The sequence below is a fragment of the Equus caballus genome, chromosome 8 (genome assembly GCF_041296265.1).
Source record: "Equus caballus isolate H_3958 breed thoroughbred chromosome 8, TB-T2T, whole genome shotgun sequence".
NCBI classification, from domain to species: Eukaryota; Metazoa; Chordata; class Mammalia; order Perissodactyla; family Equidae; genus Equus; species Equus caballus.
The window spans coordinates 82,394,705-82,466,793 of NC_091691.1; positions in this window are offsets into that span (position 1 = coordinate 82,394,705).

Below are 72,089 nucleotides of genomic sequence, written 5' to 3' on the forward strand. Positions count from 1 at the left end.
CTCGTCCTATGTTGTACCTAAATCTGAGTGTGAGGGGTTCCCCGAGTTCCAAAATTCCAAGCCAGTGCCAAGGGACAGCGTGAACCGTGGGCCACGCTCTTGTGCTGGGCTCCCATCGCACGGGGTACACCTCGTCTCAGCACAGACTCCTTTCGTCACTAGCCCCAAATTTCCCTTAATTGCAACCTGCCTTGGCCTTGGAAATTTTGTAACATTAAATCTGAGGCTGATTATGACACTCAGAATTTTTGAGGGCATGACAGACTTCATGAAGCGTTTGAACAGTTCCGTGTCCCACAGGAAGAAAGGACAATTTCCAGGCGGTACCAGGACAGAGTACGGGGAGCGTCCGACAGTTTTTCTGAAGGAAACAATTCTGTTGATTAGAACAGTATTTTGCAAACAACTACTTAGTTTTCATAGGTTGCAGCTTTTTAAAATCTCCTAACATCAGTTTTACATTTGTCCTTGTTATTGTTGCTTTTTTTAAGTGGAACTAATAATCAAGCCTCTCAGGGCAAGTTTGTTGTTTTGGATACAACTGTTCTTCATTCAACTCCACACGGCTACCTTCCCACTATTAGGTGGGAAGAAAAGTTTTCAGTTCCTTTCATTATTCCTCCTTTGTCATAAACCGTTGGTGTGTTTTTGATTTCCAGAGAGAGAGAGGAGAGCGTGTTTATGGTTTTGCATTTATACTGCGCTCTTCGATTCTTCTTCTAACAGTGTATATTGTTACAGGAATCTCAAGTTCTAATTTATTTATTGTTAAAATGCTAATTATGCATTTGCTTTGTTTTTACTGAAGCTAAATAAGTACAAAGTTAACTAAGAACGTTTCCAAATATCCTACTGATGTAAAGTCAAGTTTGGATGTAAAGTCAAGACTCGACAGCGAGTGGGACAGAAGCCCTGCTGGGGTCTCAGACCCAGGCAGTCACTTTGGGATGAGGTCCCTAGCCATTTCAGCAGTGAGGCATCTAACGTATTCCGGTGGCTACTTTTAATTTAAAAAAAAAAAAAAAAGCATATGGACCACAGGGAGGGTATGAGCCTCTCCATTATTTTCCACCTTCCTATGGACAACAGCAAACAACACCATTAGTGAAAGCATGGAAGTCTCCAGTCTTTTCAATGTGTGTTATGGGAGAGGTGCCTGAAGACCCGCCAGGACCCATGCTACCAGCTGTCTGCTACAAAAAGCTCCCCATTAAATTGGGCTGTCAGAGCTGAATGGAACTTGGAGACCACACAGCCCTGAGCCGCATCTTACACTTCAGGAAACTGAGGCCCAGAAACGGGAACTTAGTCACAAACACTTAGCAAGTTAACGGCAGAGCCATTGGTCCACAAGCCTGGCCCCCCGCCTCTCAGAACAGTGCCCTTTACCAAAGTGAGCCCAAAGCCTCATCCACAGCTGGCAGCAGAGGACCGCCCCCCACACACACACACTCTGCACCTACAGGCTCAGAAACAGTAGAGGAGGCCCTGCCTCTTAATCCTTTATCACGTGCCCAGCTCTGCGCTAAGGGCTTTGCCCACATTGTCTCATTTAATCCTCATAACAACCCTGTGAGGTATGTCAATACAGATAATTCAACTTCGGAGCAGAGATTTAAGTACCTTGCCCAAGGTCACACGGCTGATAAGCACCAGATCCACAGTTCAGTCTTGGGTCCTCTGTCTCCCTAGCCCGTGGTCCCACCCACTACTTAGTCGGTCTCTTATAACTGCTCCTCTCAACTCTTCGCTGCTGAACACAGCACATCACACGGTCTGCACAGACAGTGCCCAGAGCCTTCTTCCCTGACCACAGAATTCTGACAACGAGTTCACTGGAGTTCAGGGAAAGTGGGCCTCCCCCCAGCATCAGGAAGTAACTAATGACTGATCCAACAACTCACGGTACTCCCATCGCCCTGCCTCCGTGACTGTGTAGGGTGGTTGAGTGATATCATTCTGGACGATGAGAAGTAAGGAGAGAATCCCCAAGGCTCTCCTTACTGTCTAAAAAGACAGATCATTCAGAAGATAAGACCTTTAGCCTCTGGCCTTCAGTTTCTGCTAAGGATGCTGGCATGAGCACGTGATGCCTGGAGCTGAGGCAGCCATATTGCAAACATAAGGTGACAACTATGTGGGCAAAAATCCAATATACTGAAGATGGAGGGGCACAACTATTAGAAAAATTCTGGCTCCCGGATGTTTGAAGACATTGCTGAGCCATTGCACCAACCTAAAAGTGGTTACCTCCATATTTCTTGCTGTTTTCAAAAATTCCGTGTCTATTGCCTAGGCCACCATTAACCAGATTTTCTGTTCCTGGAAGCCAGAAGCATTCCTAGCTGATCTGAGCTGTTAGTTCAGAGGTGTCTGGTTTGAAGATAGCTGCCCAACCCCATGCCTAACCTCACTTTCTTTGTAAAAGGTGTACAAGCTGGAGTCACACCAAGGTTTTACAATGGGTGTTATGTTCAGTATCATTTAACATAAATCTTGAAGCACTTGACAGATGCTAATCTACTACCATTTGAAGTATGAACTTTTGACTAAGCCTCAAGGAAAATAAATCCTGATTCTCTGAGGATGAAATTTAGAGGTAGGGACATGTATCCCACATATGTGTACCTCTATATTAAAAAATAATTGTTTTATGTCCACTGTGTGTTGGTAAATTGCAAGATTATTCAATACTCAATAGCAAGTTGATAAGGATTCAAAGAGAATCGCCTTTCAAGTTCAGCCTGAACCATATGCACCACAAACCCCTCAGTCTACAGATCACCCACAGAAAGATTTAAAGAAAAGGGCAATGCCTGCGACTCTCTACAGAGGACCCACTCTTGCAATGTTCCCCTCCCCACATCTACAATTCTTTTCTTTTGCCTCCCTGTGAGCGTCTTCTAGAATTAGTTTTGAATACATTCATCATAGGCATAAATTAACATTTGCCGTTTGATTCTTTTATTTTGAAACTATATTTCAGTACTTTATCACATAGAAACCTTTTCTGAGATGCTCTGGCTCCATGCCTGTCATCCCTGCGTTGTTATTTGCTCAATCAACAAACTTTGAAGCACAATGAGCATCGTGTTGAGAATTTAAGATTCATTTCTGAAAAGGTTGGGCCTTGAAGTTTGTTCTTTTTCAGCAACAACACAAATAGAAGTGATACCAGCATGAAGAAGTTATGATATCCTCTTATTCTTACCCGAGAATTCCATCCCCAGTCCTGGAAAGGCAAACCAGAACTGGTGATGCCCCGTTTTCTCTGCTCTCCTGTTGGGAGAAGAACCAGTGTGAGCAAAGTATCCCGCTCAAATACCGTAGGACAACAGTGCCACACTCCTTGAGCTTCTTCCTCTTCCATAGACTTGGATTAAAGAGAAAATTGGAAACGATGGAATTGCCTTCCTTGTTATCTGGACCTTTTGTTTTCAGTAGATCCTTTGGGAGATAACTAGACAAGACAACTTGCTTTTTAAAACCCACTAGAGAGAGACTCATTGCAAAGACTGAGCTTCTTGAGGCCACAGGGTGTGTTTCTTAGTCATTTTTGCATCCCCAGCACATAGGATAGTACCCAACACAAAGCAGGTACCCAAAAATCTGTGTGAGCAGTAAACAAATGAATAAACAGCATTTATTATTATTATTGGGTTTTTTTATTACTATTATTATTGTTTATTACACTCTTCATCATCATTATTGTATACAGGTAGATCTAACTTTATACCTTTCATTTGAAATACTGTAAAGAAATATAGACTCTAACAAAATATGGTATTCTGGTCTAGTTTTCAAGGTCTGAGCTACAAAAGCATCACAAAATGTAGAGCAGTGTTTAAATGAAATCTTATTTTAAACTTGCATTTTAAAAACCCTGGAATGGAAATCTAAGTGGAAGATCTCAACCTTGTTACAGAGGGAATTATTAGGCCTCTTTTCACCACACTGTAAAGTGAGAAGGTTGAACTAAAGATGAACCCACAGCAGTGGGTCCTCCTAAAACATCCACGAGGAACCATCCATTGGGCAAAAGCACCTGATTCTCTGATCAAGCATTGTATTTGTCAGAATAGATGATTGGGGTAGCACTGACAGAAATTTTATCACATTTAACATTTGTTCATTTCACACTTCAAGCTCTCTCTCGATGGCAGAATTCGTTTCATTGGCATTTGTCATATCTCGGCTATCTTCTTTCACCACTTTGTGGATGGTGGCTTTTTTAGGCGACTTTTTCTGAGCTGAGGATTTTTTTTCTAGGATGCCAATCCAATCTGGTATTTCAAAATGCCAACACCATTGGCCCTGCTGGAAACCGATTAAACAATTTCTATGCCTTACAGCTCTTTTCAAGTTGCTGAGTTTTTGATTTTCATTTCTTAAGGCTAAATTTTCACACACACAAAAATTGCCCACTCTTTGCATGCAAATGAAGTAGTTTAGAAATGGAAATTCAAGCACAGTGAGCCCTGCATTAATTTACAAATCCATGGCATATTTAAAATATTTTTTCAAATTGCTTCACACGTTTTGGGTGTGTGACACATCGCCATTTAACTTAGTCAAAGTTATTTTGCTGATAAACTTTAGATAACTCTAAAGAAGGCATCTTCAGGAGAACTTTATTATCTATTCTGATTTTTGTTTTCATTAAAATAAAATGGTATCAAATTTGGGTGAACTAGAGCTCTCTGTAAAGACAGGACCTTCTCACGGAGATGGGTCTTTTAAAACTTGAGTGAATGGAAGGGGAAAATGAATGTCCTTGTGAGTAGAAGTCCGTGAAAGTACAAATGTGTGTGTCATCAACACTTTACATTTCAATCGCTTGATTTCTGGTTCCTGTAAGAAGAGAATCCAAATGTATCTTCACACCTCTATAAAGATAAAAATAGGTGATTACCACTAGTCTTCAGCAAAGTATATCCTAGCTTTCTGTTGTATATTTGCAAAAGAATGTACATTTGGCTTAAATAGGACTATTGAAGGAAGAGACTTTTTTTAATCTTTTCACTTTCTTCTAATCCTCAATGCCAGCACACTTTAGAACTGATATTCCTGAGATTTTTTAATTTAAAGGAAGTCTTCTATTTATCTATCAGCCTAGTCCTGACCAATTCAGATTCCAGTCAGACTGAAAACTATAGTGTGCCCTACCAGACAAGAATAATTATAAAGTCATAGAAAATAAGACAGTGGTGTTGGTACAGAGACAGACAAATAGTCTACAGAAGAGAATAGAGAGACTTGAGAAGACCCACACATGTATGGAAGATGTGACATTACAAATAAGTGGAAAGGGCAGGAGCCTTCAATAATGGTGCAAGGACAACGGTTTAGCAATATGGAAGGAGAAAAGAAAATGGATCTACCCCTCACAGCATTCACTAAAATCAATTCCAGATGGATCAATGACAGATGGAATGGAAAATTTTACAATTTTTAGAGGAAAAAAATAGAAAAACATTTTTATGACCTCAGGATAGGGAAGGATTATTAAACAAGTCACAGAAAGAGCAAACTATAAAGAAAAAAATACAGATCGATTCAACCACTTTGACTTCCGTTCATCAGAAGACACCAAAAAGAGAGTAAAAAGGCAAGATACAAACTGGGAGAGGATATCTGCAATATCTGTAATTAACAAAGGATCAATATCCAGAAAATAAAGAACTTCTATACTGATAAGAAAAAGACAACCCAAGAAGGAACAAACAATCCATGGGCAAAAGAAATGATGAGGCATTTCATAGATGAGGCAAGATGAATGCCCATTACATACAGGGAAATGTTCATTAATAGTCAGTAAAATGCAGACTGAAACCACCGTGAGACACCATTCACTCCCACAAGGTGGGCAAAAATTTAAAAGTCTGACAGTATCAAGTATTAGTAAGATTTAGAATCAGGATATGGAATAACGGGCACACCCATACGCTGCTGGTGGGAGCAAGCCTCTGCTTTGTTTTTTGGAATACTGTTTAGCAGCACCCAGTAAAATTGAACATGTGCACACCCCACAACCCAGCGACTTCGCTCCCAGATGTGTAGCCAAGAGTAACTCCGCACATGTTTACCAGGCAGCTTGTATAAGAATATTCATAGCAGTGTTGTTCTTCAAAGCAAAGAACCCAAACATCCATAAATAGGAGAATGTATGAATGAATCATGATACAGTCATACAACGGAATGTAATAAGCTTCCATGTGAACATGGGTCTCTCTAAAATGTATAATATTGAGCAATAAAAAAGCAAATTTTAGATAAATACATACAGTCTGATTTTACTTACCTAAGTTTCCAAAACAGGCAAAATAAAATAGTACATTGTTTAGGAATACCTATACATAAAGAAAAGAAAGAGGATGATTCGCACGGTATTCAGGAGGTGAATACTTGTAGGGTGAAGGGCCCGTCAATTGTAGAAGGGCACACACAAAGCTCCAAAAGCATCAGTGCTGTTTTTCCTTTTACTGGGTTCATTTTGTTGTTATTCTTGAAATTGTACTAGATGTTATGCACATTCTCTTATAGTTATTCCATATTTACACTTTTTGAAAGTTTTTTAAAGAGCTTTGATGTGTGACAGTCACATCAACAGTACAAACACAAAGTACCTCCGTTCCTGCCCCATCCCAGTTTGTCTTAAATGTTAAGTTATTTCCAGAATTGTCCTCCAAGAGCCACGTGGGCTTCCTCCTCACTGTGCTGCTGAGAGGAGAACAGAGCTGGCGGACAACAGCATCCACAAAGCAGGAGATCCCCGCGCGCACAGATGCTTATCACCGTGGCTCGAGCTGTGTTATTGTTTTTGCACCGTTATCTATTTTGCTTGTCTCTCTGCTGGGGCATAGGTTGAAAACACACAGAGACATTTCATCATTTGCTGACTTCAATCACCAGCCCCATTTTGATAACTACCATCGTAGGTGACATTTGAAAAGAAGTCTCCACAGAGTCTTGTCCCAATTGAGTACTTGGTGGAAACAGGCATTAAAGGAAGTTCTTGCTGAGGAAGCATCTTCACCTTGTACGTATTTGTTTAGTCTACTTCCAAATTTCCTTATGTGGTCCCAAGAAAATGATGAATATGTATTTCTTCAAATCTCAAATGCACGTTTCATTGCTATTTTAACATCTCTGAAATCAGGATGCATTTGCAGTCTATGATATGACATAGTTTGACAGCATCTTTTTTTCTTTCTCAGAACACAAAATAATGGATTGTCTTTAGATTGATGGTTTCTTAGATTCTCTGGCATATGACATCAGGCTTCAACGGGGATTCCCATCAACCGAAGGGGGATAAAAACAAAGGCCCCAGAACACAGAGAGATTAGATGCTGCCACACTCCCTAGAGGCTGGAAATGACTGCCTGAAAAAACGCACCTGACAGTCACGCTTGTGGGCAGGAAAGCAGAAGGTGGGGGAGGAAGGAAAAGATAGTCTGGTTTGAACCAAAATACTGGTAAATGTTTGCTTCAGCTTTTTGTATGTTCATTCTAAATCACACACACAGCGGGAAATGCATTAAACCTCAACTATTAAGGACGCTCTGCGAAACCCTGACTTCAAGAAGCTCAAAGCATAGGTCAAAATGTTCAGCCGGGACAGATACAGATAGTGACACTGCTATGCAGACCTCAGCCACAGCACCTGCAAATAAAGGTCAGCAGCATGGCCAGGGACCGCATCTACCATCAGCAATGAGAATGAAAACGAGTTCACACCAGCCACTTCCAAGTTCTGAGGACCAGAGTGTTTCCTTGCTGAAGGAGGAAAAAAAATGGGTCTTTCCCCATCCTTAATTTAAAGACTTAAGAGTTTATAGCCACCACTTAGGGTTTATCTTACCTCTAACTGGGCTATCTCTGCACTCCCATAGTTTGAAGGACAGTTGCCAAGCTTGAACAGAAAAGACTGCATATCTCTTCAGCCGCTTGTACCAAATTCATTCAACACCTGCTGTTGATTTCATAGACAACTGCTATTGGGTACTTGGTGGTGGGGATCAAAGCAGAATAAGGTACATTTGACTGAGCTTCAACTCAGAGAACAATGAATCAGGGGATGTCTTGCCATCCACAGTGCTGAGAGTATAGAAGAGGCTATCAAAATCTCTGGTTAATGAAGAATCTATCACATTGTCCAGGTGATCTTGCACAAGTGGTGTGATGTATATGAAAGAATATACTTTCAATAATGAGCAGTGATTCATAAATCACCAGGACTTGAAAACTCCCTATAGGGCAAAAAATAAATAAGTGCATCTATGGGATGAGGGGTTCCCTTTTCACTAGATAACCCTACCCTGGTTTAACTGTTCTATTTCAGGATCTTGGTCACTGATATATAACACTAGATTGAGGATTTACCAAATGATGTGAAGATACGTATTTTTATGTAAGATTTTTAAAAAGAGTTCTTTGTTTCTACAGATCCTTTGAGCATTTAAGAGCTATCTGATAATTGCCATTTAGGAATTATATGGTGCCTTTGCAGGGTTGGGCACCAGTTTTCTTTGGGATATCAAAATGAGATGCTTTCTGTGTTCAGCAGGAATTCCCTAAACTTGTGGGAGTAGCTTCAACAGCTTTCCATCTGCTCATGTCAACGCTTCCTTAGACCAGAACTTACTAGAAGTGGGGCCATGCTTATTTGGTTTGATGTGTTATGGGTAGAGCCAAGCCCAACACCAAGTACACATGGCACTTAGTAAGTATAGACTATTCAGAGTTTAAATGGGTTTAATCTGAGCAGAAGGGAAGAGCAGAAATCAATCAGCACATGTTTGGCTTGTTTTGAGAAAACAACGCTTATCTGGCCTAGCACTGTCCATATTGGTGTGGTGCAACCCGCTCACATCCAAGGTCTAAGTAGCTGGTATCCCACATCCCTGAGGGAAATCAAGATAGAGGTTCTTAGTGGCTTCCCTTAAAGAAGACTTAAGCAGAGAAAGAATTAGTGTAGGTAAAACACTAGACTGGCAGCCGGAGTCGCTCTTTGCCACCTGGCCATTGTAACATCCTCAGAGTTCCTGCCAATGTCATGCTTTCTTTCCGCTCCATGGAATAGAGTGCTGGAAACAGACACCAAGTAGTAGTTTGCCTCCAGTGCCCTGACATGTGACAGTTTCCTGCATGAGACTTTTATTCTTATTTAGCATTTGAACTTTTAAATGACTCAGTGACTAATGCTTCGATGCTGCACGTGATAATCGCTTTGGCAGAAAAGGACGTCTTTGTTCTTGCCCACTCACCTTTTGTACGGAGTTTCCCACTCCTGTTCCTTCATTTATGACTTGTTGACATTCATCTATATTTAGCAAGTGTTTTGCTAATATCCAAGGAGTCATCAAAGGTGCAGCTGCTTCATCTCTACAGGAAACCCCCACTTTAGGGGACTAGCTCTACTCTATGATGGTCTGCTCCGGAACGTCCCTCTGCGTGAAGATGAAATGCATTGCTTAATTTTAAATCAGCTGGCTAATGCTTCTAGCTTTTCGCCCCTTTTGGAGCTGGATGAACTCATATGTTATTCTTGGTTGGTTGTCAAACCAGCAAGGATGTTTTTCTGATCATCTCTATGTGGAGTTATATTTGGTTGTTTTTTCCTCCCTTTTCAGAGACTCTTTTCTTCATTGTGTGGACATGGGACCTTGTTTTTATGTTTTCAGTGTCCCAAGCTAGGAAACTTGTGATAGCCCTTTCCTGTTCCTTCTTGAGTCACTGGTTTATATCACAAATGCTTGGCTCACTTCCTCCAAGTCCTTAGAAAAGGGGTCCTCCAAAACAACCCCCACTGCTCCCTCTCTATCATTGTGTGGATGCTACAGCAGAAGCCATGACAAGGACCCTCCTTCCTGAATGCCACCCCAATCTGGTTCATTAGCAATGTACTCAAAATGCTCTGTTTTACAGCAATCGGACCATAAGACAGCGTCACTATGGAGTTCTCACTACAGTCTTAGCTGCCTCTTTGCAGGAAAAGAGAATGCTCAAAGACGCTCCCCATAAGGCCTGGAGGTCTCTCCATCACCCCATTTCTATTCATCCTTAGAAACAGAAAATATTTATTCTCCATTGGTCCAGGCTTTCAAAAAATCAGGAGTAAAAAAAAAGAATCACCCTTTTCATACATATCTTAAATAAAATAAAGAAGAGAATTTTGGAATAGATTTCACAAGTTCTTTGGAAACTGATAGAAATCCACCAGAGGAGAAAAACTAAACACAGAAAACTAGAAGGAGTAGGGAGGGGGAAATGGGAGGTGGGATAGTCTGTTTTTACTATTGTCCCTTCCATCCGGCATCCATATGCTCTTGTGGCAGAATCAGATGAGGGATGAGAAGCCAGCTTTGCCAGCCGGCCTGCTATGTGCGACACTTCAACATGCGTGTTGGAGAGACGATGTGGTGCAGGGGTTGAGAGCACATGCTCAGGGGTCACGTTCCAATCCTTCCTCCACCACTTAGGAGCTATGAGTCCTTAGCCACTTATTTTAATCTCCCCGTGCCTCAGTTTCCTAATCTGTAAAATGGGGATCATAATAGCACCTCCCTGGTGGAGTTATGAGGATAGATTTATATTAAACAGTGCCTGCCATATAATAACTACTATATAAGCGTTTGATAAGCCTAAAATTTAACTTAAGTGAAATAAATCCATTTGAGCCTCATAATTCTCTGAGCTAGACATTTGTCACAAACACCATGGGTTGCCAGCTCAAAAGACTCGTCCTCTCCCTTCCTTGTGGACAGGGCTCACCTCCACTTGACAGAGGCTGCAAATGCCACACGCTGGCTTTCCCAGCACTCCTTGCAGCTGAGGCATGAACAGGGAACCCAATTCTGGCCAATGGAACCTGAGGAAGTTTTTGCTGGCGTCTTTTGGAAAGATTTTCCTGTCTTACCAAAGAAGCAGTTAGACAAGGAGAAGCCCCCTTCCACGTTTCCTGTCTGCTGACATCATTCCATAACCCTCATCTTGTGACCATGAGAAAACAGCCAAGAAAAGCCAATCTGGTTTCAGTGAAGCAACCCAGGAACCACCAAGGCCCAGGCTTCTTGTCAAGTGTGGTATTGAGATAAATGTCCTTCCTCTAAACTCCTTTCATTCAGGTGAGTTATCTGTAGCCAAATGGATCCCAAATGCCACAAGGTTCTTTTATATAAGGAAATAGACGGTAAAAAGGCTAAATCACTTAGTAGCCAGATAGGTAGTAGAACTAGAATTCGAACCCAGCCTAACTCTAGAACTTGAGCTCCTACTGCTGCCCCAGGAAGCCACTCCCATAGTGCTTACCAATCGGATGAAGCTAGTTAGTCCCCAGAGCACCAGGGGCCACTGTGTTCAGAGATGACTGGGCAGAGTGAAAAATACAAATGCCTTATAATGCATTATTCCTTTCATTGTTTGCAAGTCACTTTTACCTCTAGAAATGCAGACGTGGAAAAGAGTCATAGACCATCCACGCCAGGTGACAAAACTGAGATGGCCAAAGTCACTCACCTGGCTAGTGACAAAGTCAGATGAGAACTGAAGTCTTGACCTATCATTCTTTCCCTACACCATTGTCTCATTTTATCAAGCAGGTCATGATGAAATAGGGAGATGTTTGAGTAAACAATTGGACATTCGAGTTTGGAACTCAGAGGAGAGTCAGGAATGGAGATGGAATATTTGAGAATCATCAACTTGCCAAGGGTACTTTGAAGTCCCGTGGAGCCCCTCCTCCAAGCTCAGAGACACCAGCACCAGTGGAGCAGCATCTCTTTTGCAGAGGTCTATGTTTCAGCTCCACAGGACCTCCCTTCCAAGTTCAAAGACACCAGAATTAGCCAGCTGGTTCTCTCACCTCAAAATCTTAATTTGTTTTTAAAAGTCTTTTTTCTTTCTTCTTCTCCCCAAAGCCCCCCAGTACATAGTTGTATATTCTAATTCTAGGTCCTTCTGGTTGTGCCATGTGGGACGCCACCTCAGCCTGACCTGATGAGCAGTGCTAGGTCCATGCCCAGGATCCTAACTGGTGGAACCCTAGGCTGCTGAAGTGGAGAGCACAAACTTAACCACTTGGCCGGGGGGCCAGCCCCCCAGCCACAAAATTCTTAATTTCAGCCCCACGCAGCCCATCTCCAAGCGTCTACATTTTAATGATTTTCACCATTGCACTTTCTTTCCCAAGTCCTTTGACTTTTCTTTTCTCCAACATCTAGTTAACAATTCTTTATGTTTAATTCCTTCTGTTAAAAGTAACTAATGTAGTTTTTATCTACTGACTGATGCACAGATTGTCAATAATGATTCCTCTCCTGAATCAGATATTGTTCCGTCATCTCAGGAGTTCACCCTTGGCCTTCTTGGACTTACCACATCCTCATAACAGTGGCTCTAGATGCACACTATCCAACTCAACCTTCTGTGATGATGGAAGTGTTGCACATTGGCACTGTACAATATGGTAGCCAATAGCCACATGTGACTACTGAGCACTTAAATTTGACCAGTACAACTGAGGGACTGAATTCCTAGTTTTATTTCATTTTAATTAAGTTTACTTTAAATTGCTACATTTGGATAGTGGCTACTGGGTCAGCCACCATAGCTGTATAATCTTATTACTATCTCTCTCACCCACTAGAACTTATTCTTCTGTTTTTCTGTGTCACCCTGTCCTATGAAATACTCTTCATATTGTATTTTAATTATTTATGTGATAGTCTGTCTTACCAACTGTAAACTCCTTGAGAGGCCGTCTGATGGTCTTGGTACCTGGATACGTGGCAGAAGAAGGTGCTCAAAAATGATTCATGAATTGAGCGTAGTATCCAACCAGGGTACAGCAGTGGACAGACTGGGGTTCTATGTCAGGGAGGGAGGAGATAGCCGTGGATTGTAGAATGAAACTACTAGGACAGGGTACTTCTTTGTGTTTCCACTTTCTTCATCTATAAAATAATTTCTGTAGGATAAATTCAGCTTATTAAGAATTACAATACCACTTACAAAGTTGGTCTGGAAGCTCAAGATTCATCTCGGTATTAACCTTGACATTCTAACTCTCACAACTGGGTTTAATACCTTATCCTCCTACCAATGTTCCAGATCAACTACATATTCAGGTTAAGAAAACAAAAAAATCTGTCCTTTAAGCAGAAAATACACAGAGAAAGTTCAGGAAAACTTATCTCTGCAGCTTGGCATGAGGAAAGAATGAAGGACTCCATTTCCTTCTATCATTCGTTTATCCAGTTGGTCATTCAACAAATAATTATTGCACAAAAACCAAGTTGCAGCCACTGTAATCTCTAAACTACTTTTTTTGAGATTATGCAAATTAAATCTCTCTGCTAATCTGTCTCATGGGACCTTGTCCTTCTCTTTGTAGCATGTGCTGTAATTAAATATTCTACCAATTATATAATTATATTTGTTGCATGTTCACTGAACCAGATGGTAAGCTAAAGGAGAATGGAAACCATACCCGTACACCTGCATTCTCAGCAGAACCGCAATATAGGTAGCTTCAATGTAGTACATAATCACTAAATTGTTTTTGAATAAATGAATAAACAGAAAAAGAATATGATATATAGTATTTTGAAAATTAGTCACCAATGCCATAACTTAACAAGAATTGATAATTTCATTTAATGCTTTCTTGAGAAAATTGTTGACCAGGAATTGGAAGTTCTAAAAGCCCCAGAATGAATGTGGCAGGATAAAACATGAAGATAATACCCGAATTTTCTTTGTCTCATGATTCTCTCATTGCCCCACAGTCCTTCCCTCATTGAATCAGTGGCATTCAATGAATCAGCCAAAAATAAAAGTCAGTAGGGAACATAAACAGGTGTTTTAAATCATAAAAGGAGACTATAGTCTTGAAAATTGAGCCTTTTCATTCCAAGAGCAGGGCTTTTTGAAAAAGAAAAAGAGCTTTGATCTTCAAAAAGCTAACAGTCTGGGGAACTCAGGACAGAGATTACCCCTAAACCAGAGAGGAGGGTAGACTGCATGATGATGTGACAATAGTTTTCTGGCTCAAAAAGAGATTGATGTTGAACGGCAAGGACAAAGAAGGGGAAGCAAAGGAGGACCCAAGAAGAGTTTAGATGCTGGTGGATTTAGATGGCATGCCTCTTCCCTCTGGGCCAAGTCCTGGGGTAGGGAAGAAATTCTAGAAACCATAAATTCTAGAAAACTCAAGTATGTTTAGGGAGGGGTCCTCCAAGCAGAGGCTGAAGCTTAGGTAATCGGCAGTTTCATGCAGAAGACCCTTGTTTCAACACAGCTTGGCAACAGTCAAGTAGAAATGGCTGTGAGAGGATCTATAACAGTGCCCAAGTCTTCCAGGGAAGTGGTGAGGCAGGAAGTTTCCTGTACATGCAGAAGAGGATTTAATCCTGAAGATAAGGAAGTTTAAGTTTCAGGGCCCTCATTTGCACATCCCCTTACAAAACCCAGGGAAGGGTCCTTGCAGTGTGGTCACTTGGTCTCAAATTTTTGTAAAATTTGCAACAGCAAGAAACTTTAACACCAATTGGTTAACACCATATCTCTTTCCATTCCAACTCCCTCTCTAATGTACTGCCCCCTGTGTCAGATGATGTTGGAGTTGCCATCAGCATATTTGGGGTGCAGCTAAGAGGAAGTCAACTTGAGAGAACACTTATATTTGAGTTTAGTCAGATATATTTACATGGTTCCCAGTCACTTCTGTGTGTAGTTGTTTTGCTAGCCACCCAAGTACACAAATGGGTGCCAAAAATCCTCCTAGCATCCACAGTGCCAACACCCAAAGTCATGACCCAAAGTTGCAGAGACAAAAGTTGCAATGTGATATGAACATATCCTATAGCACGAAGAACCAGAATGACGTGGATAGTGGGGGGAAAGAGTTTTAAATGTATGCAGCCAGGTGCTAGCCTACGGAAGATTCTTCTAGCCATGAGAAGGGCGAAATCGTAGATGAAGCATTCAGCTTCAGTTGATGCCTCGTCAAAACAGCTGCTCTTTCCGGCCAGGAAATAAACTCAGTAACATACTCAACCCCAAAACATCATAATTTTATATTCTGTTTCTTAAAGGTAGCTCCCAAAATTAAATTAGATCTGTCTGCAAAAGCTGGATTCTCCCCTGCTGCACCCAAGAGGGGCATGGAAGTGCTGAGAGAATGTTGTGACCCGCAGAGACCTTACATGGAGGGGAACAAGGATGCAGAGGGACCCGCACAGCCAGAGAGGAGGAGGGGGGCCCTTAAGACACTTCAACAGTGAAAGAAGAGAAGAGGGACACTGATTATCCAAGACCAAGGGAACAAACGAAACGCCTCCCACTGATGCCAGAACAATACCTAACCCCTGGTGCTTTGATTAACACCAAGGGAGAATGGACGAAGAAAGGGAGAATCTGCTCTGAACTGAAGGATTTTAAATACTCAGGTGACCAATATCCTAAGGTGATCAAGTTGGCGTGGAATTGACTGATTCTTAGGGTCCCAACACCAGTGGGAGGGGAGATTTGAAATCTTAGTTCCATTTAGTTATAGAAAAAGGTTAATTTTGCACACCTGAGTTTTGTAACTGTAAAATTAAGACCTAGTCAATAGATGAAAGAGAAATTCTGCCAAAATGAGTCAACTTACCACGTTGCTGGTGACAATGTTGAACTTTACCTGAGTCCTCTTCTCCTAGAAAACAGGAAAAACCCCCGTACCAGGAGATGGTTGAGAAACCCCTTACCCTTTTGTGTTCCTGTAAACAGCTAATTGTAACGAACCACCTTTCTCTTCCATATTCAAGATAAGACATAGCTCTATCCTTCACGGCTTCCATAAGACTTGTGGATGACTCCCTTGCTTACTTACCTCTATAAAACCCCACGTCCCCTCCTTTTTTTTCCCTAGGACATTCCTCATTAATCAATGTTCTCTGTATTGCAATAGCCTGAATAAAACCACTTCCTTCGTTGTCTGGTGCATCACGTCCTCGACACTGGCATGTTCTCACTAAATGGTAACCCAGAGGCTGGTTGGATTTGGAGTTATAATCACAAAAACAAGATTTTTATAGGTTCAGTCACGTGGGCCATGTGAAGAATCTGAACACCCCCTTCAGTGGAGAGCACTCTTTGGAATATAAAAAATAAAATTGCAGACTACCAAATGAAAATAGTTCTATTTTAGTGCCTATAGATTGAGAAAATAATGACCAAAAATTACCCTGAATTTTGCAATGCTTTACAACAAATTTTATTTTATTAATCCTTAGGGGAATCTAAGTACTTTTCATATAGTCAAACATACATCCAGGTTCAATTGGTTTTTTCTGCTGAAGATCCATGCCTTCACACCTTCACAGGTTTTTCAAGTATCTCTATGATCATCAGAGATGTGTGGCCCACAAATTGGGAACAACAGACTTAGATAGTTTCAGGTAAAAATGAAAATGTGAAGAAAGAGGAGCTGATTTGGCTGGGGTAGATGGAGTGTCATAGTACCCGGCTATCCCCTGGGAGGGCTGTTGACCAGGCAGGAAGCACAGACATTTCATCCCCCTTCCCTCCTCCACCCCAACCCTGGAGCTGGGAAGATGCAGAACCGACCACTTCCTCCCAGCTCTCCTTATCCGGACCACAGGGAAGTATCGCCCTGAATCCTCCTCCTGCCTCCTCTCCCCGACACACACACACAGGCACGCGCACACACACACACAAGGGCACACACACACACACACACCCCTCATCTCTGGCTCCACACTCAAGCCCCTACTCCCTGGTGACCTTAATCCTTTTAGAGGAAGGAAAAGAAAAACCTCTTCTTGGATAAGATCAAAGACCTCTCTTCTAGGGACCCACTAGAGGGAGAGGAAAGAGACCGGCAAGGAGAGCCAGGCCAGGGGTGAATCAGAGCTGCGCTCCTCTTCCTGCCTTCATCCTTTCTTCACATCCTGGAGTCCAGCCCAAGCTTTGAAAGTGCCAACAGAAAAGGAATATCTAAATTTGTGAGATTAAAGAGAACATATTTGTGGATATTTCCAAGTTGATTTTAAGACATGCCTAGCCAGCCCTTTTACAAATGTTAAGAAGGGAATCATGTCTTGGTCATGTTTGTATGCAATAGCAAATACACTATTATCCTCCCTAAAAACCATGCTGACAATCCCAAACCCAAACACACATATTTTGTAGGCTTCTGTAGAAATATAATTAATATTAATTTAATGTTCAGTCAAAATATTAAAAACCAGCTTTCGTGCTGTTTGAAATACATGATCACCCCAAGTGCAGTGCTGGTAGCACAAGCCTTCCAAAGAAGAATTATTCATTATCTTTTCCGACAGCACCATCCCATCTTTATTCAGGATTTTATTTTAGATTCAGAGTTGCAAAAGGGAGTTGAGACTTTGTCCAATTTTTAAAAGTTAGACAAACATAATCACATTATTCTTAACTCTCAAAATTCATTTCTAATAGGGGAGGTGGGATTTTTAGAGTTTGGGTTTTGAAGCAGTTCTGACAATTTTATATTTCGATATCTGAGTTTCATTTCCTTCCCCAAGATCAAAGTGTACATTGTTGCGATTGGTGTAGAAAGGATTGAACGCAGCAAGATGAAAATATCCTATGCGTGTACTAGTGATTTATGTTAGATACGGAAATGAATTGTGGTTTTATGGATGGGAATTATTTTCCCTTCTGTTTAATATGTAGGCCATGTCTCCTCTGGCATCATAGCCCATTATCTTTCTCCTCCTACTTCACACTTTCCATAAGCCTTCTGGTTTCACAGCGGACACGTTGTAAATCTTCTCCTTCTAAGTGTCCCACATATGTTTCATTAAAAGTGTTTGTTTCTTTGATCAGCTTGACGTTTCTAATGTGAAAAAAATAATAACTTTGTTGCCTGGCTCTTGGAAATGTATAGGGCTGAAGCCGCGCTGGCTGCCAGCGCTAGGGGTCTTGGTGTCTGTGGTTCAGGCTGGGCCAGAGTGTGGGCCTGATCCTCCCAAGAGCCAGGTCAGCTTGGATGGGATGAGACACGAAACAATGTGTATTAGTTTGGTAAGGCTGCCATAACAACGTATTACAGACTGGGTGACTTCAGACAACAGAAATGTATTGTTTCACAATTATGGAAGCTAAAAGTCCAAAGTCAGGATGTCTGCAGAGTTGGCTTCCTCTGAGGTCTCTGTCCTTAACCTGGAGATGGGCACCTTCTCCCTGTGTCCTCACATAGTCTTTCCTCTGTACATGTGCATGTCTGTCTCCTAATTTCCCTTTTTTGTAAGGACACTAGTCCTACTGGATTAGGGCCCACCCTGATGACGTCATTTTCCCTTAATCACCTCTTTAAAGACCCTATTTCCAAATACAGTCACATTCTGAAGTGCTGAGGGGGTTAGGACTTCAACATATCAATTTTAGGAGGGCACAACTCAGCCCGTAACACCTGACGTTTGTTATACTTTGGCAGAATACATTGCAAAGAGGAAGGGAAAAGGGTAGCCAGGGAGAGGCAGCCACCATGGATTCCTTAGCAAGGTAGAGTGGACTTTTTTTTTAAGATTATTTTTAGAACAGTTTTAGGTTCACAGCAAACTTGAGGGAAATGTTCAAAGATTTCAGATATACCCTCGGCTCCCACACAGGCATAGCCTTCCCCGTTATCAACCTCCCCCACCAGAGTGAAACATTTGTTACAATTGATGAACCTGTACTGACACATCATTGTCACTCAAAATTCATGGTTTACCTCAGGGGTCATCCTTGTGTTGTACATTCTATGGGTTTAGACAAATGTATAATAACATGTTTCCGCCATTATAGCATCATACAGAGAATTTTTGCTGTCCTAATGAGGGGACTTTTCAGGGGCTTCAGACTCTATCCATTAAGGGGCTTACACTCATGGAGGGTGAGGTACCAAGACTTCAGCAGGCAAATTAAGCCATCACAGCAAAGGCTAGGCGAGCTCTGAGTCATGGGTGAAGGTCTGTTTGGATCTTCTTGCCCTCTAAGGCAGCCCATCTCCCAGTAGGGGGGAAATGGTACGCTGTATGATAAGGCCAGTAATTTCCCCCTTCCTCCTCCTCCGCCTCCTCCATGCCATCATTGCCAGTGGTGATCTCAAAATAATCTCACAAGAGCTGTCATGTTCTTGTAGCCTTTGCCCCCAGGGGTCCAAATGACTAAACTTCCATTACAGCTCCAGAAGCATAATTTTGACTACACAGAGGGCATGCCATTAAAGCACTCTGCCCCCGGGTAATTGATTCACGTGCTGCCCATCCCTCCCTCAACGTGACTTTCTTCAGTGGGTTAGGAGAACATATCCCTCATCAGGATTCCTGGGTTCCAATCTGAGTTCTGTATTGTTCTCACCAACCAGCAAACGGAGTCCTCCCTCGCAGCTACCATTTTTCAAATTGCTTCCCAGTCTGTTATAAGCCCGCAAAAGTTGCCTTGAGTTCTGGAGGCTATTTCACATTCAGAATTGAGCTTTGTTTCTCTGGATTAAACCATTAGATTTTTCACATCTATATGGAGCACTATTTCTGAATTTGATTTCTCTTTCTTCTTTTAGCTGTAAATTACTTTATCATCTTGACTTTACAGCTTGAAAGTGTACTCAAGGACTCAGAAAAATAAATGCCATGAATGTTACCACTATCCACAGAAAATGTGGGTGCCTGTATTAACATAAGTAGGTCAATGAAGGATGTTAAAGAAGAAAGGGTACTTTCATTAGAACCCTCACAGCTTGCAGCCACAACCTTATCACCCTATATTCTATGGTATATGTGCTGTTGCCCTCACCTTTTCTGACATAAATGGAAACCATTTAGGGAGTGGAGAGAGGCAGATAAAGAGCTAGATGCTCTTCTTGCTATTTTACATTTCACAGCTCTGTTCATCCAACACTGTCTAATAAACACACACTTCACTTCTTTACTCTGTAAACATAATCACCATAATTAATAATATTACTAACCAACTCAAATCATTGCAAACAAAGGAAAAACACTTTCTTTATCATAAGATGCCTTATATCTGTGACCAGATGGACTGCTAGCATGACTCATAGTCGGAACTACAAAGAACTACAGACAGGACTACAAAGAGTAGGAAAAGAATGGTTCCCCAAGGGAGGGATGCTGTGCAGACGAAAACTGCCCAAGCATGGTGGGGATGAATCCTGTGGAAGGAATAATGAAGCCAAATAGAATGTGATTATTTTCTATGATATTTGTGCAAAAGGAAAGGAAAATTTATTTATGGGGCAATGAGTTCTAGTCCAGACACTACTGCTAATTAGTTATAAAATTTTAGCAATCATCTTCCTCTCTAGGCTTCTTTCTTTATCTGGAACATGAAGACATTAAACTACATCTACATTTAATTATAAGCATTCTATCAAAATCTGAGCTGGATAATAATTAACTAGAAAGAAACAAAAATCAGAGCAGGTGCCTTAGTTCATTTGCAACACTAAATACAAGAAGACAATGGAGCAACATCTAGAGAGTTTTCAGGTTGAAAGTTGGTGAACACGAGTTTTTATTGCCAGCCAAGTCATTGTCTTTGTATAATAGGACCTAAAGGCAGTGTCAGATATATACAAGCTCAGGAAAATATAACCCATCTTCCCATGAGGAAAGACACACCACAATTGACCAACTGACCAAGAAGTAAACCAAAATTAAAACCTCAAAAACTGAAAATTAATGGTATAAAAGGACTGGCTTTTTCGTTTTTTAATCACCAAGGACTGCCAAGCCTAACCCCAATGAAGCAATGTGGTAGAGTGCAGTATTTTCAAATTGGTCCCTGGAGTTCTGGGATCCACAGACGTGACTCAGAGGTGACTCAAGAAGGATAAGCGGCAGGCTGTGCTCAAGCAGTCTGGATCCCCCACTCCCTTTGCAACCACAGAAACACCCTGTTTATCTCCTTTTATATATTATGGTTCCGCAAAATTTGGTTTGAAAACAAAAGCTTTCAGCTGTTGGGGGAAAAAGGAGTTAAAACTCATCTGAATAATTGAAAGATCAGAAACAGAAAACTGGTTTTGAACCCCAACTCCATCCCATTAATCTCTCTGATTTTCAGGCTCTTCAATTATAAATTTTTACCATCTACCGTACAAGTTCTTGTCAGGACAAAATGAGATGAGACGTAAAAGAAGTTTTTAATGTTCTACCATTCTTCAGCTGGCGACTTACAAATTTCCAGCAGGAATCAAACAATAACTTGGACTCTTGGTTTGGAGTATGAACTCACTCAGTGGTGTATGTTCAAGCTCTTGTCGCTTGCCGCCAGCGAGAGTTTCATAGGTGAGACAGCTTGTCACACAGGCTGAGCTTCCCAACCACTTTCATCTCGTGACACACATGGAGACTCTTACTTGGGGTAAACAGAAGAATCTACATGTGGCCTAGGATCTACAGCCACTCAGGCCTCACCCAGACCCCCAGAAGGACTAGGAAATAAATACTTTGACCCACTTGGAACCCATGCATGACGCACCGGTCGGGAAGTTCTGAGGTAGAGATTCTCATTTCTGTCTCTTACTGTAGTATGTTCTAGGTTCAGCTATACTACAAGCATCTTTTAGAAAGCCACAACTCTTTCAAATTGCTTGTCAGGCCTTCCAGAATATAGGCATTCCAAAATTAATTTCTACTCACCAGCCTAAAGTTGTTAAGCACATCACCTTTTTGTACCTTCACCCAAATCTACAAGGTCCCCCACACAGGTTCTGCTGCGTTCTGCAGGTTGATACCACTGTATCCTCTGTGTATCTGTGGGCATCCCCAATTCAACTCCAATATCTCTGGGGAAAATGACATTTGTCAAGCATTTACAGTTACATGGAAAGTAGTTTTTAAAATGTGGGGGAAAGACATATACACTCTATAGGGATCACAATCTCAATTTGTAAAGAATGCACATTGAAAAAAAATACTGAAAGTAAATAGTCCACCAGGTTTTTCTTTGAGTAATAAATGATTTTTTTTTCTACCTTTCTGTATTTTTAAATATTTTGTAAGGAGCAGTATTGCTTATTTTTAATGAGGTATATCGCATAATGGACACAAATCTTAAGTATACATTCAGTGGATATTTACATACATACATGCACGGGTAGCCACCGTCCAGATTGAGCATTTCCATCTCCCAACAAGCTCCCTCGAGCCCTTTCTAGATACAGATGCTCTTTAAAAGTAATCATCGTCCTGACCTCGATCATCATGGATCAGTTTTTGATCAGTATGCAATACTCTTATAATGGAAGAAATAATAAACTTTCATTTATTTATTTTTTATTTATTTATTTATTTATTTATTTATTTTGCTGGGAAAGATTCACCCTGAGCTAACATCTGTTGCCAATCTCCCTTTTTTTTGCCCCTTCCTGAAGCCCCAGTGCATAGTTGTATACTCCAGTTGTAAGTCTGTCTAGTTCTTCTATGTGAGCTGCCGCGACAGTCATGTGGTTTCACACCCAGGAACCAAACCCAGGCCACTAAAGTGGAGCATGCTGAACTTCAACCCCTGGGCTGGCTCTCAACTTTTTCTTTTTTTAAACTTTGCCTTGATTTATTGAAATTAAAGAGTAATGTATACAGAATAGCTTGTTTGCGACTCTGGCTTCCTAGACTCATGAGTATACCAAATTTTTGCAGCAATTAACCACTATACCTTTTGACTGCTGATTGCCAACTTTGAGTTGGTCTTTTTTTTTTTTAATTTATTTTTTTAATCATAAAAAATGCAAAAGAATTAGGAGCTGACCCAGTGGTGTAGTGGTTAAGGTTGCATGCTTTGCTTCAGCGGCCTGGGATTCACAAGTTTGGATCCCAGGTGCTGACCTACACACCACTCATCTAGCCATGCTGTGGCAGCATCCCACATACAAAATAGAGGAAGATTGGCGCAGATGTTAGCTCAGGGCCAATCTTCCTCACCAAAAACAAAACAAAACAAAAAAAACCCAGAAAGATTTAAGCAACCAAATGTAGCTATCTTGTATTAACACAGATACCTACTCTTCCTTAAAGTGTTGACTGATATTCATGATTGTTCTGTGCCTGAAAAACAGATCTTCTGGAAAATGGCCACCATGAGAGAGAAATAATCCATGTAAGTTGAAGGTGAACCTCAAGGGCTCTGCAGGGTTGCTTCAGAATACGAAGCTCTGTTTTAATTGGCGCCCACAAAAAGTTAATAGCATTCATATGAACTTGGAGAGTTTTTCAGTTGCTCCAGAGAGACCCTGCATGAACAGACTCCCCTTTGAGATTTCTGATAATTATCAATTCTCAATGAGCGGAACTTGCTTGCTTTAAGTACCTTCTTTCTAAATATAGTTGCATGGGTTTTTCAGCTTCTCAACCTTGCCAAAATCTGAAGAAGTAAAGAAGAAAAAGAATTTTTTAAATTTCCCTAAAGGATTCTAGAGAGCTGAAAACATCTCCTGCTTGAATAGTTGATACAATAATGTTCTCCATAGAATGAGTTTCCATAGCTTCCTTTCAGATCTAAACATGTCATTGAAGAGGTCTCCTCCTTTTGTGTGATCGAGTTCAACATAACATGAGGCTGGACATTTTCTCTCTGGTGTCTCCTTAATGGACATCACCAGTACTGTCAGCATGTCTTATTTCATAAACCTTCATATACCTGGAAACTGTTGTCAAAGTTCCCCCCTCTGATGTCTCTTATTAAGCTTAAATAATTTATTCTTCTAACTTTGCCATATGGAAGTGATTTTGTATAACTTCAAACATCTTAGGCTGCTCCACTCTTCTCTGGACTCTCCATATGTGGGGAGGTGTGGACAAGAGTTTTAGTGTGAATCTGAGCAGTGCTCAAACAGAAAAGAAGATGGTTCCCATTTTCTGTGTGCATCCCCATGATCCTACGCCTTACGAGCTCTCTCTCAACTGCGTGCTTTTGCTCACTTACCTCCACTCCGCTGCCAGACATCTTCTCCTCTACACTAAATAACATTTGCTTTTCGTGGTAGTGTTATTTCTGGAGCCTCAACATCCTCCTCCCAACCTTATCAGATCCCCTGAGGGGCTTCTCCTCCCCTTCCCTTTGCTCGTGGTAGCTTCCTCTTCCTAAACTTGTTTTGGTCAACATTTTTGCTCTGTTTTTCAAATCCTGCTCTGTTCAACGCATCAACCACACCCCTCTCTAATCACTGATAGATCTTCCGAGCTGTGTCCCTACCCTATGGGACAGAGCTCTCTCTAAAAGCAAATCTCTCCCACACCCAAAACCAGCTCTCGCTTCGCTTTTCAGTGACTGCTCACACAGCGTGCTGTAATATCCCAAACCTGCTCAACCCAGACTCGGTGGGCTATTTTCTGGACACTTACACACTAAATGAGAAATCATGATTTTCTTCATTCCCCTTTAGATGTTCCACCTGTTCCCACAATATTCTACTCACATAACAGACCCCTGCCCATTTTACGTAAAATATTAAAAGGTTTCATGGTATTTGGGGCATGGAGGAAAGAACCTGAGTTTGAAGGCAAACAGGCTTGGGTTCAAGCGCCAGTCAAGCAACAACTTCTGAGCACCTCAAACTTCTTATCCCAAAAGAAGACAATAAAAGCTACTTCACAGGAGACTTAGTGGGCAAAATGAGGAAACATATTCTCCCACACTAAGTACCTAGCAGAGTGTAACACATAGGAGGAGGAATGTTAAAATCAGTTCTGTGACCATTCCTTTCCCTGTTTTTCTTTAAAAACAAAATGTTGGCATTCATGCGCATGCATACACACAACACATCCACACACACACACACATACATACACAGATCTTAACCTAAACTCCCTGGACTAACCCCAAATTAAATGCTCTCTCCTCTGGGCCACAAACCCTATTTCTTATTTCTTTTCTGAAAGCAGCTATCAGTGATGAAAACTCTCTCCTAGCCTGAGAGTGCCTCCCCAGCCACGCCGTGCCGCCAGCTCTGCCTTCAGACAGCCTCCCGCTCTGTTCCCGCTGATAAGACGCCACAGTGTGTTCTGGTCACTTCTTGACTTGACAAATATAACTGTTGTCCAGATGGCCTATTCTCCCTACGTGCTGCTCAAGTCTAGTAAATATTAGAGGCTGCTGCCAAGATTCTCTCTCCCTCTGGTCACTCTGAACCTAGTTCAAATCCCTACTGTTGCTTTTGTATTCATGTTTTTTCACAAAATTCAACATATCTACCATCAAAGTGAAAGCAAAATGCAGTGCCCCGTGAACCTGTTAGGTTACTTTGTTCTTCTAAATCTAACCTTTTTCAGCGTGTTCTACTCCTCCCAATGACTTTCTTTCCCTTTCTTCACCCACCACCTGGACTTCTTCCATTCATGCTACAAATTTCCCATTCTTCATTCAAAAGTGTTCTTAAAAAATTCCATCCAAAAGCTAATGGGACCTAAAGTATGATATATTTAGTCAATGGATATTCTGCGGACTTTAAAAGAGTGAAGTAGTTATTCTGGTGTAGAGAAATCTCCCAGGTACACCATCAGTTGGGAGAAAAAAAGATATGGAAGAGTATATACAGTTTGCTCCTTTTAATGTAGATATATATATACAGACTTGTGGATGTGCACACACACACAAAGAGACATATTTGCATATTTTTCTGCAAGGATATGCAAAAAATTATTTAAAATGTTTACCTTTGGGGAGGGACCTTTTCCTACTATCTGAATTTTCAAGTTATGTGTCTTCATTACTTTTTTCTTTTCTAATGTCATCAGGAATTATCTGAGCAGTGGGACTCTGGGCAATTATTGTTTCTTTTTTTATACCATTCAACAGCTAGAAACGTTATATTTAAAAAATAAAAGTAATGATGCCACTACTCTTAGAAGCTTGAGTCTGGAAAGGAGTGTGCGAAGAAGTTAACACAGGTCCATGACAGCCCTTATGCGGAGAGCATCACTTATTTTTAAAGATCATGAGGCCTACCATCATGTATGGCACTGAGCTGGGAAACAGAAATGCAATAAAAAAAGTGGACTGGGAAAATAAAAATGAACATAGGACAGTGCCTGTCCTCAAGTGGTTTCCATATAAACAATGGAATAGGTAGCTACAATCAAGGCAAGGCGAGATGGTAGAGGAAACCAGGATGAGAAATCTCCTCTGTAGCACGTCAAGAAAAGCTTTGGAGGAAGTGACCTTGGAGTTGGGCCCTACATCAGTCAGGATGAGCTAGGTTATACTACATAACAAATTAGCCCCGAAATCTCAGTGCCTAACACTACGCAAGTTTATTTCTTGCTCCTGTAAAGCCTATTGCAACAAGGCTCTGGCAAATGGCAGCTCTCCATTTGTCCTGCCATATGAATCTCAGGACAGTTTGCCACAGGCAAAATGGTAACCTAGGCCAGTTGACCTTTTGGGTTCTTTCACTTTTCCTTTCTTCTTCAGTACAATTTCTTCTTTCTCTTCGCTATCGACAATTAGCTTTCTTCACATCTCTTCTCTCCACCCAGGGAACCCCACACTCTCACACTTATATTATACATTTGAGTAATTAGGCTCCCCTCCCCCAACAATGGGTCTTATACTTCTTGTTCATGCTTCAGACTCTTATCCATTCTACCCTCCCCGAATCAAAACTTACCTGAACCTGTCTCATTCTCAGCTACTTGAGGGAGGTGATGCCGCACACAAAGGCAGAAATAGAGCTCCTGCCTCTCAGTGTGAGAAACAAATGGATAAGAGTTCCACTGAAAAAGAGCTGGCTAAGATTTGAAGCAAGTACAGAAAAATTATTTAATGAGGAGTGAATATGCTCTCAGTGGGGGACTCCTGCCCCTCTCTGAAGCAGTTCCATGCTCCTCATTCTAACATCACAAGCAAAGATCTGTAAACATAAGGGTGTTCTGTTGAGCTGGCATGGAGCTACTGTGAACACAGTTTTGGCAGATCCTGACACGAGTGTGCTGGTTATTCTCTATTGTACCCTCCAGATCCATTCTTCTTCCTTCTCTACTCTGCTCTGTGTGTAGGAAGGTTCTCTGTCGATTACAGCACTGGTCTCCCCTGCCCTCTGGCTGCAGGCAGTCAGAGGGTGGGAAAGAAAAGAGTTAAGGCATTTATCCCCCCAGCTTTCTCCCTGCCTTGCTGCAGTGTGACAGTGACTACACCCCCCTATCTAGGGCCACACTCCTGTTGAGCGGTCCCTTGCCCATGTGTACAGCACTCACTGGATTCCAGGACCAACCACCTATTCAGGCCTAGAGGTGACAGCAGTTTCCCATCATTGCTGGGCTCTGGGTTCTTCACCATCTTGAACTGATTTCCTTAACCCTATTATCACCTATGTTGAATTATCCCTTCATTAAACTCTTCAACTACCCCTCCACTGTATCATCTGTTTCCTGCCAGGATCCATTCATCTCAGTTCTTTGGTCTTTTCCAGGACAAGGGACTATATTAGAAGCCCAGTGAAGTCAGGTCAGCCCAAAGAAGCAACCTCAAAATAAATTCCTCTATTGGAACCCTTGTGCACTGTTGGTAGGAATATAAAATGATGTGACTGCTATGGAAAACATCAAAAAAAATTTTTTAATTAAATATATAGTTACTATATGATCCAGCAATTCCATTTTCAGATATATGCATACCCAAAAGACTTAAAAAGATGTCCTCAAACAGATATTTGTACCCCGATGGTCACAGCAGCATTATTCACAGTAGCCAAAGGTGAGAACAACCCAGTGTCCATTGACAGATGAGTGGATAAACAAAATGTGGAATACACACGTGATGGCATATTATTCAGCCTTAAAAAAGAAGGAAATTCTGACACATTCTGCAACTGGGGTGAATCTTGAGAACATTATGCAAAGTGAAATAAGCCAGTTACAAAAACACAAATACTGTATGATTCCACTTACGTGAGGTACTTAGCATAGTGAGAGAATGGTTGTTGTCAGGGGCTGGGGGAGGAGGCAATGGGGAGCTGTGTAACAGGTATGCAGTTTCAGTTTTGTAAAATGAAGAGTTCTGGAGATGGACGGTAGTGATGGTTGCACAAAAATGTGAATGTACCTAATATAGTGGAACCATACCATTTAAAAATGACAGTTCAGATAGTAAATTTTATGTTATATGTTTTTTACTATAATTTTTTAAATTTTCTCTGTACCCTGATAAGTAAGCTTTCTTTCGTGAGAGTAAGCATTAAGCATCTTTAAGTCAAACAACTCCACTGGATTAGGCAGGACAGGAAGTGAACAGATATGCTCCCATATAAGTTTTCACCACAGTTGGGACCCAAACTGGACTAAAATCTGTCATTCTAGGGAAGCCCAAACCAACACCAAGTGGAAACACTGGAGGGCCCTGAACATACCTATTCATACATAAGGCGCTGTGCTAGGATCAAACGCTGCTCTCAGGCAATGGAAGCACAGGTGTGGGCTCATGTTCTCCCCCAGAAGCCTAGTTTTGAGGTTGAGGCCTTGTCCTCAAAACAAGGCAGGCTCCTTCACTTGCTTCTCCACCTGGGTGATATGAAAAGCTAGGGAGATCTGAATCAAGACACTGGCTTTTAAGTTTTTCTAAAAAATGAATTCTTTTAGCCACCCTGGTTAACCTTTCAGTTCCTAGAGTCCATGGCATCTCCTATATTCTGAAGCCCAGCATCTGGTCACAAGAAAAATCCAGACACATGAAGCCTGGTGTATCTCTTTACACTCTAGGCACAAAAGGCACAGACTGGAAGGAGCACCTGATCCTGCCTCCCGGGTGAGGCAGGCCTGGAAAGGTCCAGCTGTGGCTACTGGGAGAAACTTCTGTCAGATGGACAGAGAGAAGATAAGTAATAATCTAGACCAGTGGTTCTCAAAGTGTGGTCTCCACACCAGCAGCATCAGCATCACTCGGGAATGTGGGCGACTGGAACTGGCCACCTCAAGATATGTCTCTTTGGCATGAGGATTATTTTGGGCTGATTACTTTTTAAAAAACTGCAGACAGGAAAGAAACTCTGAAAAGTAGAATTTACTTACCCGTTATAAAGAGATATTTACTTTGTAAAGGAAATCTCCCTCTGTAAAAGTGTCTCCCTCTCTGTACCAGGAAGAAAGGGAGATGACCTTATCTCTAGAAACTCTGAATCAATGCTGAAGGCAAGGACTTAAATCTGCATGATAACTTTACCCTTGTTTACCGTGCTTTTCTGGTAACCTCCCATGATCGACTCCCACCATCCCCAACATCCTCCTTTGTCTTTCCCTGAGGGTGGTATTTAAGGGGAGAGCTTCCGCCATTTTGGTGAGTTGCTCAGTTTGCCTGAGCCTCTCCCATGTGTACGTACTATAAAGCTTTATTTAATTTTCTCCTGTTATTCTGTCTCACATGAATTTAATTCATTTTCCAGCCAGAAGGACCCAGAGCGGGAAGAGGAAATGTCTTCCTCCCCTACAGGAACTTATTAGAAAGGTAGATTCATAGGACCCATCCAAGATCTACTGAATCAGTTGTGGAAATGGGGCCCAGAAGCCTCCAGGTGATTCTGAGGCTCACTGAAGTTTGAGAGCCACTGGTCTACATCATGGGTCCCAGACATAAGTGATGTAAGCAGCACAAATTCCCATTTCCAATCCCAGAAAGTCTGATATTGTAAGTTAGAGGCACAGTTGAGAAACAGTGTTATAGACCAGCACGTTATACATAAGAAATCTAGCAACAGAAGGTGCTAGTAGATGGGCAAACTTAGCAGTGAGGAATCAGGGACAGACCTTATTCTGCTGACAGTAGGAAAGTCTGTAGGTCAAAGCAGAGCTCTAGTCTCAGCATGGATTTTCCAGACTACACTCCTGCCCCAAGGTAGGGGTGAGAGAAATGTTGAAGAAGAGAAAATGGAAAAGATAAGGCAGGCCTAAATAAGGCATTTAGCCTCAAGGGACAAGGCAAAGATCCAGCCACCAAAACTGGAAATACAGTTCCCAAATTCAGTCTTAAGAAGACCCATTAATCAGGCCAGGAGCAGAAGAGCTGAGGCCAGCCACCCCAATGACGAATTCAAACTCCTCCTGAATGAGCTCTGCTGACCCTCAGAAGAGGGGTGCCAGCCTGGCTCCACAGGTGGGATGTACCCAGAGGAGAGGGAGCCGTGGAGATGGGGAGCAAGCACAGCCTGAGAGAGACACACTCGGATGGCTGCTGCATTACCAAGCTCATAGTCAGTACTGGGATTCTCGTGAGGGATCTGTGGCAGTTTCTTTTCAATTCACTTAAGTTCATTTAAAACATTTTTAAAAGGCAAAAACCGAGGTAGTTAATCACACTCTTAATGAGCAAGGTAAGTTATCCTGTCTGCACAGACACAACGTGTGCCCCCCGCACTCACCGAGACTGAGAGTTTAGCTGTCTCTAACAAGCACCAAAGCTGCCAAGAGGAGTTTCGATCCAGACATGACAGTGCTCTTTTATTCTCTCACTTTTTTACTCGGATCTTCCTCCTTCTCTATATTCCAAATCACAGTGGCAGATACCAGGGTGAAAAGTCTTCCTTTTCAGGTAAGCTCTCTTTCATACAGATAGACCCTCCTTTCTCTCCCAGAGGCAGTTCCCAACTCCTACATCCCTTCAGATAGTCTGAGTCCTAGAATAACTTCCATTATATCACAAGTCAGTCATGTACATAACACAGGAAGATTTTCAATGCAATTCAATGGAGCCCTATTTTCATGATTTCTCTATAGGACTACAAAGTAACATAGTATGTAGCAATAGTTTATGTATTACACACTACACACAAACACACGCACACCCCACAAGCTCCCAACTGACCTCATTTTAAACAAAGGGACTCCTAAAGTTGTGATGTCTTAACCCAAAGGGTCAGAGCTCCAACGAGAGGAATAGGAAATACTTTGTCAGCCTAGTTGGGTAGAGAGTGGGGACACAGAGAGCCTTACACATCCTTCAGATTATGTAGAAAAAGGAAGCCACGTTCTTTTCCAATGAATACACCAACCCTAAACTCTGGAATTTCAGAGAAGCTCTGTGAACGGCTCCAGGCTCTCTGTCCTACGAGGAAGACTGTTTTGAGTATTTACCATTTGCCACACAAAAGGGCTCCCTCTGAGCCACCTTTGAGAGAGCAGACAGTTGCAAAGTGTCTTCATCAAACGAATGACTCCTCATCTCCAAGAAAAACAGAAAACACTAGCCTCCAAAGATTTTTGTCACATTAACAGATAGATAATATCACTGTGCTTCCACGACTGGGGCATTAATTTTGACCAAAACAATCTTCTTCAAAAAATCATCCCAAATATGGCATCACCACCAAAAGGCTTTCTTCATAGGCGGCTAAACTCCTGGAAAGCTTAAGTCGTCTGGGTTGAAGAGGCAGCCGATAAGCAACCTCCCCTTGCCTGCCATGTCCCGGGTTATCTGCTTGGAGCAGCCAGGAGGAAGTGACATCCATCAAACCCAAATAGTCCCACAACCTCCACGACAGCGTGCTCTTCACGCAACATCTGTTCCTTCCTGTCAGCGAGCACAGATGATGAACTACCAAGAACAACAATATCTAATGGCCCCTTTTTAATATCTGGGGTTGGCTTTGAGGATTCCTCAGTTAAAAGCAGGAAAGGACAATTCGAACCCGCAGCCAGGGGAACTGTGAAATGAGGGCGGATGTCTCGACTTTCAACTCTCCTCTTGCTGCAGCCTCTTCCGCATCGTTTTCCTTGTCTTCTCCCTACCCCCAGGGACCTAGTGACCTCACACTGCTCTAGACCCAAGTAGCTAAAACATATTCAGCACAAGTAATAGTTAAAACAGCAGAGAGTGGTGGTTAAGAGCCAGACGGCCCAGTTTTGAATCCTGCCCCTCTATCCTCGTGCCACGTGACCTTCGGCAATTCATTAAAATCCTCTGTGCCCCAGTTGTCCCACATTAGATTAGGGATGATGATAGTAATAGTATCCACCTTGGGTTGTTGTGAAGATTGAAGGAGCTGACATTTTTAAACACATGTAGTGGGCACTATGTAAGTGTTTGCTAAATCAATAGCAACGTGTTTCAGTAAGAAACACTAAGCTAGTGCCTACAGTGTGCATTGTGGGGAACAGGTGTCGTGGAAGACAGATCTCAGTGGAGATGTTAAGCAATGTGGGCTCTCATGTCAGTCATGGAGCTCTAGAATGAGCATTTCATTACCTTTAAAGATGGCAACTTTCCTTCATTACCGTCAGTGTCTTGGTCATGGGCATCCATGCAAATTCTGTTCCTCTGCATTAGTCCTGCTCATTCACTGCTATTGTTCTCCCAGGGCTGACCTTGGGCCCACTCTTCCCCCAAGGCCAATGAAGGGGACATTTAGTCATCTAGGACAGGTGTGGTCCAGAGTTTGCAGGAGCAAGGAACACTAGAGTGCTTCAAAGTACACATGCACACTCATAGCAAATCTCCTCTCAAATCTGTCTCCGCTACACCACTCCATCTCCAATCACCTCTCCTCACCTTTCACAATGCCTCCCTTCAGTAAAGAGGATTTGAGCGAAAACTGAGCTTTAAGACAGAAGTAACTGCAACATGTCTAAACTTCATATGGAAGCTAGTTTGTCTACACGCAAGCGTCAAACAGCCAATGAGTCTGAAGGCTTGTCATGTGCTCCAGGCCAGGCTAGGTATTGTGGAGGGCACAAACAGAGCACAAGACATGGTGGCCACCAATCTTTCTCCAAGAAGCTCAAGGAGGGGACAGGAGGCCACAGAAACCATGTGGAATAGCCTTGAGGGGCTGGGGGAGTTCAGAAAAGGGGGGAGTTCAGAAGAGAGGGGAATAAAGAAATGCAGGTACAATCAGTGCAACAGTTGTGGGGGAAATAGGGTTTAAAATTTACCTTGAAAAGATAGAGAGAAAAGAGGATGTTAGAAGTTGGGGATAGAATCTAAAATACAACATCAATCACAGCATGTCTGTGGAACAGCAAGACCAGCCCACCCATAGCGAAGGATGAAAGTTGGCAAGTCATGAGAAGAGAAGATGGATAGAGAGGGTTGCCATCAGTTTACAAAGGGCCTTTGAAGGCTCAGCTAGGGACTCTCGATTTGATGAAGTGCTAAATGAACAAGATATTCTTTTCTACTGGCTCTCTGGTAAGCTGGATAAATGCATTCCCTGCCAGGACCTCTGGGAAAAGCTGTTTCTCTTGCAGCTCCCCCCCTCTCCTTTCTGCTCTCCCTCCACTCATCCTGCCAGACCTGATGCCTCACCTGGACTGTTGCAAAAGGCTCTCGACCAGCCTCTCACTTGCACCCTCTTCCCACTCCGGTCCATCTCACACCAGCGGTCAGGCCCATCTCCCTGAAGCTCAGTGCTCATCGAAAGCCTGTTCAGTGGCTCTCACTGCCAATTAAATTATATCTCAGCTCCTCACTCTAGAATCCAAGGCCATCCAAGCTCAGCCTCAACTTGCTTTCGCCATCTTTGATCCTATTTCTTTACGCTGCAGTCAAGACAGACTAGACAGGAACACTTTCCCATCTCCACCTGCTTGACCGTGTGTGATCCTCCCCCTGGAAAGGTCTGCCCAGTGGCAAAACCGAGCAGGAAACAAAGAATTTTGAGACCATGGAGGTAGGTACAGTCCACGCAGGTAGTAGGGCTGAAGAGGGCCCCAGGAAGTACCAAGAAGGTATGCTAACAAGTGTGTGTGGATGTGAGTGTGGGTGTCTGTGCACGTGTGTGTGCACTGGAAGCACTGCAGCCTAGTGGTTATGGACTCTGAAGTCAAGCAAATGGGATTCACACTCTGGATCCAGCATACCTCAGCTGTGAGACCTTAGGTCCGTTACTTAACCACTCTAGGCTTCAGTTTCTCATCTAGAAAGTGAGGTCACTAACAGCATCCTCCTCCTAGGGTTGTTATGGGGATTAAATGAGACAATATACATAAACACAGAGAACAGAGCTAGGTAAACAGTGAATGTCAGAAAGTGCTAGCATTGTTTTAGCAGAGCTTGAGAGGGAGTGGAAACGGGCAATCAAGTTTCTACTTCCAAATGTCTCCATATTTATCATTCGTCTTCTCCTTTGCCTTCCCAAAGCTAAGCACCCCCCAAGTTCTTCTAGGAATCTTCTTCTTTTGTTCCATATCTAATCCTTGGCTTTCCACTAGATCTTCCTTTTTACCTGCAAACATCTCACATCCCAACACTATCTAGCCCAGGACCTTCCACACGTGTTCTGCCATACCTGCCAATGTGCAACTGAGTGAGAGAGCAAGGTCTATGGCTGGAGTCTGGAGGTGAAGGCAGGGTGGGAGGTGCGGATGTGGAAGATGTTAGCAGAAAATGGACATCATTAAGACAAACGAGCTCTCTGAAGAGAAAAAACACAGAGGAGCAAAAACCTGGAACGGAAGCTTCAGAAATGTGCACCAGGAATGAGGGTACCTGCAAGGGTAGACAGGTTTCTTCCCAGGACTTTGTGGTTCCTCCACTTCCTTACATGGATGGCTCATCACCAAGGGGCGGTTCTCAGCCCTCCTCTCCTCACTCGATACACTCTTCCAGCTTCTGTCATGTCAACACAGATGACACCCGCATCTCTGTCTCTGATAGCTCACCCAGATGTACAACTTCACCCTGAAGTCCTTGATGTAGAAGGCCAACAGATATATGGAACTCAGCTTCTACATGTGTCTTGAAGTGCATTGAAAGAGTAGAGAGAGGTGGTCAATTGTATCAAACTCAAAATTGTCTTTTAACACAACCTACAGAGCAAAATAACAGCAAATCTGTTTTTATAAATAGTTAATCTATCTTCAAAGCTAGTGATCATCCAATGTAACTCCAAATATGACATTTGGATGGTGGATGGATTAGGCATTGCAAACGCCCTTTCTTTCTCTGTAAGATGAACTCAACACAACCCAAAAGGAAGAGGAGAGTCAGCAGTGACCCATGATGGGCAGTTTGCATGGGCAAAAGAACCAAACCAATGATGACAATCTCACCAGTGAACCAGCTCTCAGATCTCTTATAGCTAATCTTTGTAATATATACTTTTATACTGAGGCCATGTATGTGTATTTACAGTAAGGTACACTAGTCTTAAGGAAATATTTTTACATGTGAATACACCTGTGTAGCCAACATACAAATCAAGACCATAGAATAATTCCACCCCGTGCCCAGAAGGTCCCTCTGTGCCCTTTCCCAGACAACACTGCCCTCCCCCCAAGGGAAATACCACTCTGACTTCTATCGCCATTGATTAGTTTTGCCCACTCATGATCGCCTAAAGTGAACCGTCCAATATGAACTCATTTGTTTCTAGCTTTTTTCACCCAAAATAATGCCAGATTCCTTTTAACTGTTGTGTATATCAGTAGTTTGTTCTTCTTATTGCTGCATAGTATTCCGTTGTATGAATATCACAATTTATTCATCCATTCTCCTGTTGACGAACATCTGGTTTGCTTTCAATTTTTTGCCATTGTGAGAAAGCTACTAAGAACATTGTTATACCTCTCTTTTGTTGGTATGCACTTGTTTCTCATATATACCTAGAAGTGGAATTTCTGCATCATAGGGGAAATACACATTTGACATTTAAGATACTACCAAATAGTGTTCCAAAGTAGTCATATCATTTTATACTCCCACCAGCAGTGTTGGAGAATTCCAGTCATTCACATCCCCACTATGGCCCAACTATAACTTCATTACAGCAAAAGAGTTAGTGGCTTTCTTGTCCTCAGTTTTCAGAATCAGGTTTTCTTTCAAACATCATCTGTCCCTGAAAGGAGAGTATGAAGATTTTGTTTCCAAAGAGAAGGAAGTTATTATTTATTCACTGCTACATTCTACAAAGGACTTGAGATCATTTATGAAGAGGCATGTGCCCACATAGAAAAATACAGAAGAGAAGTATGGACTCGTGGAGTAAAAACCTGACTTACCAGACTCCTGACTTGGGAAAGTGTTTTAATTTGATACATATCACTTGGGCCATCTGCATACCTTCCTTAGTTAAATAACACCATTTGGTGACTAGACAGTGATTGTCTCAGAAGCTATCATCACTCACATCAGAGCAGATATCCAGCCAATGGGCTGGAGAAATGACTAGCAAGGCCAGTTCTCAAACTGTATCATAAGCCACTCTCGTGTGGATTTGGGCATAAGTGGGTTTTTTGTTGTCATTAGGAGTTTTCCTCCCCCTGGCTGTTCAGAAGTTTCAGATGAAATTTTTCTGATGTTTTTTAATGAAAGATGATATTTGCTTACCCATCACAGGAGATATTTCCTCGGCAGGAATGCTATCGAACATGTTGCATTCACAACATGACACAAAGTCTAAAAATCACAGAGAGACTAATTACTGGCAGAAAATTACACCAAAAGACCTATTTCCTCATGATGAAAATGACAGCCTGGTGCCCCGTTACCTGGCCTGATCGGGCAAATAGCCTGCTTAACATTGTTCTAGCGCTTTGCATTACAAGCCACGGTAGAGGGAAGAGGCACTTCGGTCCTGTAAGCAGCTCAGCAAGAAATCAAGGTGAGCTGTCAGTTAAGTGAGTTCTAATTATAAGTCTCATTTCCAGTATTTATGAATGTGACAGACAGTAACTGGGGCTTATCTGCATCTATACGTGGGGACACTTGAACAAGTCCTTCTTTCTTTATGCCAACATCTGAATTATCATCTGGAAGATTTGACATTTAGTGCTGACAGCCAGGGGCTGCCCCAGCCAAAGCTGGGAAGTGAGGACCACCCCACTTTGCTCGCTCTCCTTTGCCTCTTCTCATCAGCTATCTACTACCAAAAGGGGCTGTTCCTCCCTCTACCAAAAACCTATGTAGAGACAGAAAGCAGTCTTTTCTTCCTTAATATAAATTTCAATCACTTCCAGTCACAAAAGACCACATGTTGCAGTATCCCATTAACATTCCATTTATAAGAAATGTCCAGAATAGGCAAATCTGTACAAACAGAAAGTAGATTAGTGATTGCCTAGATCTGGGAGGGGTGGAGGGAAATAGGGGGTGACTGCTAATGAGCATGGGGTTTCTTTTGTGATGATGAAAATGTTCAAAACTTCATTGTGGTGATGATTGCACATATCTGTGAATATACTAAAAGCCCCTGAATTGTATGCTTTAAATGGATGAATTGTATGGTATGTGAATTATATACATCAATAAAGCTGTTTTAAAAATCACTTCTTTCTCTCTGTGGTCTTTTCCCAAAATGCAGAAAATTTTAAGCATTCAAGAACAAGTGAGGAAGTTTGGGAGTGGAGAATGGGTGGGGGAGGAGATGGAACTATTCCAGTTCCCCTGAAGTCACACTTCTAAGGCCAATCTTGCTAATTATATTAGAAAAAGGCGCTCTTGCTTGCTATTAATCAGTGTTGCTCAAACTTTTTAACCAATGACTGTTTTGATAAACATAAAGTTGTCATAACTTCCTTTGAGCAATTTGAAATTTCAAAATAAATTAAATATCACTATTACAGGCAAATCAAAGCAATTATAGCACAGCCTCTCAGAGATGATGCAACACTCTCTTCCCTCATTCCGAATCACAATACAAGTAGCATTACGTTGTTTCTAAAACTACCTGTAACTTTTTTTCATATCATGTCAGAGCTGGAAGGGACTTTAAAATGTTCCCTTTGTCTCTAAAGATTTTGATCTGCCAGACATGCATTTGGGCCTGCGTTCAGAGGAGACAAGAGAAAGAGAAGTTGCTTGAATAGAGTTGGGAAGTGCCAAGGGAAGAGTGGTTACTGGCAGCTGTTAAAGGGAAGAGTAGAAGCTACTGGGTGTTTCCTGGCTGGTGGAAGGATAAATTTGAGTAGAAAGGGGTTGAGAAGTAGAGGAGAGAATTCAAGTCCAGAGAGGACCATACCTAGGATATCATTCATTGGGAACATTTCACCCAAACTCCTTCCCCCTCCGGGACAGCATGGGATTGTATGTTGTCTGAGTAACTAATAGTGTTAAGGAATTGTTACTAGTCTTTATAAGCATGATAAAGCTGGTGTGGTTATGCCTTTTAGAAGAGCCCTTATCTTTTAGAAATGCATAAGGAAATATTTATAAATGAAACTATAAAATATATGGGATTTGCTTCAAATAAATCCCAATAATGTCCCCCATGAGAAGCAGGAGGGAGTATAGATGACAGAAGATTGGGCATGAGTTGATAATTGTTGAGGATGGATGATAGGTACACAGGGATCCACTATATTGTTCTATTTATATGTATGTTTGAAATTCTTCATAATAAAAAAAAAATTTTAAGAAATACAGTGTTTCCAACTATGTTGAGTAACGAGGCTGGATTTATCCTCCTGCCTTAGAAAAATTAGAAAACCTGGAAAAAATATATGAAGCCATTGTTTTCAGACATTGAATAAGAGGCAATGCATGAAGAAAAACAAATTAAGTGAGCCCTGCAATTGCCCCACCTTATTGCCTGGAGACAGTTTCCATGCTATGGTACAGAAAGGGGGACCCAAATGAAGCCCAGCATTCTCACAGAGTGTAGTAGACAAAGATTGGAGTTCAGCACAACCAAAGCCTGTGGAATTTACAGGGCAGAGTACTGGAGAAGAAAGCATTGGAGAGAGAGAGAAAATGAGAACAGAGAGCTCCAGAAATTGGTAAAGGAGTCCTCTTGGCTGTGCATGCATGAGAGGAAACTACCCAAGGTCAGTGAAAGAAATACTGGAAAGCGGTAAGTTGAACAATTCCTGAAGCTCACTAGGGCTGGGAATCATTTGTTTCCATAAAGCAGAAAAGACTGAGAATTACATAGGACATAAGGTAGAGTTTTCAAAAGGGTTTTTTCCCTAATAGTGGAGCTGAATTAAATCTAGGCCAAAGGCAGATTTAGAACTGCCCTAATAAATCTTAAAAACAATCCATAAAAGGATCAAACAGATTCCAACTAATGTAACTGCAAGCCAGAACAAAGTCCAACACATTTAAAGAAACACATCAAAACCTAGAATGCAACAATGTAAAATTCACGATGCCCGTCGTCCAATCAAAAATTGAAAGGCATGCAAAGAAGCAGGAAAATATGATCCATATCCAGGAGAAAATCAACCAATAGAAACAGAGCAATAAATGACAGAGATGATGTGATTAAGAGATAAGTATGTGAAAGCAGGTGTCATAAATATGCTCCAAATGTTCAAGAAGTTATAAGAAAACATGAATATGGTGATGAGAGAAATGCAAGATATAAAAAGAATTAAATGAAGCTAGTAGAGATGAAAACTATAATATCAGAACATTTTTTTAATGCACTGGATTGGAAAAACACTGAAGAAATGATCAGAGAATTGAAAACAGCCAAAATGAAGCACAGAAGGAAAAAAAGCTGAAAAAAATAAACAGAGTATCATCGACTTGTGGGAAAATTTCAAAGGTCCAACATACTTGGAACTCCAGGAAAGGGGAGGAGAGGAATAAAAAATATTTGAAGAAATAATGGGCAAAATTTTTCCAAATTTGATGTAAACTATAAATTCACAGATCCAAGAAGCTCAATAAACCCCAAGCAGAATAAACACAAAGAAAACAATCCCAAGGCCCATCAAAAAACAAAAAACAAAAAACAGAAAATCAGAACTAAAAAGAGTATCCTAAAAGTAGCCAAATAAAAAAAGACCCATTATATACACAGGAACACAAATAAGAATTTTCCCCAAATAAGAATTTACCCACCTAGGTAAGCCAAAAGGCGATGGAGCAACATATTTACAGAGCTGAAGGAAAAAAACATCAATACCCTAAAAATATCTTTCAAGAATAAAGGTGAAACAGGGTCTTTTTCAGAAAGACTAAAGCTAAGAGAATTCATCACATGCGGACCTGCACTACATGGATATTAAAGAAAGTTCTTTAGGCAGAATTAAAATGAGACCAGATAGATACCAGAGGGAACTTGGATCCCCACGAATGAATGAAAAGCACTAGGAACGCCTGTGAGTCCATCTCGGACCACTCCTGCGTCTTTGGCTCTGTCTGCATTGCTCCCTTTGTCGGGAAGGCCTCTTGTCTTCTGGAAAACCGATTCTGATCCCCAGATGACTTGAATGTTACCTTCTCTGCACAGCCTTCCCTGACCACCCACCCTCTCATCCCCAACCAGACACTCAGACGCTGTTCTTCTGAGCTCCACAGATCTCTGCCTGTTCCTCAGATGTGCTGCTGGTCCCGCTCTGTGGTAACTGTTCAGACGCCTGCACCTCAGGCCGTGGACACGTGAGGGTAAGCCTCCATCTTTGAGCTTCTCTTTGTGAGTAGCCCAATCACTGTTAAATGAATTAAGGTTGGTTAGATGGGAACCTGAGTAGAACATTTGCAAGGACATTGAGTGAGTCTCTGTCCACATTCATTCTTCATTCATTTATTCACTCATTCATTTATTCATTTATGGAATGACCTCAAATTTATCAAGGAACGAGAAAGTTGATCTGTATTCTACACATGAAAAACAAGCTGATATTGGCAGCAATTCTCCAGCGATTGAAATCATAAACTCATCAAGTCCATGCTCTACACTATTTGATGCAGAGCTGCAAACCAACAAGACTTCCTGAGAAGCAGATGAGGTTAATGGAGGAAAAGGAGCCAAAGGGAGCAAAATCTGTTCTTTCATTAGAGTCAGGTTGGATAAAACACACACATTTTTTCATATAATACAAAGTTGAATGCTCTCACCTCCCTACTTTATTTTACCTACCTTATGTGTCATATCAGAGGTAAAGAGTTTAACCTGCTATTCTATCCTTTTATTTTAAAATAAGAAAACAAATATGAGGCAAAAAAGCATAAAGTTGGAATAATATCTCTATGCTATTTATAAACTTGTTTCTGATTTCCTTTGCTGTCTTTTCCACTTGAAGTAATCACTTGAGTAATCAGCATCCTCTTTACTTAAATATGTAATAACTACATATAGTTTTGACCAGTTCCTGAGAGTCTCAGAAATAAAATACTGGACAAAAATTGTTAGTCATGTTTAAAAGAATTTTTAACTTCCATATTTGAAAGAACATAGAGATTATAACCTAGTTAAGAGATTGATGGTAAAGTTATTGGAAGTAGCTTTTTCAATTATTTATTTTAAAAATATCTTTTAATTAAAATTTTATTAAAAGAATTTTAATTAAAAAAAATTTTTTATTAAAAAATTCTTGGGGCCAGCCTGGTGGCATAGCAGTTAAGTTTGCACACTCTGCTTCAGTGGCCCAGGGAGCACTGGTTTTGATCCTGGGCGTGGACCCACATGCTGCTCATCAAGCCGTGCTGTGGCGGCGTCCCACATAGAAGAACTAGAAAGACTTACAACTAAGATATACAACTATGTACTGGGGCTTTAGGGAGAAAAAAAGAAAGAAGGAGAGGAAGATTGGCAACAGATGTTAGCTCAGGGCCAATCTTCCTCAAAAAGAAAAAAAAAAGTTTCTAACATGCAACCCACCCATTTTTAAGTCAGCTCCTTTTTGAAAGCAGAAAGCCAAACTTTAGTTTTAAACTTATCTTTTTCCCTTAATAGATTAAGCAGTATTGTTCTCATATATAAATATATACATGGAATGCTTTGCTACTTTAACAGCAATTTTCCTGATTTTTTTTTTTATTATTAAATGTTTTCATAGTGTACTTGGTTTTTAGCATGAAAGCTTCAGCGAGGCAGGGATTTCTGTCTGCTCTTGTTGCTGTTGTTTACTGGGACTGCCTAGAGCCTAGACAAGGGCCTGGTGCAGAGTGAGAGCATAGTCACTCCATAAATGCTGGAGGGAATGCATGGAGGAGTGGTGTTCAGCCTGCAGCAGCCCCCAAATCTTTCCTCGGGCCCCTCTTGGACCACCAGCCTTTGGAGCTATGCTTGGAAGTGATCTCTGGCCATCTGTTCTCTCTCCTTCTGCCCACCTGATCTTTCTGTTTACAATATGTTGATGTATTTGATGATATTATTCACCTTTGACTAATCACTTACAAATAGACCACAACGATTAGAAGAGGGGGAAGGGGAACACGACGTGGTCTCTCACATTTGCCGAGACGTCCTTTACTCAGTGGACTCTCGGGTCTCCCCATGACTTTCGAAACAGTCATGCTTCACTGCCACCCATGATTCTGAACTCAGATGTTTTCCTCATTTCCTGCTACTGCTTTTCATGTGTTCTCGGGGCCTTAACAATGGCAGTAACCCAGATCCAGACTATATTCCTTACTGACGTCTCCCACGGCAAACCTAAGTCCAACCCACGGTCTAGAAACGCAGACTGAGGGGCCCTGAGCACCCAAATCCACCGGCTCTTTTATAAAATCTGGCTGGCTCCCTCATCTGCCAGGATCGGAGATGTTCCACCAACAGTCGGGGAAATTTCCCTGAGCCAGGGCAAATGCCTAATGAGCCTCAAAACGGACTAATCTCCACAAGTCCACCATCCCCACACGTTTTCTGGTGCAGAACTTTCCCAGAGACTGAAGCACAAAACTTGTGAGACCCACATGGGCATCATCATGGGTTTTCTCCATATTCTGGCTTACGTTCATAAGTATCCAGAAACCCTAATTATAGAAGAGAGGTGTTAATAGCCTACAAGGCAAGAATTTTGGAGATCTAAATGGGTATGAGTGAATCAGCGTTTTAAATGTCTGTAATGCAGAATACCAACATTGTCTGGAACACTTTTCAGAGCTGCCGACATGACATTTCTATTAGTCAGTGGTAATGAAGTTAATTTACTAAAGATCATTTCAAACATGGTGCCTCCTCGTTTTTTTTAGCGAGATCATGCAACCCCAAAAGTACATTCACTTCAGCAAGGTTCTTTGGTTCAGAGGAACCTTAAAGACTTCTAGTCAAAGCAGATCACTTTTTGCTGTCATCGCTAAAAACCACCCATTTTCGTCACAAGATAATTCCAAGCTGTAAATAAAATAAACTTTTTAAAGGACACTTAAGGCACCTATGTTATAAAAAAAGTATCTTTCCGTCCTTTCAATGCATTGCTCAGAGGACATGTGAACATGGGTATTTTAGAGTCTTAAAAGTATTGGTCACAGAGCCCTGTGGCATTTTAAGGGGAAATGGCTCTTTTTCTTATTTGGTGCTAGACTCCTTTTATCATCTTCCTGTATCAATTGAATAATACCATACTTCTGTAAGCACCTCGTGAAAGACAAAAAACTGTATGTATTGTGTATTTATATATTGCTTATTTCGCATTATACATTTCTTACATTTTTATGCGGCCTACAACGGTTTTCAGGAAATGAATATCAGAAAAAAGTCACAGGAAGTTATCAAAAACTATGACAATTGTTTTATTCTAGAATTTACTTGCCTAAATTGCTTAAGAAATATGCTTTTTTAATAATAAAATTCCCACAAAAAGTGAATAATCTGGGAGTCTAAATCCACTTTTCAATCTTGCTTCCCCTGTAATATCTGTAACAGAACAATCCTGAATTAGCTGCTACTTTCCATAATTCTTGTCAGCAAAATCTATCAGTAGTTCTAACTCTGATTATACACGCTGGTAATGTAATTAAACGTGTTTTAAGCCTATCTCTGATGTCACAGTTACAAATATAGCCACATAAATTTTAGCTATGAGTATTTCATACATAATTTATATATACAAATGTGTTTGCATGTGTACCTGGATTAAGTATAATAAATGTAAATTATATAATTTATATCTATATATGTTTAACTGTGTTTAGTTTCAATCAGACAATGGTTTGATATATATTTTTAATGAGGGAAAATCCTACTGCAATATTAAGATTTTGTGTTTTGCAGACTTCATTTCTTAGTATTTTTTTAATTAAAAAGACAAATACATTTCAATGTTCTTTTTAGTAAATGTTATGCTTCCTTTTCCAAAACAACCTTAAGTTTATAAATAAGAGTTAATGAATCCAAGAACCATGTTATTCCGTGAGCTTGTGAACAAACAGCTTAAAGCCGAACTAGAATTCTTTCCAAGCTGGATTTTCACATGATACAGTTTATAAACAAGTTTTGGGGGTAGAGGGATTGGTTTTGTCTTGTTTTGTTTTTCTATATTTTTAATAAACAAAATTAAAATTCTGGCTTCGAAATGACTTAAAGATTAACTAGATTTCTAACCCATCACAAAAATGAACTTGTGCTAAACTTAGGGATTGCTCAAACCATTGAATCCTCTCCCTGCGTTTGTTTTTCCTTTGAGGGCCTTCTAGACAGGCACATGAATGGATCTGAGATGGTTTGCAGCATCACACGATGCTCCCTTCGTTGAAGAAGAAGGGAGGCTGCACGGCCTCCGTTCCTGAGACCTCGATCAGAAACAGATCCTGAGAGAAGTAACACTAACCTTGGACTCTCTCGCGCTGTAAATTGTCTCTTTTGTAACTGTGACAGACACTCCCCCGGGCTCTCTCTTCCATACAACTCCCATGATCACTTTATCCTTTCTCTCTCTGCTGCCAAATAGAGTGGAGTTCCCGGAGTTTTGACACCTTGTAAAGACATTCCAGTGGATTCTAGCACACCCAGACAGATGGTGTGAAAGGAATACAGGGGAAGAAGATATAGGCCTCTGCCAGATTCTCATGTATTCTAGGTAACATCGTGTTCCAGGAGAAGAAAAAAAATAAAAGGGAACTGATATCATTGTTACCGCCTGCTTCCTGAGCCAAGCCACCACGCTTCTGCCAAAGATAACAACGTCTTTAAGATGGCTACAAAACTCCTAACATTATGTGAGGGAAAAGAACTAGACCTACGAGGGGGTATAAAACAATAATCTGTATTATTGCTATACAGTGTTACACTGACACTTACAAAAAACAGAATTTTTGTTTCTTTTAGCAAAAAATGACATCCAGCTCAAAATAACATCTTTACTTCTTTTGCTTGTCCAGTGTGCTGGAAACCTCTGCTGAGCTTCCTCTCTGAGGCTAGCACTGACTTTCTCCATGGATAGGCTAGTGACGCTAGAACAGAGAATATGAAATAAACATTAAAGAACAAGTTAATTCTTTTTTTCCCCAGATACAACCAGATATTTTCTTATACACATGAACACACAAGTAAGCACATGAAAAGATGTTTAACATCATTAGCCATCAGAGAATGCAAATTAAATCTACAGTGAAATACTATCAGAACATCTAAAATTAAAAATAGTGACAACACCAAATTCTGGCGAGGATACGGAGAAACTGGATCACTCATCCATTGCTGGTGGGAATGTAAAATGGAAACAGTTTGGAACTTTGGAAATTGGTTTGGCAGTTTCTTTAAAAACTAAACTAGCAACTACTATACAACCCAGCAATTATACTCCTAGGCATTTATCCCAGAGAAATGAAAACTTATGTTCACACAAAAACCTGTACACGAATGTTTATAGCAGCTTTATTAATAATCACCCAAACCTGGAAACAACCAGATGTCCAAACTGTGCAAACTGTGGTTAAACAAACTGTGGTGCCTCCACATTATGGAAGGGAGGTGGGGGGGCTAAAAACGGGCCACAGGAGGGATCCTTGTGGTGTCGGAAACGTTCTGCAACCTGACTATATCAATGTCAATATCCTGGCTGTGATGGACATCACATTACAGTTTCACAAGATGTTACCATTGGGGGAAACTGGGCAAAGGGTAAATTGGATCTCTCTGTATTATTTCTTACAACTGCATTTAAATCTAAAAGTATCTCAACATAAAAAATATAGTTAAAAATATAACCCCTGTTACAGTAAAAAAATTTAATCTACGCAAATACACAAAGGAAAATATGGATCTTTTTAATAGATAAATATGAAGATTATAGTGATCCAAACAGATTTCTTTTAAGGCTCCACATTTTAATAGGTTATGAAATGTATAAATATAAAACAGTAGATTTCTTAGATTTAATGAAGAAAGGAGCCACGGGTCTCTCCATGTTATCGACCTATCAAAGCTATAGATGAGAGAAAGAAAATTATGGGTACTGCACCAAGGATATGATGGATGGATGATACAAATAACATTAAAGCAGCAAGATGCTCTCTGAGTGTGCAAAGATAAAATTATTGAAGTGCCATTCCCTGGCCATAAATTTGGCTTGTCTGGAGGCCATGCACATGCTCTCATCCATGTCCCTTGGGTCCAATGACATGAATTATTGAATGGCTAACCAAAATTAAGGTACAGAATATAGTTTAGAGCTGGCACGTGACCCACACAGATATAAAACGCACAACCTTAACCTCATTGCTTTTCCTGCTTGTCAGTCACATACTCACATTTCATTTTGAGAGACTGAAAGGTCACATTACATAAGTAAGGGAAACCATATCTTTGCAAGTTCTTTGATTCTTGAAATGTTCACCCACAGTCTCATGCCCATATTTAATTTGCCATTTCACCTTTTCTCCAACACTAGCTCTTCCTGGTCTGCTCATTTCTCTTCCTTCTTACATATTCTTTTCCTCCACTTCTTCCTCAGCCCTAAGATCTCCACCATCTCATTCCTATTCCTCTGTTTCCATACACAGGCCCTGCCTCCTTTCCAGGTCCGTTGTCTTTGCTCAGCTAACGTTTTCTTTCTTGCATGCGTATCTCCTTACTCCACAGTTACATATAATGCAGAACTCAGCCACGCATAGGCCTAGCTAGAAAGGAAATTATATTGTTCTTAAATAGATGCTTTTAACTCTACAAAACTCAGTAAATAGAAGTGGTCGGGGGTTTTTTTCCTTTTGAATTACACACGACATTCCTCTCAACTCTCTACAACATCTTTCTACTCTGGGACTTTGGCAGAGAAAGGGTTGATGAGGGCACATAGCTTCCCAACTGCCTGCCCTACTTCTGTCTCCCTTCTCCTTTCTATCAACCCCCCTTCCTCTTTCTGTCTCACCAGACCTCCCTGGTATAAAACTTCATGGTTTTGTATTTCTTACATAAGTATTATACCACACATTTTGGTTAGAATTATACACACACACACACACTACTTGCAGTAACCGCAGCAAACTTATTTTCAGGTAAAATGAATAATGATGACCATGTTGTACTACAATTGCCCTAAATTCTACATCTCTACCCCAACACACATTTTCCTGTGTTCTGAGCTCTGCAAAACTTATATAAGTTGGGTGTGGGGCAGCGTGTAGAGAGAGGGTCCTGGAGGAGCTACGGTCACATAAATCACACCATTTCCACTAGGAAAAGCTACTCCTGTGTGATTTTCTTGCTGCCGCTGACCATCAGGACCAGGTCTTTATTTAGCCTGGTCATTGGTGAACGGAAGCAGACCAAAGGGAAAAAAGAAAAAAGTCACTGCTTTCATTGTTTTCCTTTGTTTTGTTTTTCACTCGACCATTTTATGGGCAGTGTGACCACACACTCCAAACAGGACCGTTTAGAAAACAAAATAACCAATAAATCACTGAAATTTTTAGAATGGAAAAAAACTAGACCACCCCTTACAATGAAGCCATCTGTGTTTTTCACTCTGGATCACTTTTCCTGGAAAAGAAACTTGTATTATTTATCTGAAGTAAGAGAAAGGCAATGAATTAGGGATGTACATGATCGCCATAAAGTTGAAAATCACACGACTAGATCTTTCTAGTCCTGGGTTCTCCTCAAAAAGTCAGTCCTCAAAGTGAGCGCTTGGACCACAGATGGCCCTCACTGGTCAACTGGTTGTGTATGTGTTTTCCGTGTGATTCTGAGAACCCAGTATGGAAGCAATAAATTACGTTAAATGAGAGGTGGTGAGGAAATAGCTCAACAATTAAGAAATAACTTCAGGATTTGGAGTTGCATGTGGGAAATGTAAGAAATTTGTTTTGCCTATAAATGCCTGTGGGATAATGTTTCAGTAGTTTATTGCTGTATAACAAACCTAATGGCTTAAAACAACAATTCATTATTTCTCACAATTCTGTGGGTTGCCTGAGCTCAGCTGAGCAGTTCTTCTGCTCCATGATGTCAACGCTGAGATCACTTGTGTGGTGGCATTTAGTTGGGAACCCAACTGGAGCTGGATCATCCAAGATGGCCTCTCATATTCCAGAACCTCTCTCCTGTGACTCCTCATCTTTTAGTAGTTGAGCCCAAGCTTCTTTTCTAGCAGCTAGGGCATAAGAGAGAGGCTGGAGCCAAGGTAGAAGCTCTCAGACATCTTAAGAGTGAGGCCCATAATTGATCCAGTGTCACTTTGCCCTGGTTGTTGGTCAAAGCAAGTCAAAGCCAGGCCAGATCAGAAGGGAGAGGAAACTGATTCCATCTCTTGATGGGAGGAGGAGCTCACATGTTCATAGACAGGAGTTTTTGGCTGCCATCTTTGGGGACATTCATCACAGATGAGCAGGAAGGAATGTGGACTACTCCTGCAATGAGTATGACACATTTAAAATACAGGTGATTTAAAATGATCTTGATAACATTCAGAAGTCAATAAAAAACAATAATGCTTATTTCTTTGCAAACAATACTGTCTATTTTTCCTAAGACTGTTAACAAGAACCCCTCCTGGTCTGATAGTGGGCCCTAAAATTCCCATTGTTAGAGCCATTCCTTTGAGTCATGTCATATTTGGAAGTCCTGCCTAAAAATCTAAATATGTCTGGCACTGACCCACGGTCAACCCCTAAAGCCTTTGGCTGAATCCGAGATTAGCAACTCTGTCAGTGAGAAGTCTTTGAGGCAGAGTTCTTAGACCGTAATCCGTGGTTGGGCTTTGGGTGTCTGAAAGACCTTGAAACCACTTTCAAAATGTTCTGGTTGTCACATTCATTTTTCACCAGTTTCTCAAAAGGGGAAGATACCAAAAGGTTAAAACTCACTATTCTAAGGGCCTGTTCCAAAAATAAGTCTCACTGGGAAAAAGGCAAAGTTGACAGTTCTGTTTGGTAACTACTTCCTTACGTGGCACTTAATTATCCTCTAATTACTTAATATCCTTTACCTCTGTCTGCCCCCACACACTACATCTCCATATCTGGAGGAAGGGTCTTCACTCTGTACTTTGTACTTGTATCCCCCACTGGGGAGAATTCTTTGGAGTCCTCAATGTGCTTCTGATCTGGTTCTCAAATCATGTTCCTCAGAACCTTCTGGGGCTCAATGAGGCCAAGGAGGGGCACACGTACCGGGAGAGCCAAGAGGTGAGTGGAGCTCATACTTGACCCATTCAAACAGAGCAGCTCCACCTTTGACTGATCCTACTAGACTTATGCATGCATTTTCTCTTGAAGAATGAGTCCTGAGGCTAAAAGAAGCTTGAGAATTACTAATAGGCCCAATGTCTTTGTTTTCCAAGTGATAGAAAATGATATTCAGTGGGTTTAAATATTTTTCTCAAAGTCTGGTGTCAGAGCTAGACTAGAACTGTGACTTGTGTTTGCTGACACCTAATTCTGTAAGTTTTCTAGTCTATACACTACCTCCCCACCAAAGACCAGCCCTACCACCTTCTCAGAGGCCAAGTGTGCCCTCCCCAATCCCCAGTGTGTGTTTTCCTCTCAAGTCAAAAGTGTCTGAGATCAGGAAACAGCCAGTTGATAAGTCAGGAACGTAAGGGAATTCCAAAGGGAAAGCTGCCTGGCTGGACTCCAGAGTGGGACATGGGATGGGAGAAAACAAGAGTTCTGAGCATCAACCCAGGGAAGAGGCTTCCTCCGAGCTGATCTTATTAGGCTGCGAACTGGCCCTGACTCTTCCTATAGCTTTCTTATTCTACTGAAGAATGAATTTGAATTAACAACAAACTGCATTCTTTTTTCTTATATAATGCAAAACACACTGTCCTTGATCACTAATTCCTGACAGCTAGAAAGTGCATTTCAAAGTCATACACCACGTTCCAAGCCTTCCAAAATGCCTAAGGAGAGAAATGCTAGACAAATCCCAATAAAGATATGTGTGTAGATTTCTACACTTGCAATGTTAATGGGCCTTGACTAAGACCACTGTGATTTTAATACATTGTATTGTTTTATTCCTACTGTATTTTTAAATAGAATGTCTCAAAACAATTAGATTAATTAAATATCCACGGGGATGCAAGAATTGTTTTCTTATCACACTTGGGGACTTGACCAGCTCAGCTCCCTTGTTTTTTTTTTCAGAACCTCTTAATGAGGGATTCTCACTCCATCGGAGCCTTGACAACCATTTCAATCTGTCATTAAGAAGAGCATTTCAGTACCTGGAAAATTTTAAGACTCCTTGAGACTTAAATTTGCCAAATGTAGCTGTTTAGTTTAGGGGAAGCCGTCCTTCGCCCTGAGTGGCACACTTTCAAGCTCCCTGGCTTATTGTCTGAGAATGCAAAGTGAATCGTGGTCTTGGGGAGTAAAATACAGGTTAGAAAGGTTAGAAAAAGTAACCGAGCAATTTTTATTGTCTATGTTTCATCAAGATACTGAAAGTTGAAAATTTCACCCCGTGCTAATAACACAGTATTAGTTACACTTGACTGCTTTGTTGGAGGCAAACCAATCTCACTTCTGTTCTCTCAAGCCTAAATTCTGAGAGCGGCCAGCTTTTCAAGAAAACAAAAGCTGCCATAATCTCTAGGATAGGCTGGTGTCAAACCACAGGAGTTCTAGCAAAGACCACATATTATCATAAGCTCCACACATTAAAGAATTCTGTAGCATGGCAAGCTCTAAAGAAAGAAATTCTTAAAAGAGACTCATTTTTCTCCATGATGTCAGCTGCAAGAATAAACTAGTGATGAAGAAGAGGTTGGGAGTTGGCAATAAAAAGACCTTGAGTTCTCTGGTTTCATGGCCAACTCATTTTAGATCCTTGGGAAGGCATTTCATTCATCGAAATGTCTCTACACAGAGACTGACTGCTTACTCCCTTTGTGAGAGGTAAGCTTGCTCAGTTGTATGGGAGATTCTTTTCTTTTTGGAGGATTATACGGCTGTCAGTGTCCACTTAAGGCTACCTCTCCTCTGCTGGAGCAGAGCAGCATGACGGTCAAGATCATGGATTCAGCTCCAGATGACAGGGCTCCATCCACACCCTGTCTTTCTCCCTTGCAACTCTGTGGCCTTGGACAAGCTATTCTAACTTCCTGTGTCTCAGGGTCTCCAAGAGTGAAATGGTAGTGATAACACCAGTCCTACTGCATAGGGTATAAGGATTAAATGCATTAGTGATTTAAACCATTTAGAACAGAGCTTGGTATCTCCAAAGTGCTATAAAATAGTCATTAGCCTTAGTACTCTACAGCTTAAATCAAACTAATCGAACTATTTCTCTTTAGTTTTTAAAGACAGTAGATTTCACAGCCTCCTTTGGCCTGCCCCATTCTAGTATTTTAATGATCCTCATTGAGGGAATTGGTTTTTTACATTAATATAAGCCTAATTTCCCTTAGAAACCTCTGGCAACTATATTTCATAATAGAATAGTTTTCATTCAAGAATTCAGATCAGTGTTGAATTACAGAGAAGAAAGACCAATCCTTCCATTTCTTCACTCCTTAGCTACCTGGAAACTCTGAAACCAAGTGATCCCATTCTATTGAAAAAGCAGAATCCAGGAGTGACCAAACAGTTCACAGTATTAATGAGGTAAAGAATAATTAGCACTCATCTAAGCCAACCCTTTAGTTTTACACATGAGTAAAATGAGGCATAGAGAGGTAAATAGCGCTGGTTCCTTTGCTATAACAGAAATTATACTTAAATAGTGGTTTCAAAAAAATAATTAGTGTTGTCCTCTCAATATGTTTACCCAAGAGGGTATAACTTATTCTAGTATTGCTGCCGTTACTTGGATTGTGTTTTTAAACTCTTTTTGCTTTTCATGGTTTACTTAAATAAGAAAATTATATCTATTCTTTAATACTAAGTTTTTTACCCAAAATGGCATTTCCACATTGACCACTCACCTCTTTACCATATTTGTATCTTTATGATTTTTATCATTTCCAGAAACCAATTTATTCTCATGTGGTCAAAAATATAATTGCAACTTTTACAAAATGCATAGGACAAATTAAGGAGATGATCTTATTTAGGCTATTGCAGCAGAGAGAATTTTCATTAATATGGAATATCTCAAAGAAAAGAAAGAGGTCTGGGCCTCGTAGAGGCAGGTAAACAATGGAGTCATCCAGGAGTCCTATAGGAGTCACGGGGAAGGAAGAAAGTAGATCTTATCTGGGGAATATACTGAGCACGGTTGTCCTTCTTGGCTAGCCATTCCCTGGAACTCACAAACGTTGGGGGACTTCTTACCCATCACACTGTTTTCTGGGAGCACAGGACTCAGATAAAGTTCAACATCTTTGTTACAAAGATTGTCACACCTTTGAGGATAATCAAAAAAATGTACTCAAGCTTTTAAGACCACTAACAGCTCAGTCCCCTAAAGTGATGCCCTTAAAAAGGCAGCTGTCATTTGGATAGTGTATGATCTAGATGGGGGTTTTTTCCCAACTGGTTTTGATTTCATTATCTTTCATCTGACAGTGACATCATTTTTCCTGGTGACACGTTTCCTGCACTTTTTATCTGAAACTTAAAAAAAGAAAAAAGTGCCACATCTCTGCTGAAGGAGTTCAGCACTACACAGACGCATCCACCTGAGGACATTGACTGATCTCTCTATCCTCTATCCTCCACCCTCTATCCAGGCTGCCATCTTGCTCCTCTTATAAATAAATCTTGTGGTCTTTGATATAATAATCACTTCCCATTATTGAGAGTAGATGCTGAGATGTACTGAATTTTTGAAATTCTCTTGGGTCTTGAACATAGAAATAGTTGGTTCAATACTAATAGATAGGGATACTATGTCTAATACAGCATCGCTAGAATTTCCCAGTGATAGGGCTTCATATAAACAAAGTGTGTGTGTGAGAGAGGAAATACTGAGAAAGAGCTTGAAATTTAGTGATTTTCCCAACTAGTTCATCCATTCAGGTTTTCTCTGCCTTTCATTGTCTTTGGTTAGGCTGTTTAACAACTGTGAGGAGACAGAAGTTAGCGTGTAGGAACCTGGTAGTAATGAAACTAACCCACGTTCATAGAAGTGAAAAATCTCTCCAGCAGAGGTTCGACTAACGTCCTCTCCCACTGGGGAAGAAGTTAGTTTTGCATCTATTTAAACAATTCATTTTGGCCTTCCTAATGGCCTATGAACATAGCTTAGTCCTTGGGTTCCTCTTTGAACCAGTTAGGACACTTTTCTGGTTCTCTCATTAATTAATGAGTTAAATAAAATCTTTGACATGTGTTCATTTTATATTTGTGTAAGAGTCATGGTTTTACCTTTAAAAAAATCCTTTAACGTATGTAAAGATATGTAAAGTCTCATTAACTCAGACTTATTTTAGAAAGGAAAAAAATCTTTCTGATTAGAGTACATCCAAAGAAATATAGTTTCATTACTTTCAAGTTTGTACTAAGTTATTATACTTAGTATTGTTATCTAATAACAATACTAAATATTATTATTAAATAATACTAGGGTATTATCTAATAGGGATCAAGATGTAACAAATTATTTATAATGAGTACATCATTTTTCCAAATAAATTGCTGCTTCTAGAGCATTTGAACACAATAGTATATTTTAAGTGATTTTAAAATCTTCCTCTAATCTTATTTATACTCTATTTAAAAAGAAAAATATAGTTATTCCAAATTACAAATTAGTGAAATCTTACTTTAATGAAATTTTACATATGTAAATTGATAAAACACTGATTCTTAGAATGCTTACAATTGATGAGATCAAGACCTAAGACACTGGATACTACAATGCAAGAATCTCTTCTAAATTGATCTTGATGGGTGATCAGCCAGCCCCTGCCTGAACACATCTATTAACAGGGAGCTCGTTATCTTTCAAAGAAGGCTATTTCATTGTCAAAAGCTTCTATAGTTTCAAAGTTTTCCTTGTAATTAATCAAAATCTCTTTCCTTGAAACGACTCATTGGTCTTATTTGCAGTTTCTATATAGACACATAACCTGTCCTTCATCTTTTTATTTCCTCTAAAGGCATAACTTACCTGCCATCGGACATTCTTTTGGAGACAAAACAGGTCAAGAAGAATTATCATAAGCTAGGTCTCCTACATGGCCTCAAATAAAGTCAAGAGTTAACAATTAGAAACACAGACACCTTGGCTACTGCCATAAACTATCCAAATCAACCCTTCATAAACATACCGTCTAAGTCACACAGAGGCCACAATGTTATTCTTTAGTTTTCATGGATATTCTTATAGATTTTCCTCTAAACCCTGAACCTTTGATTGAAAATAAAAAAGTACCCCACAGCCAAAACACCTGACTCTTTCAAAACCAAGATGACTAACAATAAAATAAGGTGTTGTCCTATTTCACTCTATTATCCTATAATTCTAAGAATGTCATAGAGCCTCTTTTTCTGCAGGTACTGGAACACTTTCAGAGTTTATCAGAGAAATAGCCAACCTACTGCTTCATATTACACTGTGACACCAAAATGGTCCAGAGAATTATTTTGTCGCAGCGCCTTTTGTCTAAATCAAGGCATATTAAAAACAATGTGTAGTTTAAACATTAAGACATCTTACAGTTTCCTACATGATGTTTTCCTTTAATCCATTCCTCTCCTTAAGAAGAAAGACTCAATAGATTGACAATACAACTAGAAATAAATTCTCTGACGGAGGGGACAAGCTGTAGAAATGCAGAATCTCCCACATTCGTGAGACGAGAGAAGTTCCTGCAGCTTTTACAGATTATTTTGGTAGGAAATAAAGATAATCTAGCCATTTTCCCTATGTCAGATGTAAAAATAAAAAGCATAGAGGAGAAGAATGGGGCCATAAACTTGATACAACGTATTGCAGTAGAGTTTCATCAGATAAACTACGGAGACAGTTTCGATGATGCTCTTGTCAGAAAACACATGGTACGATACACTGTCTATGTGCCAGATAGCTTCTGCACTTTCAGAAATGTCATTTCTAAAAATGTCTATCCATTTGGAAAATAAGTATGCAATAAATCTGTAAATATTTATTATAAAAGCAATAAGAAAACAGTAAAGAATGAACGCAGCTTCTGACAACACTGCATAAACTGTTATCAACAGACCTTTGGAGCCGAGAGTTCTGTTTCTAGATCAGGGGCCAGGGCCTAAATGTCGCAATAAGCAGGACCATGTCAATACATTCCACACCCACCCTCCTGCCATAGAAGGTCCACCTATCGAGGTGCCAAGTGATGAGATGTAAAACATACAGATCTTGTATTTCCGAATCCATATGTCTCGCTTGATCAATGAACCAAAATAGCTACTCTTTGGGATTGAAAAGCTGCAAGAACTGGCTGCTGTTCTTTTTCCGCTGTCAGTCTTCTAGGAAAGGGCTCGGAGATGAAGAATAGGGAGAGACTCTCTCAGAGAAGAGAGAATATTCACGCTTCTGCAGGACTTGGCTCACCTTGAGGCTGTCCTTCGAAAGCACCCTTTCCCTTTGGCAATGGCCTCTGCTTTGCTTGGCAGCCCCGTTCTGCTCAGCTGCCTGAAGAGATGGTTATGAGCTGCGTGATGGAGGCATGAGGTATGAATGACCTCTTCTTTTTATTTAAGAAAACCAAGTTTCATACTGGTTTACCTTTTCTAAATAACTGTCCTCTGGACAACTTTGCTCAACACTTCTTGACTTAATCCACAGAATCAGAACATCTGCTCTAAATCGAAGATTTACAGAGGGAATTATACCTACTCCATCTAGAGATTGTTTGCCTCTGATGTCATTCTTGATTAGATGATTTTGGAATTTTGATTGCTTCACATTAGATCATTATGATTTCAAAAAGCAGCTTGTAAATGTATTCAGTTCATCAAGGACTATAAATAAAAATCTTCAACTACAGAATTCTCCTTTGCTTAGGTCCTCTTAGATGCTCTTAGGTTCACGGGAGACCAAAAGAAATACCTTCCAGAAAAGATGAGAAACTCCTACATTAGAAATAATTTTCTAAACATCTGGTCTCGTATTCAGGAGTCTGATAATTGTGAGCCTTTTCTGGTTTAAAATTTAAATTAATGACTTTGGGTAAAGAAGGCTGACTCTTTGGAAAAACAGATGTAAAAAATTTAAGGTCTACCCATGCTCTGTTCAGCAAAACAATTATACTATTAGGTAATAAAATTCCTCCAGATTTTTCTACATGGTTTTGGGTTCTACAACTTTCTATTCCAAAGGAAACTATGCATTTTCTATTCCCAATTCCTTGCACTGTGTGAGATTTGAATCTAACATCACCATGTTAGATGGGGGGGGAGTATCTATTTATAGAAAAAAGAGATTACAAAGTTCCTAAATTAAAATTAGATTTTTTATATTTTAAAACCAAAGTTCCCTGGAATTTGACTTGTTTCTTTATTTTAATCAACTAAATATGCTCTAAAAATTTAAGATTCTATGATTCTACAAGTTTCATGTGAGTCCTACACGGAATCATGTCATTGCTGCTATTTCTATTTGAGAAGTACAAGAAAGAGTAATAACAAGATGTGTATCAGAAAGCTGGTGGGTCAGTTTGCAGGGGAAGGAGAGAGAAGCATCATTTATTTCTGCAAGGCTACAGTTCAGCATGAAAACTAGCCTCTCCGACACGCAATTATGTGTCATGAGTTACAATGGTAATTAAGTCTCTAGAACAGCAAGCTACCTCGAGAACCCCCCAGGATTTCAGGTGGCTGGCTCCCAACTCTGAATCATCTAGTACTTCATTGTGGATCATTTGTCTACATCATGCCTTTATTTATCTCTATTCTAAGCCAAGAGACTGCATTTGGCTCTAAAACACATTTTTTTCTTTGCATGCCTACTAGACTATCTTTCCAATTTCTAAGTACTTTCTTTAAAAAGGAAGCCCATTATCCCAGATGAGATAAAAGGAAGTGTCTTCATCATTTTCTTTTCTATCGTTTCCAGCGCTCCTGTTGACCTCACCAAGGGAGTGAGCAAGGTCTCCCATCTCAGGTCGCCACCTCAGGAAGGGTCAGTTACATCCACTTCTTTTCAGTCACTCTTGCACATCCTACGAGTTGATACATATTGGCAATAGCGCTTCTGGTTCATTCATTCAGCAAATACTTGTTGATGCACCAACAGCTGAGGCACGTACACTAATTATCTGAGAAGGGAGAGAAGGGAGGAAACAAATGAATAAAATGAGAGCCATAAATCCAAAGGGAGATGTGCTTTCACGGGAACACCCATAAAGCCAGGATGTTTTTTAGCTTCTCAGTCTCTGTGTGGCCCCTCTTTGAATCTGGCAGCACTACCCCCCAACGACACACACAATGGGATCATATGTAAAGAGTTAAGCATCAAAGGGGTGTCATGTTATAGAATGTATGAACCTTTTATGTACTTGCCCAATGAGAATACTAAAGAAAAACGAGCGAAGAAATTCTCACACCAAATCCAGTAGAGTCGTGTTGTAGTGCATGAGAGGAAGGAGAAAATCAGTCCAGGTTGTGGCTGATGTGCCAGTTCTTTGTACTCTAGGCCCCATTAACTTATACTAGCAATTTTGCAGAAGCAATTTCTGCTGCCAGATGGCAGCCCAGAAGTAACTTTCTTGATGAGCGAGGGGAGTGGCTCCCCAATTCCTTGTTTGTCATCCATGGTGCAGGCCCCTCCACCTTGTCCCCACAGGCTGGGGACTCAGTGGTGGGATCCATGCAGACTGTGATTAAATGACTCATCTCTTTAGTATGACTTGTTTATAAAGGTTACTCACAATAACAGCAGCAGCAGGGTCCCAACTCCGCAGTGGGTAGTTGTCAAAAATGAGTCAAGATAATAAGGGACTCTTGAAGGGCCACCTACAGTTGGGTAGGAGAGGAGCAGCATTTGTGACCTGAGGTGATATTCAATTGAACACCTCCATTTGCCCTTTGGAGAAATTTGACCCTCACAGTAGAATCAATTCTTGGCTTACTGCTAGTTACTCAGTGGAGACCACAGACTCTTATCTACCCATGACTTTGCCAATTGTAATGACGCCCACATCTTCAGTCAAGTCGATACTGCTCCCAGCTCTGGTTCTTCAGGTCCTCTCAGTACTGCCAATTATGACTGGCAGCGAGACAGAAGCAGCCCCAAACCTCCAAGCCAAATTAATCCTCATCCTTGCAGAATTTCAAAATGGTCAAGAAGAAATGAAATAAAAATCAGCAAAGCTCGTACGTGGCGGTTTTTATTTAAGGCAGGCATATCATAAAATAAAACAAAAGCAGGCTGTCACAATCTTGTTGCGAAAAAAGGCTTGGAGTCATTCAGACACAAAAAGAAGTAGTAGAGAATTGTTATTAGAGATTTCCTTTGAAGTTGCTGTGAACAGATGAGTTGCTCTAGAGGATTATGGGGAATAATTTTCCCAGTAAATGATCTGGGAACTAACACTAGGAGGGGGGAGCTCACACTTGTTAAGTGCTGAGTTATGTCAGCAATGTGTGACAACACACATCATTATATTTAATCCTTAAAAGAGCCTTGTTTGGTAAATACTATTATTCCCAGTTCATGGATAGGAAAATTGGGAATCAGAAAATTTAAATGTCATATATAAGTATGGTGAACATTTGGTGATTTGTCTTTTTTTAGCTCCCTAGTAACCAAACATTTGGCAAAGCCTCCCTCAGGTGATTCCTTATGCTCCTCTCGATGCAGCCTCACCAAGGGAGCCAGACACTCTTCCCACTAGCATACAGGGCACAGGGATCTGGCAGGTCCATCCAAAGCTCCAGCCCAGGACTTACCTCCTGAGTGTAAGATATAAAGGTACAACGACAGCTGGAAAATTACGCCCAGCAGTAGTGGCAGAGTGGAAAGCCTAGTTATAAGGCAGCAATGAAAACCCAACAGCAGAAAAATTAACTGACAATATACACAGTGTATGATTAAGTACCACAAAGGCAGTATAGGCGATCAGTAGGGGGAATTCTGAACTACAATCTCCTTATGGGTTGAAATAGTCAGGGAGAAGGTGATAGAGAAGCTGGGGCTTCAACTGCACCTTGAAGTGTACAAAGCATTGGAGAGGGAAGATCATTTCTGATTGCAGGGACACCCTAAGAAAATGAGCATGGTGTGCTCCAAAGACCCACCAGATTCAAACAGAAATGACACAGGAAAGCTAGTCGGAAGCCTCAGTACCAGGATAAAGAGCGGAAGGGGTGCTACCAAAAATCTTTCAGCCGGGGGTGCACAAGCAAAGTGGGGCTTTCGAAGATTAACCTGGTAGTGTGAGGCAAGATGGATTTGAGGAGGGAGAGCACAGTGACAAGGTTTATAAGTGTTTCTTGAAGAAGAGCACCTGACCCAGATTCTATTTGGAACAAGAGGCCGAGTTCTGGATGTTCAGCAATGTGGTAAAGACATGATGAAGCTACTATCAGCAGGAATAGCTTACAGGAATGAACCACCACCAGGGCAGAGACCCAGGAAGAGGAAAGGGCAGAGAAACTCTTCCTCTTTATTCCTTTCACAGTGCAACCCAGGCACCAGACTCAGTGACTCGTCCTGTTCAATGGTGCAGAGGATTCCCACAGCTCCACTCCCCACACCAGCACCCCAGGGCACCAAAGCTCAGATCAAGACTCATCTCCCAAACCCAAGGATCCCTTTAGTCCTCACTAAATATTGTGGCCATCTGTGTAGCATGTTCAGAATCATCCTGTCTACACCACTATTTCCCTTTAGAACTGGCTAAGACAGTTACAATTTCCCCTCCTCCTGCTGAGTTAGGGACTTTGGGATCCAGGGAACAATTGCTGTCACACTGTAGAGATGACACATTTGTCCAAGGAAGATCCTGAAGACTGTACTAGGTGGACTGATGATGCTGGGGGAGGGAAGAGGAGGGAAGGGAAGTGTCAGCGGTGTGAGATAATAGAAAATATATACGTTGGTTTCTGCCCCTACTTCCTGGCACAGAGCTCCTAAAACCCTTTAATTTACTGAGTGATAAGAGCATTAGGAACGTCTCCAGTTCTAACGAGGTGACTCTGAGTGGGTTCCCAGATGGCTCCTGCATAGCAGCTGGTCACCTGAGAGACCAATCCATAGTTAGAAGCTTGGAATTGTCAGCCTCGCCCTCTCCCACACACACACTTCTTCTATAGAAATGGGAGAGGGGCTTGAAATGGAGTTAATGATTGATCATGCCTATGTGATGAGGCCTCCACAAAAGTGCTAAAAATGCAGGGTTCCGTGAGCTTCCAGCTATGTGAACACATCCACATCCCAGGAGGGTGATGCACCCCAACTCCATGGGGACAGAAGCTCCTGCACTGGGGACCCTCGCCCTATGGATCTCTTCATCTGGCTGTTCGTCTATATCCTTTACCATATCCTTTAATAAACTGGTAAATGTAAGTAAGTGTTTGGAATCTGTGAGTCGCTCTAGCAAATTAATCAAAACTGAGAAGGGGTTGTGAGAACCCTGGATTTGTAGCCAAGCCGGACAGAAGTTGTGGGTAACCTGAGGTCCTACTTGTGATTGGCATCTGAAGTGGGGTGAGAGCAGTCTTGTGGGACTGAGGCTTTAACCTGTGAGAATTGAGTTAAATTGTAGGACACCCAGCTGGTGTAATGGAGAATTGCTTGGCGCGGGGGACAAAAACCCACACATTTGGTGACCAGAAGTGTCAGAAGTGAAGTGTTCTGTGTGAGGAGTAAAGGAGAGACGCACAAGAAGGAAGAACCAGGGTTTTTCCAATACATGAGGAGAGACATTTCAGATTTTAAAAACCACGTAGGCAACAGTACAATAGTTAGTAAGATGCAACCCCTGGAGAAACTAGGTGAAGGGTAAATGGGACCTCTCTGTATCCTTTTTAAAACATTCTGTGAATCAATAATTATTTCAAAACAAAAAATCTTTTAAAAACAAGCAAGACATGGGGGAGGGAGGGAGGAACGGAGGCTGGCAAAGCGAAAGGCTTAGAGGAGCAGACCTCCAGGTCAAAGGCCCAGGTAAACCTTTCCCCAACTCTTCTCAAGGCATCCCCCCTCCCCAACATCCTCAGCCTCTTGCATCCCCCCTCCCCAGCCCCTACAGGGCTGTTGTGTCCCTTTGGGCCCCAAGCACAGGTCTGGAACGGCTGTGGTGTCTGACAGCCCCAGTGTTTTCTGTCCCTTTTCATGCATCAATTGCAATGAACAACAGAGGAATGTCACCAAGAATCCCTTCAGCCCCTTCTCCAGGTTCAGGAGCCAAGACGACTGACTTAGGCTCTGAGCCACACTGAGCCTGGTTTTCACGGAGGGCACAAGGCATGGTGGAATGAACACTGAGGCAGAGGGAGGGCAATCTGAGGTCTGCTCTCAGCTCAGCAGAGTCACTGGATTGACTAACCTTTCTCTTGGGGCCTCCACATCCTTGCCCCTAAAGTCAGGGTGTTAAATTACTAGTAAGGGCTCTGTCCGCCCTGAGAGCCTAGGATGTTATGAGTTCTATGCATGTAGATATTGCCTGACATGCCTAGCCTCACACCCAAGAGCTAATGTGAGCAGTGGAATTCCAGTGGAAGATATGACACTGGAGGAATTTGCACGCTCCTCTGTGAGTCAGCTATGAACCAGCCTAGAGTGGAGTCTCCACTTTACTCCAAGTCCAAATCCTGTCTCCTCTTCACACTCCAACTCAGTGCATTCTTCCTCGAAGCCTTCCCTGATGATCAAAGCCACGGCACTTTGCCTGGGTCTCTCCTTGTCATCGGTCAGTCTCTGCCGTGAAGGTCGTTTTCACACGTGCCTTTCTCCCCAGGTCAAACGATGAACTCCTGGAGAAAAAGAGTTATTCTTATTCATTTATGGGGACCCATGTATGGCAACAGTAGCTGCTCACAAATGTAAGCTGAATGAAGAAATGAATGAAGGAATGATGTCAAAGAACTCAAGCCAAAAGGACACAAAGGGTCACTTCTGTACCTTATCTGAAAATTCCCATTTTTGTGCAGGAAATATGTAGTCTTATCAGAGGTAGCCAAATTTCTAGGTAAGTAATCACTTAGAGATGCATGTTATACTTCACACAAATCATTTTGCAAAATAAAGGACAAAAGCCGTATGAAATAAACCATTCTGTGAAGCCTGAGTCTCTGGACTGTAAGGTGCAACATCTTGCAATCCTAACCGACGAGTCGGCTCAGGGCGAGGTTGCGAGCAGGGTCTATGCCTGAGGGGAGGTGCTAATCCACTTTAGGAATAACTGTGTATTAAAGAATCTCAGTTTTCTACTTTGTGGAATTAACAGATCACAAGAACCAGCTTCTACTTCTACCCAGCCCAACTCTGACCCACATATATGCTTATATAAGTTAAATAAAACCAGAAAGAAAAAAAAATTGTTATAAATTGTTGCAAAATGCATTTTAAAAATCCAAAATTATTCCAAATTTGTCCTTGCTATCACTCATTTGGGCTGATAATTGAAAGTTGATTGGGTTGTAAAAGCAAATTAAAGTATTGAGCACCGTCTTTGCTATTTCCTGTCAGGGCTGATGGTCTGTGAAATCTAAAAAGAACTTCCTTCTGTCTCCTATCCTCCCTCTCTCACCTGCTTTCTTCCTTACTAAAGAGACATGGAGATGAAATGCAACGTGTGATTCTGAGCTGGAGCCTCTTGCTGTAAGGAACATTGCTGGGACGATCGGCAGAACTGGAATGAGGTCTGAGGACAGGATGTGAGTAACAGATCAGTGTTAACTTTCTGATTTTGACGTTTGTATCACATGAAGTGGGAGAATGTCTGGTTCATAGGAATTACATGCTGAAGTATTTGGAAGGGATAGAACATCAGGTTGACTACCTACCTTCAGATGGTTTAGAATAAAAACTTAAGTTCTTTGTACTATTCGCACAATGTTTGTTTAAGTTTGAAATCATATTAAAAGAAAATAGAAAAAATCTGAAAGTAATAATATTAATAAAAAGAAGAAGAGAAGGAGGAAGAGGAGGAGAAGCAGCTGACCCTTGAGAGGCTCTGAGCCTGCCTCTCCCTTGGGCACTTCTAGTCATACTGGTGCTGACCTCCCTAGCATGTCAGAGCAAAGCAGGCGGTCCACAACACCTCTATCAACTGTCACAGAAGTCCCTACTGCCACAGACTGCGCATACCTCTCCCCTCCTCACTCGGCCCAATGCCTCCCTTACCTCTCAGAATCACAGACCAAACAGGGGTCTTAATCGGAGGCCTGGCCCTCATATGAAGCCATGCCGCCTTCTTCCAGTGCCTGGGCACTTCTTCATCTTTCTTCATGACCATTTTCATACCTCCACCTTTCATGCACCAAAGGCTCCCCACATACTACCCCAACAGATTTCTCTCTCTCTCCTGGCTTCTCTTTGACAAATTCCAGGTGCTGGCAAACTGCTCCCTTCCTGCCCTCCAGACAGACCTTGGGAACATCTGCCTTCCCCTTTCTGGAATGCTCTGCCCCTCTGAACCCTCTCCATCCTTGAAGGCCCACTTCAAGGGTTGCCTCCTCCATGAGCCTCCCTTACCCTGCCCAGGCCTCCTCTGAATTCCTAAGTGCCTATTGTGTTTCATTTGACTCTAAACACACATGACCTCCTATTGCAAAATTGCTTTTCTCTCTAAATGTCTTGACTCCTCCATTAGATGAAAGGTTTCTGGAGATCAGGCATCATGTCTCACATCTCTTTATAACTCCCCACCACAACAAGCACCAGCTCACTAAGAACAGGCTGTGTCAAAGAGTTTCCCATCCTTTGTCAGCATCACCTCCCTCAGATCACTAATATCAGTTGTCATCACTTATCGTAGCACACACACATACACTGTTCAGCCAAAATGGAAGTTCACAAATATATCCATCTCCCCGCTTAATTCTCACACAGAGTCAACTGGATCCAATTTTATCTTTCCTATACTTGGAAAACAAAGCAAAGCGTTTCCCCAATCCTTCCCTCTGATTCAGTCTGGAACCCTAGGAAAAACTGTGAAGCAGAGGTATGGGAATCTTTCTGTCACCCACATCATTACTCTTTTTCTTGAAGAAGACCCATCCCAATCCAGTTCCCTCCAGGAACTTGTTGTCCCAAAAACAAGTTGGTCCAGCTGGCTAAGCATATTAGTAAGCAGCTGGCTAAGATATTCGTAGGTAAGTTGAACAACTCCCAGGGGAGTTGCATGACAGAAGAAAACAAAAGAATGGAAAATCTACAAAGTCCCATAAATGGGGGATGTCAGACAAAGGAAGAGGTAGCTACTTAAGGCAAATATTCATTTCACTAGGTCATTCCCCTCTACATCCTATATGCCGGAGATGGGGGCTAGTGGAGGGCCAACTAACTAACAGAAAGACAGGGGCGAGGAAGAATCTTTTCAGAAGGCAGCCATAGAGTAAACTGTGAAATTGGGAGGAAACTTTGTGAATGCTTATAGCATTAAACCTTCCATTTTAAGAGAGCCCCTAAAGAACAGAATGATTTCAGGGTGGACGGGGTAGTCTACAATGAAGCCAGACTAAAGCCAGAAGGTACATCATTGGGCGAACCAGGAAAGGGAGAGGCAAAGATGAACTATTAGAGCCCAGCCCACAGCAGAGGGGGCCCCCAGCTGGGTACGAAAAGCTCATATGGACACAGCTGTCCCTTTTGGCAGAGGGCAGCATTAGCTTATGCCATCTTCAATATCTATGATGCTAATTCAGGACTGCTCAAGGAAAACTGCCACGTTTGGACCCATATGTTCTTAACATCCTAATGACTATCCTCTTTGCAAGTTTAAAGACAATTTCTGATGAAAAGATTTTTTTTTTTTAATGCTGCAAATCCATAAAACAGAGTCAGCTCTACTCTACGTTTATTTGACAATATTTAATATGTCAATGTCCAAATGGAAAATGTAATGACCTGGGAAATTATTTGGTCAGATTCTGACATGAATTGCTCTGGCATTTGGGGTAGGGCATGAACTCTTGAGCCTCCCATTATATTTCAGAATCCTTCATAAAATTGGTCATTTGGCAACAGAAAAGAGTTCACACAACATTGTAGAAATATTTTCCAAACTCATTCTGCCCATCAGCTTTCAGAGACTGCACAAGTGGCACTGAGCCCGTTCACAGGGCCCAGCACATCCCTGTTCCCTCCCCATGTTCTTATCTCCTTCCTTTCACCCAAGAGAAAATAAGTATCCATTTACTTCAGACCCATCCAGTCAGGAATGAGTCAACGTCAAAGCACATAATGATTGCAGAGCACAGCAGAGATGAATCTTCCCAGACTGCAAAGTACCTCCATCTACATTATCTCATTTGAGTCTCATAGTCACTCTCCCGAAGGTAAAGAAAATAAATATTTAATGAGCCAAATGCAAAGCACTGTGCTGGGTCAACACACATTTCCGTTCATTTAATCCTCACAAGGACCCACAAGGCAAGTGTGAAAATCCTCCTTATTACAGATGAGGAAACTGAGACTCAGAGAGGTGACATGTCCGACGTGTTCCATGGCTAGTAATGGTCACGTCAGGATGCACAGTCAGGTCACCAGGCTTTAAAGCCCACACACCATCTGCCTGGGCCACGTGCGGTCAGCATATCCCATCCAATCTCTCTGCTTTGCCACTGCACCATCTCGTTCAGACTCAATGGGGCCTCCTCTCGGCCTTTGGGATAGACAACAGTAGAAGTTTGGTGAAGAGATCAGCAGCCTGGGGGAGCTGCAAGTTAAGTGTCCGCCTCCATTTTTCTGTCCCAGGGGGAGGTGGAAGTGCTGTTCTAACAACACAATGCCGCATTTTGTGATCTAGGGGTATGGGGTGGGCAGTAGTAAGGGAGAGACTCTCTCAGGTGAACAAGCCACAGGATCGGTTAGCAGCCACATTTGGCCAAAATGCCACACATTTCTGAGTACTTGTGTCCTCAAAGCCACTTCACTGTTTCCACTGAGTGCCTTTATTATAAGGCAATATTTCAAAATTCTACGAAAATTTTATTCCAGTAGAAGACTTATGTAATATTTACTTATGTAAAAGAAGAAAGTCTGCTGCTTTAAAAAATAATTTTGGGGGGCCGGCCCAGTGGCACAGTGCTTAAGTTTGCACGTTCTGCTTCGGCGGCCCAGAGTTCACCAGTTCGGATCCCAGGTGCAGACCTACACATTGTTTGTCAAGTCATGCTATGGTAGGCGTCCCATGTATAAAGTAGAGGAAGATGGGAACGGATGTTAGCTCAGGGCCAGTCTTCCTCAGCAAAAAAGAGGAGGATTGGCAGCAGATGTTAGGTCAGGGCTAATCTTCCTCAAAAAAAAAAGTTTGAAAACATAGCCCTGAGAAACTGACCCTTCAAAGACACCTCTCAAAATGCATTCCATACAGTCAAACCTTTGATAAGCATATTCGTTTGCTAGGGCTGTTGTAACAAAGTACCACAGACTGGATGGCTTAGGCAGCAGGAATTTATTCTGTCATAGTTCTAGAGGCTAGAAGTCCAAAATCAAGGTGGCAGCAGGTTTGGGTTCTTCTGAGGCCTCTCTCCTTGGTTGGGAGATGGCTGTCTTCTCCTGGCGTCTTCACATGATCTTTCCTTTGTGTGTGTCTGTGTCCAAACTTCCTCGTCTTATAAGGACACCAGTGCAATTGGATTAGGGTCCATCCTAATGACTTGATTTTAATTTAATTAGCTATTTAAAAACTTCATCTTTAAATGCAATCACATTCTGAAGTACTGGAGGGTAGCATTTCAACATCTGCATTTTGGGGAGACATCATTCAGCCCACAACAACACACGCTGGGGAGCTCTGAACTAGCGTTTAACCTTCTAGCCAGCACCTAAAGAAGCGGTATCCTTTCTGGCCAGTTAAGAGAAATACGATGTTCTAACAGACAGTTAACTGAACTGGACATGCCACTAACTCATAAAAATTGAAGGGGCAAACAAGGCCAAGGGCCTGAATCCAAAGCTGTCCAGCCCCTACTTGGATGCAAAGGAAGGAGAAACCCAGCCTGAGCAAGATACCTGCGCTCTGCAAATCTTTCTTCACCTAGTGTATATTTCTGTACATACCTGAAAATGATTACAAAAATAAATTTTTCTAAAACTGTGGCCAATTGCATTTTCCAAAGATGGCAACAACAATATTTCCCATCCTACATACTCTTTTTACAATGTGATGTTGGCACTCCTCCCATGGAGAGGTGGGGACTGCCTTCCCTCCCCTTGAATCATAATGGGGAAGTGAGGTTATGTGACCTCAGGTTAGGTCAAAGAAGGCAAGTCAACTTCCATCTGATCCTCTAGGACGCATGCCCTTGGAGAGCTGAGCCCTCAGTAGCAGTCTGTCTGCCCTGAGGCCACTGGTTTACTTGGAGAACACATACGGAGGGGAGCTGAGACCACATGAAGAAAGAGAGTCACCCCGTCAGCCACCACTGCTTCAGCTCCTGTCACATCTCACTGCAACAATGTGTAAGACCAGAGCCAAAACCACTCCGCCAGGCACCTCCCAAATTCTTGACCCACAGAATCCACGACCAGCATAAACTGATTCTTGTTGTTTTACACCACAAAGTTTGGGGTACATTGTTATGCAGCAATAAATAACCAGAACAAAAATGTTGTGATTAAGTCTTTCTAATACTAATTTGACTTTGCTTCTTCCAAAAATTAGTCCAAACATTTAAAATGATCGTTTCCTCTTGACATGTCTACAGATTTTCTATTCAGTATCTTCTACATCTGCAAATGACAAGATCATATGACCTATTTGTAAGATTGATTATGGACCAAGTTTTGTTCCCCCAAAATTCCTATGTTGAAACTTTAACTCCCAGTGTAACTGTATTTGGAGGTAGGGCCTTTAAGGAGGTAACTTAAGTTAAATAAAATCATAAAGGTGAAGCCCTATTCCAATAGGACTGATGTCCTTACAAAAAGAGGAAGAGACACCAGGAGTACAGGTGCACAGAGGAAAGGCCATGTGAGGACACAGGGAGAAGGTGGCCATCCACAAGCCAGGAAGGGAGGTCTTACCAGAAACCAACCACGCCCGCACCTTGATCTTGGATGCCCAGCCTGCAGAACTATGAGGAATAAAGTTCTGCTGTTTGAGCCACCCAGCCTATGGTATTTTGTCATGGCAGCCACAGCTGACTAATACAAGGTCTTTCAAACACTCTAACAAGTTATTTTCTAATGATTCTGTTTAAAATGCAAATAAACCATTATCAATCATGAATAACTTTTTATGCATCAATCTGTCTAAACTTTTCCAGTGGGAGAACTGATTAAGAACAGATTTTATTTGGGTGAAGGAAGAGAGAACATGGGTGTAAGAGAGTGCCGAAATGTGGAGCAAGCTGAGTGAACCTGCGAATGGGCAGGGGAGGGCGGGGGGGCGGGGGGGGGAGTCGGTGGAAGGTCAAATTCTGTGCAAGGGCACCTGCTTTAAATGTACACTTCACTGATTTTTTAAGTAAATGTATAGAGCTGTGCAACCACCGCCACAATCCAATTTAAGAACGTTTTTATCATCCCAAAAAGATCCCCCGTGCAGTGCCCATGTCTTAACTATTAAACTCACACAATAGTAGGAGACATCACGGAGTGGAAGACATTGGTTAGAAGCAACTGGGAGCTCCTGTGGACTGCTGGTGGACATTTAAATTGGTGCCACCACTTTCGAGAGCAATCTGGTCACATAAAGTTGAAAATGCTCATATCCAATAACCCAGGAATTCCTCCTCTAGATATGTGTCCTAGAGACTCTCTCACATCCACACAGGGAATCACACTCAGAAATATTCACTACAGCATCAGTCGTAAAGTGGTCATTTGGAAACAACCCAAATGCCTATCAATGTGAATGGATAAACAAGTCGTAATGCATTCATATAACATGAAACACTTAAACAGCCATTGAAGTGAATAGAACTCTGGGAATCAAGATGAGTGAATCTCATATGAGAAAGTTGAGTAAAAAAAGGAAGCTGCCAACTAATAAATATAGTAAAACACTATTTGTGTCAAAATTTAAAACCATAAACAGCATAGATTTTTGTAGGTACTGCCTATATTGAAGTTTTATCTCTTTAAAAAAAATCTGATACAAATATGGCCTAATGCTGAGATGTTGATAAAGCATAAAGTTAATATTCTATACTTGTCTTTCTAATATTTCATGATAACATTTTAAGAGATAAAAGGAAAGTGTTTCTTAATATTACAAAAAACAAGCATGAGTGTCATACTTCATTGAGTTCACTAGATTTTAGTTGATTCTTTAAGTGTGTTCTGTACCGCAGCTATGCTGTACCGACCAGGGGCCATGCAAGGTGTTGGGTGCGTTCTCATGCCTTAGCTCATTTCGTCCACAGGTCAGTTCCCCCAGGCTTCTGCGTTTCCAGGGTACACCGTCACCTAAGCCAGACCACAGCACACATCGACCCCTATGCCGCCGTTCCTTCTCTCTCATTCAACAGCTGAGTGTCTGCCGAAGACAGATGATGTCTTTGTGTTTGAGCAACAGAAAACTAGGACTGTTGGGCTCATAAAAAGATAATTAAGTCTTTAACCATTATTGAATGTGGCAGGGGGGAAAAACACAGAGCATTTACCAGCCTTCTCAGGGGCTGCGCTGGGAGAATGAACAATTCTAGGAAACCTTAGGCCAGACAGGGATGGATTTTGACATCTTTACCTCTACGGACTTCTATCAAGATAGATCATTTTTTTAATGCTGGATTTTTACATGAACACATTCCCAGGTTTTCCAAAAGGAAAGGGTCTCTAATGAGGCCCTTTTCATACGACTTACACAAAATCTAAGACCTTGTAGTAAAATTCAAGACCTGCGTTATCTGAGTCTTTGCTCCTTTGCCCCATACCATGGAAGCTGATCCCACACTCAGATGCTTGTTTTCCACATACTCCTCATCGCTGCCTCTCGCTGCTCTTTCTCACGTTGTTCCCTCCAGTTTGGATTCCCTTCCTGCTCCTCTTCACCCACACTTCAAGATGTGCAATCCTTCCCAACAATCAGGAGCAGCTCCAATGTCCCTCCCTCCTCACGGTCATCCCCCCTCGAAGGAACACCAAGCCCTGGTTGCATTTTGCTTGCACATCTCTTGTAAATCAAAACTGATTTTGCCCCATATTATTGCTACCCATTTTACATTTTTTACCTTTCCAATTGTACTATAAAAGCAGAGGAGAAGAAGTCTTATTCATTTTTAATTCATTCATATTGCCTAAAACAGAACATAGAATATACGCTTAAAAAATGTTTGTTAACATCTGTATTTCGGGCTACTTCCTTTTTACTTTAGCGTTTGGGATATGTTGACAAATTTGCTATGTAGGTAATCAAGATAAATCTTTTGCTTTCTGGTGACCTAAATAGAACTGCTTACAGAAATCAGAGGACCCAGATGATGGCATTGTTAACATATTCTCTGGACCAGTAGTTCTCGGCCCCAGCTGCACATTACAATCACTTGGTAAGCTTTGGGAAAATACCAATATCCAGACTCCTTCTTGAAGCAGTTGGTTTGGGATAAGGCCTGGATATCCGGAATTCTGAAAGTTCCCCCAAGGAATTCTAATGTGCAGACAGGGCTGTGAACCAGTGCTCTGCATAGTCAAGTGACCACACCGGCTGAGGTTTGGGTACACCAGCTTTGAAAGGAAGCCTGAACAATGCAGTAAGCAAAGGGGATGTCAACTCTATTTGCATCAAAGGCCACAAACTGCTTAAGCACCACCTTCCCAGCGGTTTTTATTCAAACGATGGATGAGCTCATTCGAAGCACATCTTACCTATTTGTTAAAGCGCTTACAGAATTCTCTTAAATGCATAGGCAACTTCCACTTTTCCACTTCCCCTTGTCCTGTCAGCAGTTACTGCACGAATTTGAAAGTCATAAAACTCCTTTCCTTACACAAATTTTTTAAAACTTCTATAACCTCTGTATCTCCTAAAAGAATATGAGTGCTGGACCATGTAGCCATAAGCAAATATGGATACAAAATCATGTCCAGTGAAAAGAGTCAAATATGAAATAGTACTAAATGCATCTGTACACAAAGTAAGGTAAATATTGGTTACTTCTATCGAACGGGATTTTTTTCATCAATCAGGCAAGCAGGATTCAAAGTTATTTTAAAAGTGTTCTATAACTCAAACATTTCTCTATAAGGTTGATTTGCCACCTAATTAGGACATATTATCATCCGTGGTTTTACAATGTTCTCCAAGGAAACCAACTGCCTTTCTGTCTCAGATGAGTCTCTTTGTCAATTGCTCTATTTCGGTGGTCTCCCAACTGCGGATTCTTCAGGTTTTAGTTCTGTGATTATTTTTTATCTTTCCCTTAAAAGCGCCCCTTCTCCCTTTAGTGACATCACATAATTGGACAACTCTGGAACTACATTCTTGCTGATCTGTCAGCCTGGAAGCTAATTCCTTGCAAACTGAGGATTTTTGTCAACTCACCATGGTGAGATGGCATGCTCTTTGCTTTTAAAATAACTTCTTTAAAGCTTAAAAACTATTTTGTTTCCCTTTTGTCTTTGGAGGAAATGAAGTAGCAACTTGCATTCTCCACTTTACAAAATGTGCCTGTTTTGAAAAATAGGCATCGATCTGGTTGCATTTTAAAATCTTTAAGCAACCCAGCTAGGAACACTAAGATTATTTTATTGTTAAGGGAACACATCTTTTCTAAATAAAATAACTGCCCTTAGTTAACAATTAATAAATAATATTTTTATTTGTTTTTATTTTATTTTTTTTAAAGATTTGCACCTGAGCTGACAACTGTTGCCAATCTTTCTTTTTCTGCTTTTTTTTCTTTCTCCCCAAATCCTCCCAGTACATAGTTGTATATTTTAGTTGCACGTCCTATCTAGTTGTGGCATGTGTGATGCCGCCTCAACATGGCCCAATGAGCAGTGCCATGTCTGCGCCCAGGATCCGAACCCTGGGCCACCGAAGCGGAGCTCACAAACCCAACCACTCAGCCACGGGGCC